At 37.3% G+C, this 72,089-nt stretch overlaps 2 protein-coding genes across 4 annotated transcripts; both read left to right on the forward strand.

Annotated features, from left to right (window-relative positions):
- The first annotated feature begins 1,935 nt into the window (after positions 1-1,935).
- LOC120528577 lies at positions 1,936-12,485 on the forward strand. The gene is made up of 4 exons (XM_039752755.1): positions 1,936-2,009; positions 2,102-2,170; positions 7,189-7,275; positions 11,274-12,485. The coding sequence occupies exons 2-4, from the start codon at positions 2,117-2,119 to the stop codon at positions 11,865-11,867; spliced, it is 735 nt and encodes a 244-aa protein (XP_039608689.1). The 5' UTR covers positions 1,936-2,009; positions 2,102-2,116; the 3' UTR covers positions 11,868-12,485.
- A 12,598-nt stretch (positions 12,486-25,083) lies between these two features.
- LOC120527439 (collagen alpha-1(I) chain-like) lies at positions 25,084-44,987 on the forward strand. 3 transcript variants are annotated; one of them, XM_039750850.1, is made up of 4 exons: positions 25,084-25,117; positions 31,403-31,478; positions 40,507-42,846; positions 44,472-44,987. In XM_039750850.1, the coding sequence occupies exons 2-3, from the start codon at positions 31,425-31,427 to the stop codon at positions 42,826-42,828; spliced, it is 2,376 nt and encodes a 791-aa protein (XP_039606784.1). In that variant the 5' UTR covers positions 25,084-25,117; positions 31,403-31,424; the 3' UTR covers positions 42,829-42,846; positions 44,472-44,987. The 3 variants fall into 3 exon arrangements, with proteins under 3 accessions (XP_039606784.1, XP_039606785.1, XP_039606783.1); XM_039750851.1 differs by lacking the exon at positions 25,084-25,117 and adding an exon at positions 30,788-30,915 and having other exon boundaries at positions 40,507-42,841; XM_039750849.1 differs by lacking the exon at positions 25,084-25,117 and adding an exon at positions 30,789-30,915.
- Positions 44,988-72,089: the final 27,102 nt, after the last annotated feature.

The following is a 72,089-nucleotide window of genomic DNA, read 5'->3' on the forward strand; positions in this document are numbered from 1 at the left end:
ATAAAAAGACAAAACAAATATAAAGATTATGGGAAGCCTCCCTGTATAATATCTGGAGCGAAGTGTCAAAAAATTGACTGGAGAAAAGTTTTCTGTAATGATACATTTGACAATTCAACAGAGTTATGGTGGAGCTTTTACACAGAAATGGCAGAAAATTGGCAATTGGAGGAAGTGGAAATGACGTCATCTAGTGGAGGAAGCGGAAGTGACGTCATCATTGGGAGCCGGAAAGTGACGTCATCATTGGGAGCCAGAAGTGATGTCACAGGAGTGGAGCCGGATGTGATGTCGTCTGGTTGGCACAGAAGTGGGAGGGAGATGTTATTCTTCTGTTGTTCTGTCGAAAAAGGGAAAAAGGCGTTAATGCTTATTCCAGTTCCCTATCTCTAGTACCTTCATTTCCATTTGGGCTGTCTTCCACAAATGCACGTGTGTGACAACTTGAAATTGTCTTATGTAAGAATGTGATAGAGTTTTCTGTACTTTGCTTAGCAATTTGAAGAATTTGTTCTCACATAACCATTAATGCCATATTTACGCGTGTACCATGCGCACATTTTTTCCAGAAAATTAGCATTAGAAAATCAGGTGCGCGTCATACATGAGGAAATGTAATTCTGTAATGTTTACTTCTTCTGCTTGGGCTCGCTCGCTCTCTCTCTTTCTCTCTTGCTTGCTCGCGCTTTCTCTCTCGCTCGCTCTGTCTCTCTCTAAACGCTTCCTATACAATCACAACGTGCGTCGTACAAAGGGCAAAACGATTTTCGGGATTTTCTTTGTAAAAATTAGGGTGTGCGTCTTACACGAGGGCGCGTGGTACATAAGTAAGAACAGTATACTGAAATAAGCTTCAAACTGAGAAATTGCTGAGCTAAATTTTCAAGTGATATATATACGAAGGGGTACCCAAAAATAACTGGAATTGGAAAAAAAAGGTTTAAATAATTTTTACTTACTGAAACTTTAGTCTCCTCCAAAGTACTCTCCATGTCAATGAATGCACTTGTCCCACTGGTTATTCCACTAGTGGAAATATTTTTGGAATCACTGAGGAGGAAAGTTGTCCAATACCTGCAGCGATTTTTCTTTGACTTCATCCATGGTACAAAAGCACTTTCCTTTAAGCTCTTTCTTCATATGCAGGAACAAGAAAAAGTCGCACGGAGCAAGATCAAGTGACATTTCCCCTTGTTTGAAATGCAAAAACCACTCGTAGACCTGTGTTTCACTTAAATCTGCCTCTTTAACAGCAGTTTCAAGCATCACTACAGTTTCAGCAGCTGTTTTCCCAAAGAGAAAACAAAATTTAACACAAACCTACTGTTCTTTGCGATGGGTGAGTTTGTGTTAAATTTTGTTTTCTCTTGTCACTTGATCTTGCCCTGTGTGACTGTTTCTTGAGCTCAAACATTTATTAAAAGAAATTTCTTTTTTCCAAGTCCGATAGCCCCTCTTATATATATATATATATATATATATATATATATATATATATATATATTTCATTTTTTATTATTATTTCTTTTGCTAAATTTCTTTGGTTGCTTATTTCTGTAAAGTTTATCAGAATATATGTGTATTTCTTTAATACAGAATAACATTTCAAATGCAAAACAATGTTATTTTTTGATGCTGTACATATTATTAGGGTAGGTTACTAATCGTTTATAATGAGTACTGAGTAATATGAGGGCAATCTATCTCTCTGGGAAATAAGAGACTAAAAACAGTTTTCTAAACTCTTTATTTTGAGAAATCCAGTTTTTAGGTTGAATGCCACAGTGCAAACCAGTAAGTAATATTTTCAAACTAATTGCTTTTCATACAGACATTTTATTAAGATAATTACATTAAAAAAATAAATGTTTTCTGTTCTGCCCATTTACCCTTTGTAATGTGACACTCATGATGTTAGCAGAAAGCAGGGGCTGGCTGGCATCCAGGTAAAGACAGAGCTGTATAAAACGCATGGTAAATAACAGATTACAGTCATCTCTTCATACAAGGTAATTTAAAAATAATTTTGAATATTTTTGAGAAAATAGGCCCAAATGATTTTATACTACACATTTACCAATATGTGTGTGTTACATTTCAGAATATACCAAGAAAAATGTGGAACTCCATTGTGTTTCTAAGCATTTTAAACTCAGCTTTCTGCATTCCTGTAAGTATGTCTTCTTAAGTGTTAAACTGTATTTATTAATAATGAATAATAAGTGCTTACTTGTATTTATAAATATACAGGAACCTCTTTCATTTTTTTATAGATATAGATACATGAAATAAAGGATAAATGCTATTTCATGATTATAAGTCTCATGCCATTTTTCATGAAACTTGTTATTTTAAAAGTCACAAATACCTGCATATTTATTGTTCAGAGTTAAAGTCAAAAGTATTGGTGTGTCAAATTCATTTAGTGCTGATGTTTAATACTTTGCACCAGACAGTGTTATTGTAATTGTAAATCAATGTTATGCTACAGTGTGAATAAAATATTCTTGTCCTAGTTAACACTTCTTTAAAGTTGTTCACTGAAATGGAAAACTTCTGTCATGTGAGTAGTGGAGTGGAGGTAGTGTGTTTTGTATGCATTGATTCATACTGGGACACTTTTCAAGACTATTTTATTTAGTTATGTTAAAATTTATGCAAGTATAAAATCACCTGGCAAATTATTTGTTTGCCACACTAAACAGTGCAATTTATGTGGTTTGGTAGAACAGTAATTGTAAGTAAATCACATTCAATAGGCCATCAGGCTGACTCAGTAAGATGTGTTTTTTAATCCAGCCCAATTGACGCATTTGATCCAAACTGAAAGACAGTTTGCGGTAGAGCCCACAGGGGAGCTGCTGCTGCTGCTGGGAAGTTAACTTTTTTTAAAAGAAGCACAATTACTACTGCAATTTAAATTGTCAAATGTGCAGACCATGCAGCTCAGCAAAATCCTAGATTTAATGTTGAAGAGGGTATGCATGCCTTAAGTATAATGGTCCTGGATTTTCCCATGCAAAAGTACAGAATATTGTTTTAACTCAAGAGATACAAGTTGCCTGACTCCTGCAATAAGATATCAGTTTTATGATTTATGTTTTAAAAACATTATTATGCTGCTTTATGCCAAATATACCTTGTAGCTATACTCATAATGTCTATGAATAGCACCAATCTCAATTTAATGGAGTTTATGGATTTTTTAAAAAATACATGCAAGATGAGTATTAGAATGGATCTGTTATAACTGAGAGGTCTAAAAGAACACAAACTTAATTATTTGGCCTTGTTTCAAGTTGTACTGCTGACATCTAGTTATGTTCAATAAGTCCATTATTAATTAATCATTTTTTGCTTTTAGGCTTTTTTGACTTAAATATTTTATGGTGGACAATGTTGCCTTGTTTGTCTTCTTGTTGGAGTTATTTTACTTGTTTTTTCATATTCCGATGTTTTCAAATTCTATATATAAAATTATGCAATATTTAAATACAGCACACATTCATATCTCTACTTGAATTATTTGGTTAATATGAGTTGTTAGACTGGGCCTTGTACATCTTCAGTCCATAAATAATGGATTATATTTCACTGTTCTTCTTTGGTGCAAATGAAGACCAGAGTGGCCATGTTTGCTCCTAGAAAACAAACAGAGAAACTGACTGATCCATGTTGAAACTTTACTACTGGGACCACAGACACCCCCTGTTTCAACAAGTGCGCTGAAAAGCTGTACAGCTAGTCTAAACAAATTGATCACAAAATTGCTAATTATTACTAACTTACCTTTGTGTTATATTTACAAACAATATTCTTTTTGTCTGCTTGTTGTAAATTTTAGTTCATCCTGACTGTCATAAGTTAGTGAAGCATAACAAGACTGCACTGCCATAGTTTACCACATCATCAAAATCATCTTCATTATCTTGCCTTTCATTCTGCTTTTCCAGGTGTTCTAATGTCATTATTTGAAAAAAGTTCCACAGAAAATGATAAAAAAGGAGTTAAATGTTTAAAGTTATGGAAAGCATACACATTTACTTAATTTCTTGAAATAGTTGCATCTCACACTACTGTACTTTCCTGAATGTACAGTAAGAAAGGCAACATGAATTGCTGATTTTGAGACTGTTTGGAACTGAAAGACCAGCATGTAACAGTGGGCCCTCTTGACTGAACTTAAAGACCACTGCTCCTGTCAAAGGACATAAGGTGGAACTGCTATCAATGGGATCAGTTTTTCCATGGACAACATCTGAGTTTTTGTTGTATTGCAGTCTTTTATCACCAGTAAACTCAGATGAAAGAGGCAACACTTTACATTTGAAGGCATACAATGTAACATTTTTGAATAATGAACAAAAAATAGCTACTTAGGGACTTATGTTTTGTGCAAGCTGAGAAAATGTTGCACACATTTTTATGAATTGTCATAAGTAGTGTCTCTATATTCTTGTTTGTTTAAATCAACAAATAGGTGAAATCTTTCAGAAGCTCTATTTATTATAGTATGTTAAAAAAATATCCTGAGCAAAAAGACACAGGGCCAGGAGGATCCTACACTTTTACTTTGTATGTTTTTTAGCGTCAGAACAATTCTGCATTTTTACAACAGAAAAGAAGAAAATAATGAATGAGCCTAAAAAAGCGTAAAAAATTTTTCTTTATATGACGCAATAGTAATAAATAATAATATGATACCAGTTGTGCTGAAACACACTGAATCCTTGCAGTCTGGAAATGCATGTGGACTTTTAGGGGCTTCACACATCTGATCATCAACTTTAAAATCCAGTCTACTCTAATAAAAACAAGCAAAATATCAACGATCATAACCCATCCACCTGAGTACACATGCACATACAGTATTATCTCAGCTGATCGCACTTTTGGAAATCATTAACCGATGGCCTCTTTTGAATTGCTCTTGTTCTTTTTGTAGAATAACTTTGTGATGTCATGCTTGCGATTTTAATTCAATTCAGCCAAGTGCATTAGTATGTTAAACATAAAAAAGATGCAAGGGTTGCTATATCATATAACAACTGAATGGAAGTTTGAAAATGATAATTGATACAGTTTATTAATATTCTGCATCTCTATGTACATATAGAACTTAATATACTGTACAATGAAAAAGTATTTTTCAAATTATTGCTGTTTTTATTATGCATAACTCAAGTTAAAAAGCAATAGCAATAAATCAACACAAGAGAAAGTCTTCAGCCTCCTGACTGTAGTTCAGAGGTGTCTTGTCGGTCGCCAGCAGACATGATGGAGTGAAGCTTAGCTAAGATATTGCTAACCTGTTGGCTACTTCCCCGAGAGATAACAATAGGTAGCCAATATAATCTGCTGAAAAAAAAAAAAAAAGTTCTAAAAAGTATGTAAAGTCTATACATCACTTTTGACATTTACTATGTTTGTCACATTAAAGCACATTCTCATAATGGTTTAGTGATATGAATTATTATAACCATGAGTCATCATTTAACTGGTTTGGCTACATTTATTGTACCAGCTTGATCAATGATGTTATCATTTCCCAGTTTTTCCAAAATGTTGCATATGGATGGAACTGAGCTTCCGCAAATATCCACATGTTCTCCCATCAAGTTCTCTTTCATAAATCCCAATGTCTGTGTGGAAAGCTCAGTGTGCAAATTTTAAGCCACTTTTGTGCATATACAAGTTTTACAAATCTGTTCCCAGGCCAGCTATGTGTAGATACTGTATGTTGCTACATAGACTATATAGTCATGCCACTGTCTTTAGGCACAATCACATTATTTTCTTTTTGCTGGTATTGTGGAAAAAACTTTCCATTATTTTCAAATAAATCATTCTCACGGACCAGATGAAAATGCAGAATGATTCTTTATTTGCACATAGATACACTCAACTGTCTCAGTCCACGGAGTGAGCAATCAATAGAACAATTCCCTTTTATATTTTTCTTTTACTATTACCGTATCTAATACATCACGTCATCTGACTCTTAACATGCAGAATTCTATCATTTTAGTCAATCGACTACAGCTGCCAGTAACTTCGTACACATGTTGATTCTTCCATTATTCTAAACACTGCTTCATTACCTACTACCTACTGCACCACCTACTCAAATCATCATGATGCTCCAACAATGATGGATGGATTAAAAGCCAGAAGTCTACGTGACCATCATCATCAAGTCCTTCCGTGAGAACCCTAAATCCAAAGTGGACTGTTTCATTTATGTTAGGTAGAATGCCCAGAGGGGACTGGGCGGTCTAATGGTCTGGAATCCCTACAGATTTTATTTTTTTCTCCAGCCATCTGGAGTTTTTTTTTTGTTTTTTCTGTCCACCCTGGCCATTGGACCTTACTCTTATTCTATGTTAATTATTGTTGGCTTATTTTATTTTCTTATTGTGTCTTTTATTTTTCTATTCTTTGTTATGTAAAGCTCTTTGAGCTACTTTTTGTATGAAAATGTGCTATATAAATAAATGTTGTTGTTGTTATTATTAATAGGAGTGTCCTACAGGTTTTCACATCTTAACACCACTTCATAATAGAGGTGTTTGGGCTTTCTCACTAGTTTGTTCTCGCTTTTTAAGGGGGTGTTTGTTACTCATTTATTTCATTTTAACCTTATTAATTACCTTGATGATACCTCTTAAGATGAGGCAATCCTCATGGGCTTAAACTTTAAGCTGCGTTTGGTTAACCCTTTAGTTATCATTAGTCCTTTTCCTTATGCTTTTAATAATCCATTGATACAACTTCATTTAAGTATATACTTGTATTAAATTGTAAAAATTACCATGTGTTGATTGAAATATTTGATTCAAATTCTATACAGTGATCACCATGATACTCACCACAATGCTAAGAAAAGCATAGCAACTTTGATATTGATGGAGCCAACACCCATTCTTCTCATGTTCCTGTAATAAAACAGCTCTGTTTCAGAACACAGATAGGTGAATTTACAAACAAAAAAAAACAAAACTTTTATTGTAGTCCTTTTATTCAGTATTATTTTAATCTAAATAATAATGCTACCTTGTTATAAAAATACACAGTATTTAAAACATAAATTTAATGTAGCCCATTCTTATTAGTAAGATAAGATATCTTAGCAAAAATAACTTGGTATAAAACTTTTACTGTTTTTTTTTATTCTATTTTTAATTTTAGATTAATACTCCTAAGAGATATTTTACATGGAATGGATTAGCTCTCAATCAATTTCAGAGGCTTAATGGTGGAACTGTAAAAACACAGGTAAATCTAATATTGTGCACTTTTATTTGTGACCTTGAACAAGATTAAGTGGGTTTGAGAAAGCTTTTTTATATTATGAAAGTTTCTTTGGCATGAAATTACTGCTTTAATTAATCTCAGTCTGCAAATAATCAAAGCAATACACATTAGCCTTATAGGTAAAATTAGGAGTATAACTGAGTGACTTGTCTGCACAGAGATCACTACTGGACCAAGATGCCCTTTATTTATTTATTTATCTATCTTATTTAGGAGTGGTGGTTGGAGGTTTCGTTTTCTTATGTAGCACAGATCAGACACCCATTTCAGTCAAGATAAAATGCATGAATGGAAAATATGAGAATTCATATAATTTATTATGCACATCCAGTGATGGAAATCAACCTGATATACACATCTTTGGAATGTGACAAAAAATCAGCATCCTCTGAGAAAAATCAGGCAGACTTTGAAAGGATGTAATTAAAGTTGCATATCAACAGCACCAACCACTCTAACACCATGCTACACAATAATATCTGAAAATGTAGAGAAACCAAACAACCTCCAGTGGTTGGATATACTGTATTAAACTGTGTTGCATACAGTAATAAACATTATTAAGTTTCATGGTGTTGTGATGTTTCATTTCAAAGTAAAAGATGTGGTTGGGTATTATGATGTTCAGCTTATTGTTCAGGATTGTCATTTTTTTTATTAGCTGAATAGCTGCACATTCACTGACAGTCTACTGTAGTCAGCATAGTTTATGACCTAAAGAAAAGCATTAATGAGAACAATCCAAGCCAACTTGTATATTTTTATTCACACAACTCTTTTGAAGAATTTAAAGATCACTAAATAAGTATCTAGTATACTACTTGTTATTTAATATTTCTATGCTTCTCAGTAAGAAGAAACACTTCCTAGCATTTGTTAAAAATTTACTATCAAGCAACTTCCATTTTCAGCACCTCAATCCTACTACCTCTTAATTTTTGATTGCTTAAATGGAAAAGATTAGACCGCTTCAATATTTCATTTTAGTTCAGCCCCCATATTTCTAGAATCATCTCTGGACTTTCTCTAGTTTAATATGGTGGCAGCATACACTATTCCAGGAAATGTTTGACAAGGATTTGACATGATTCCTTTTGACTTCTCCTTCTCACTAATCGAACACTCTAGCAGTTTTCTTAATCACATTGGTGTATTGTCTTGTTGTATAAAGTAATAAAATGGCTTGTGTTTTTCATATTACACAAGTCTTTCTAAAATGAATTTAAGTGTTTTTGTCTGGAATATTTAGTAATTGTAACCTGCCACACTTTCCCATCATTTATTTACAATCTCTTGCTTTCTTAAAGGAAACAAAGTTTTGTTTTATTCAGTGTCCATTGATTCACAGCTATACTGTACATACCCAGGCCCCTATATGCGAATTTTAGTTTTTGGAATGCTCACTTATATGAGCACAAAGCATTTGTGTCTAAAATTTACTGTGCCAACACCAGATACAGATGTAAAAACATTAATGTTTTTTAAGTGGGGGTAAAATATGATTACATATTCACCATGTCCTGTCTCTTCCAAGCTATTGTTTGCCATGGGGCCATCTTAACAGCATTATAGGCTCTCGGGCAAAGTAGTGTGCTGGGCCCCTCTTTTGATAGCAAAACAGAAACGTAAATAGGCATCAGAAACATCGGCAGCCCCTATGCTCCTGGGGCCCTCGGCCAGTCCTCACTGTTCCCATACGTTAAGATGGCCCTGCTCAGCAGTGCCTGCATCATCAAGGGAATGAATGTCAAACCTGGCATATGCCTTTATTTTCTTATTGGAAAGACAGTTGCTGGCATAAAAATTATAGTCTAAGGTTGTTCATTGAAGAAATTGTAACTGAAACTGCTGATTGTACTGATGGACCATCTTTCATTAAGCTGCTTTTAACACAATAATGACTTTCAAGCCTCCAACCATCTCCTCAACTCTCAGTACAGCATAACCTTCTTCAACAAGTTAGGTGGGTTGTTTTCTTATATAATTTATTTTGTAGATACCTAGTGTCCATCCATCCATCCATTTTCTAACCCGCTGAATCCGAATACAGGGTCACGGGGGTCTGCTGAAGCCAATCCCAGCCAGCACAGGGCACAAGGCAGGAACCAATCCTGGGCAGGGTGCCAACCCACCGCAGGACACACACAAACACACCCACACACCAAGCACACACTAGGGCCAATTTAGAATCGCCAATCCACCTAACCTGCATGTCTTTGGATTGTGGGAGGAAACCGGAGCGCCCGGAGGAAACCCACGCAGACACAGGGAGAACGATACCTAGTGTAATGGTGTTTATTTTTAATGGTTTTAAAGTGCTGTAATGCATTAGTACTTTCCTATATGGTACATTAAGTGTAATCATTAACAAAATCATTATTATGATTTTTTTGTGTTATTATCATGGATAATACAGTATATTTATTTAGTTTTTAAGAATAATTTTCATGATATATTTGTAATATGTTATAATAGAGTGTGATACTATAATGACATTGCTTACAGACTTTTTTTTATCATTTTGGAGTGGACACATTCTGGGTTGGGATGGCCTCAAAATATTCCTCTAAGAATAAATGTAAATACTCTCTATACAAATGCTCAGCTTATGAATTGTTTTTCAGGAACAGACTATATTTATATGCCAGGGTCAAGGGTGTTGGGTAGAGAAGATCGAAATTGTTAATTTTTGGCATACTGTAGGTGTATTTAGAAGAAAAGAACCTTGCTGGGTGATAATAAATATGTCAGGTTCTTTCTGAATATTGACATAGATTTGCATAACATCCAGGTTTGGTTTCTGCCTTGCAGCCTCAGATACATGGAACTTCCCCCAAATAAACTAATCTGGGACTTTCATTATGTGGGAGAAAAAATGAATTACCTAGGCAAAAATTATTGACAAAGAGTGTGCAAACTTTACACTGAAGATACACAGTCAAGTTTGAACTTGGTCTCCTGGATATATGAAACAGCAACAGTACTAAACAGTGCCAGAATGCCAAACCACCTGTATTTTTAAATGACTAACTTGATATAATATGTTAAATAATTATTTGCTTGCATTAATTAAAAGCCAGGCTAAGTGCGAAGAAATAGTCATTGAATAATTCTGTCCTGTGTACAATGTACAGTAAGTTCAATATTAGAACATTCAAGACATGGTATTTAATTGAACAAAACAATTTACCCTAAATAATAATTTAGAGGTGTGCACAAATAATTGCAACAGATCTCTTATCAAAGAGTAAAGATGTTATTAGGCTGTATAATTATAGGGTGTTAGAATGACTTTAATTAGTCTTAGTGGCCTGCAGGCAGACTGTGGAATAACAATTACCGTAGTGGATGTTGCACCACAAGATTACAGGCCCCCGTCTCTTACTCACTGACCCTGACTTTATCGTCTCTCTTTCCAGTACTACTGTTGCTAGTGAAGGGTAGAGTAGTGTTAATGTGTATTTGCAAAAATTAAAAAAAAAAAAAGTTATACCCATACCGTTAATATTAAAAATAAAATGTAATCTGTACCCTGTGAGAAAGGCGACCAGCTTAAAAACACAAGTTTTGGCTATACTGCTGAAATGTTTTACCTTTTCATTTTTTCTGTGTGAAAATTACTTTTGTTCATAATTGACATTATGTAAACAACTCTATTCTACTTTTGTACTTATTACTTACTTATGTTTGTGTTTATCACAGAAGGCTACTACATAAAAACATTTCTGCCTGTTAATGAGATATTATCAGTTAGTTGTAATGGTAGACCAAATAAGCTTGAGAAGAAAGCCACTGAAATCTGGGAAATGAAAATCAAATGAATGGTATTTGTAGGTGGTAAGACAAAATGACCATGAAAAGTACAGTATTAGATGTAGCACACATTTATAACTGTTATTTGAAGAGAGTACTAACATAGTCAATCCTTGTTGTTTTTTTTATTTTTATTTTTTCTCCAGGAAAATAATTTGTCTAAAGGAACAAATAAACAATATCCCTCCAGGTTTTTGAAAATCACAGACCTTCCCAAGTACTTTAGATCTATGCGCACTCTGCCTAGTTCTGCATTTAGAAATGGGCTGCCTGCTTTTCCAGGCACTCTTACTTCATCAGGATCTGGTATTTCATCTCTTCAGCTGCCTACTCATTCTCTTAACTTCAATCAACTAACATCTTTATGGAAGAAAGGAGCACAACCTGCCACTGAACTTCCAAATCCTTCTGGACAGGCTTTTTTGTTGCCGCTCCCAGTTTCTGAACTTGATCTTGAAAGTGCTAGTAGTTTCACTAAAGTGTTTATAATGACTCCCTATTTTTCAAATGACACAGATGATGATCCAGACCCTTCACTTGGTTCACTTCTTCCCTCAATACTCTTATTTGACCCTAGTCTTGGCCCTTTAAAATTCAAACCTGAACCACTTTTACCAATACATGGATATCAACCAGAGAATCCACCAGTATTTAAAATCCCCTCATCTTTTCCTTATGGTAATATGGAAACAAGTACAGAAGCGCCAGTCACAGAGGTTTCAGGTTTTACAATCCCCTAGTTGAGACTAAATGAAAGATCAATAATATGCAATTTATTACAATACAGTATATAAAATGAATAGAAAATATTTTATATCTATCACATTATGGCTTGTAACTTGAAAATGGCCTGGAATTCTTAAAATTAGTTATTGATGTTTTACACTAAATTAGCAACTGTAAATGTAAGTTAGGACAGGAACAATTAGAAAATACTGTAGATTTTGTTTTGTTTTTACTTAACATAGTTGCTGTACGTTAAATTAGAAAAAGAACTGAGAAAGCTGAAAATAAGTTTAACTTTTTAATATGCTTTAAACAATCTATGAAGGGCTAAGACCAAATTCCAGAGTCACTTCAGCTGATTTTTATTTTCCGTGCTTTTCATTGGGTAGAACATAAGCGCACAAATTTACTACTATAAAATGACAACAAGATTTGCATACAGAAACACACATATCAATGGTTGACAAAAATATTTATAGTAAGTTACATAAATGTAAAAACTGCAATATGGCCAAAAAAACTAAAATTCTAGTCAACAGCAATCTTAGACCAAATAGACTTCTGGGTTTCCATGGCTCTTTATAACAGGCAAGAAGGTTGGTTATGCTTCCCTGGTGGTTTTGAACTGAAATATGCTGTTTTGAAAATGTACAAATGGTTTCTTGTCATATATAATCTTAATGTACCAGGAATAAAACTAATTTTCATGATTTTATCAAAGCTTTGTGTGCTTGTGATTAATACAAGTAACAGTGACATTTTGGAATGAAAAGTCAGATGGAACTACATGGACCTGAGAGGAAGACACTATCAGAAGGAGCAGAGCCACCCTGATAAGCCATGCAAAGGTGTGTGTGTGTGTGTGTGCGTGTGTGTGTGTGTGTGTGCGTGTGTGTGCGTGTGTGTGTGTGTGTGTGCAATGAGTGAGAAAGTGAGAGTTAGAGAAAGAGACATGATCAAGTACATAAAGAACTCTACAAGACCTACATCCTTGGGGAGAGTGAGTGCAGATGATGTGTTTGACTACAAATAAACAATCTAAAGGGTGTAAATATGCAAGTTGAAATAGATTAAATCAGAGGCAGCATTGGAGGGCAATCAAGGAAGAAGATAACCCTTCATGTGAGGGCGTGAAGGAGGGACACTGAGTTTCACAATGTATTATGTGGACACTTTTTTCTATGGTGTCGTTTCTTGTGACTGAAGACAGAGAGATATAATTAAAGTTAGTAAAAATCTTTTATTGATACACACCAGGCAAAGGTTATAAGACAGAGAAGCACAGTCCTAGGACACCTGCCCTTCGTCTGCCCCGAGGGGTCGGTGTCCCAAATTTAAAAGGGTTTTTGTCTTATGACTTTAGTTACACAAGTATTTCAAAATATTAGCCTGAATCAGCATTATCAAAAATCTAAAGGTGGAGTACATCTGTTAGTTTCCTTAGTTTGGGGCCCGATGAGTCCACACCCGTGGCCTTCCATGTAGACGCCCAGAAACAAGAAGTAGCACTTGTACTATAAGCATGCAGGATCTGCATGACTCCTACCACATACATCACAGAACATGCTTTCTGTCACGTATATCAGATTTGTCAAGCACAAGTTATTGACCTGTATTTTTATTTTTCCACAAAAAGAGAGATATCAGCTGAATAATGCCATAAAACACACAGACTTTTATTAAAGAGTACAATCGTCAAGGGACAGTATTGAAAAGATATAATTTCTGACTCAGAAACAGACAGTAAGAATGGTTAACGAAAAGGATCAATGTCTTTATCAAAATCAAGCCATCTGTTGTTAACTTCAAAACATTGATTAAACATCAATTATCTTGATACCAAAAGCAAGTATGTTAACCTGTAACAGTATTTTATCGCAAAATTCACACACAAATTCTGTTATTATTGTTATCTTGTTTATCCTAGAAATGCATGTGCCAACCTTTTATATTATTGCTCAATTAATGTCACACATTGCACATTCTTGGACAATTCTGGGAATATTGCCATTGCAACTGATGGTGCTAATTTTTCAAATTCTCAGCACAAATAAACTAAACAAACTGGCTTGGCACAATAATGGTATAAGTATTTAACTTGTTCAGGAACCCTGAAGCCCAAGGTACAGTATGCAATAACCTACCAGAACGAATGGGAGCACTATTGCTAACACTGTGCCTTCACCTTCTCATCCCCCAGCACTAAAAAACAATCCAGTAAGGGAAATCCCCGACTTCTGGAAGAAGGTGTCATCTGAATCCAGGACGAGCCACTAGATGGAACTCCTCTTACAAAGTCACCTCTCAATTAAGAAATGATTCTTTTGTTAGTTTGGCCCAGGATTCAGGGCAACACTGCCAAGACAGGCATTACTTTGGGTTATTTGTCCCTTATAGTAAACGAAATGACCCAGTTGGCGCTCCAAAGTTTGATCAGGCAATCTGTCACTTCTGCCACAACAGATAATTTGTACATAATGCTATAGGAAAATATATAATATTAACTGAAATGCACCAATCACAGCAATATCTCAACATCAAATACTCCACAGTAAAAGCTGAAATGCAAATGAATATTCATAAATTTCTATTTTTTTTCAATGGGCAAAATTTTAAATTGTATTGAAGACACTAACCTTCAAGCCCCAAGGTGGAACTGAATAGTTCAGTATACACAAGTGTAGAAAGGTATGCCATGAACAAAGAATACTTGAAGGGCTGGCCAAAGCAGCCTAGAAACAGGCACAAAGGAGATGTCACATACTTCAACAACAAATACTGTTTTAAATAAGAAATTGCATCATGAAAAATTAGACAAATTTGATTGTGAAAAAAGAGCTGAGTTTCTTAAAACATTTTAACAATGTTAACATGATTGAGGCAAGTTTACTACTTATTTAATTTTTGCACAGCATCATCATCTGTTGGGAGATGAGGACAATGCCCCACCTGTCCTTAATGCATAGATTCCACTAACAACTAGTAAAATATCCACACTAGTCGATATTTTCTCAAAGGTCTCTAAAAAACGGTCAAAGCAAACAATTCCTACATTTTTCACAAAACTGAAATAACAAACCAGAAAGGTAACAAAATTAATCAAACATATCTCAAGATTTGATGATCAGTGTGCTAGATATCGATGACATTGTCTTCTTGAAAGGCTGGATTTTAGTATTTAATATACTAACTACCTAAGAAACTTGACAATTACTATTCAGCTCTCACTGTTATTAATGTGAACTTGAAGAAAGGTCTAACAAGAAATGTAATTAGCAAAATAATGATACAGCAATAAGTACATTTGGAATGGTATTACTGAGATAAATACTGAAACCAGCATGAAGAAATTAGCAACGTTTTTAAGGAATATTACAAGTTTTTATTCTTTTGCACAGCTGGGGCATCATGTATAAAGGGTGCATACACACATAAATGTTGCGTACACCCATTTCCACGCTCAGATCAAGATGTATAAAAACTAAACTTGGAGTAAAGCCACGCACATACTCAAGCAAGCTCAAACCATTGCATACGCAAGCTTTCATCTCGGTTTTGCAAACTGGCGGCACTCAGCGTCAAAGCATTGCTACTGTCCCTGTGTGGTTTTCCTTTATGTTTTATATTCACATCCCTGACGTGGCTTTATCAAATACACTGAAATTAACTACGTATCATTTTTTAATTTAAGGCATCTGATTGTAATCAACCTGTGACTATAAAATGGTGCCTGGAATGGCCAAACTATTCCAAATACCAAACCTGCTTTTGTGTTGCTACTCTCAGTGCACCACTCAGAGTATTTTAACCCACTGTATCTGAGTGTAGAATCACAGCTATACAGCAGCTGATCGAGAGAATTATCAGGATACAGTTTCTAGCACATGCTGCCTCAGCCATGGGCACAGACTATTTGAACTTCTCCCATTTGGCAAATGCTTCAGAGCCTTTCCTATAGGGACCTGGTGGTTCAAAAAGAGTTTCATCCCAAGAGCTATAAACTCACTCAATCAGTCTATCAAGTGCTCCCGGTAGAACTGTTTGTACTTATAAGTACAATTACCTCACTGTAAACTTGCCACTTATGCTTTCATATTGTATATTTTTCATTGTTTTTAATATTATTATTGTTATTATTTTTGTTGTTGTTATTTTACCATTTTATAGGAAAATAGGTTAATGGAATATTTGCATATTGAATCCCATTGTACCATACAATAACAATAAGGAAATTCAATTCAATAGAAGATGATGACAACTGGCTTCTAAGTCGATTTAGATTTCTAAGCGCTATCTTCTTGAAGCTCTTGATATCATTTTTAAGATTAAATACAGTAAAGTATATATATATTATATTATACAGATACATTTTGAACTTCATTTAAATAATGTATACTGCTAATAATTAAACATGTAGACACAATAGATAGCAGTAGCAATGAACTGGCACCCTGTTCAGAGATTGTTCCTACCTCATGCTGTATGCTTGCTGGGACATGTACTACGAAGATATTTCAATGTTCCTTAAAAGTTTTGAAGAATCAGCGTTCTAAGCTTACAGATGGCTTGACATTTTTTAAGGAGCTCATTGTGTGGCAATTGGTTACTTGGAGGAAGAAAAGGAAGGACAGGAATTGGGAGTTAGTACATTTGATAGAGACAGTACTGCTGCAAACAGTACTGCTGCAAGAACTGTCTTTCCTACATTTACGACGTGTGTACCTGTTGCAATGCGCACGCTTTTCTCTGTGCTGTGGTTTCTATTACATTGAACGGGCACTTGACACTGACTCAGTTTTCTTTCCTGGGGAAGCGGCTGTCTTGGAACAGAAGGTTGTTGATGTTGTATCCTCCTTTTCTTTTTCCATCGCCTTTTCTAGTAAGATGCAACATCGAAGTTCCTCTGCAATATGAGCCATGAACACTCTTCTTTTCATAGTGGCCCCCCGTGTATGCCTTGCACAGTACATGTGCGTTGATCCTGCAGCACTGAATAAGCTCACGCCTTCTGGTGAAACAGACAAATATATGGGACATTGGGTATAAATTTATGGTACTTGTAAAAGTTAGCTTTTTTCAGTTTTATTCTCTCAATCACAATCACGCTTTAACACCCCCTCCCCCGCCTTTCCTGATCTCACCCTAAGTAACAGCGTCAGCGTAAATTCACACCTGATCTGACGCTGGTCATTTTCAAATAATATTACATTAGTGCGATGATGTTTTCAGATTGGTACTATTCTGGTCATAAAATTATTTCTTCAAAATATCATATATACCTACGTTTCTGGGTTTTTTTTTACATCATACACCATAAGGCGCATACTAATTCTGCATGAGCAGGAACACTCAATAAAACTAAATAAAAAAAAATAAAGTGACGGTGAGATACGAAGAAGGCAGATTCACCAGTGTTTGTGCATCAGCTTTTATCCCTCCAGATAACAGTCTACAGTTATTCCCAGTTTCAAATAAAAACTAACAGCGTCAGATCCCTAGTAGTATGTATCGTGATTGTGAGTGAGAGAGTAAAAGTGAAAAAAAAGGTAACTTTTACAAGTACAGTACTATAAATGTACACAATCTGTCACAGATGCAAACCAAGTGTATGTGTGTACTATATAATATTAACAATAAGAGCAGCTCACTACTGAAAACGGCAAATATAGGAGGCAGCGGGGATCGAACCAGTGGCCCCTTGGTTACAAGTCAGCAAATCTTACCACTATGCCATGGAAGCTGCTATAGCATCCTTGAACCTTTTGTGAAAGTGTTTATTTGATCTTTGGACTTCAGGCTTCACACATTCTATAGTTTATGCCTACATTGTGTAGCATTTATTACTAAAATATGAAAAGGTTTCTGTTTTAACAATGTGTTTACACAGATTACTGTAGAAATGGAACACACATGAAATGCATGTGTTCCAAATAACAATCAATTATTTCCACACTAAAACTGCAGCAGTTCACTCCCAGATAATCAAACAAGATATGAGCTGGGAGAACTTAGTGAACGCTCTGCAACGGTGGGGGATGGAATAGCAGGCTGCCTGCTGCTTGTCTTAATCGGCACATTTACAGGACAAATGACGCTGATGGAGAGGAGCAAATGGATAGTGTTAATAAGCACATAGTGATTCACACACATAGAGTACACAGAAGAACACATAGAATACAAAGCATTTAACTAGATACTTTAGTTACAATGGGTTTTGAGATACTAGTAAATTAAACGATTTTAAGATGGAGTTTATGATGTTCTACATTAATGACAAAATAAACTATGTGATTCAAATGGAAATTTCTACCTTTTCTTTCCACTGTGTCCCTATTTTTTTTTCTTTTCTCTGTACCCTAATACACTTCCATATGACACTCAGAGGGTGGGCTATGACTCACCTTTTCATGGTGACTTTGATATCTGACCACTTCTTTTTTATTTCGGCACTGTGCGACTTTCTGAACTTGAACTTTTGAGTTTCTCCGCCACTCTATCACTCAAGCAACTTCCTTTTGTTGTTTATACCAACAGATAGGTTGTTTTCCTTTGCCTCCACTTGGTATTCGCTGAAATTCTTTTTTCTCCCTGTGCTTTTTCCATTGTCTTTTCACAGAACGATGAACTTAAGATGTTATTTATATTGATTTACATATTCAAAGTGCCGTAATTCTGGGAGGAGTCGTTACATTTCTTGCTGACCGGGATTTATATAGCGGAAGAACATGGAAGTTGGCGTATTCACAGATTTATGCATCTGGATTTTTTTGTGTGTATGCACATTTCTATTTTTTGTCTGTGTGCCATGTTTTAGTGTGAATTTTATGCACGGCATTATACATGAGGCCCCTGGACTGCAGGAATCCTAACTCATCAACCATATTACAATTAGAAATGTGAGAGGTTATGTGTTAATGTTTTATTTAAATTCAAACTTTAAAAAATTTAATTGACCTTTTGAAGAGCAACAACTTGGTTTCTTATTTTGTTTTGTGTGTTTTATTTCTTTTAATCTGGCAGGCCTTTATCATTGTTATACCTAATTAATTAAACATGCTGAAACTCTCCTTAACTTGATTTATTTGAAATATAAAGTGCATTTCAAGGAGATGAAGTAGCCATTGTTGTAATATTTGCAGTCTTATCCTTATTAAATAAATGTATTTGAATAAAAACATTTTTAGATTTGGGCATCATTCTTTAGTGCTTATTTTTAATAGATTTTCCATTATTCCCTGCTATGCCGAATGTACATTTTTAACCTATAATTATAATAATTAAGGTAATTTATGGTTATAAAAAGCTATACATGAGAAGGCTTATCTGTGGTTGAATGTCATTAGGTCACATTTTCTTAAGGTATGCAGAATTTAGCCAAAATATCTTAATTGTGCCGCTCCATTAAAAACAATAGTATATACAACCAAAAGTAAAAATGCATGCATTGCTAAATAAAAATATGTGGTATTATGCACAGTAAAGGTATTAAGAAAACCAGTCTGAGGATTTATATCTTAACATTAAGATTGGTGATGTTCATGTTTTGTGCAGAACCAAGAGCCACATAGTGTAAAGGATCTCTCTGTCTCAACATGAGTGCCCAAAAGGTGAATGTTAGACTCCTGCTAATACTGTAAAAGGGTAATATATTCTGATTTATTCAAACAAACACTTAAGTGAATAAAGATTACAGTGAAAGTATTAAATCAAAATAAACAGTAAACAAACCCTGGCTGTTCCACTGGACTTGAGTATACAGGACCTGGGCTCCAACTGTCTCATGAGGAGAATGGACCAATTACACATTATTCAAAAAAGCATCCTACATCTAAAATGTCATATCACTTACCTTGCAACATCCCTCTTTTTCTTTTTATGTTTAGTAGGACATTGGCTCAGAATGGTCATTATATCTTATATAGTCCCTGTAACTTCTGCAGTCTTCAGAAATGCAGGGATAAATAGTCCCTGAGTTACTACTTCTCTAGTTACTTCAGTTACATGTCATTAAGCAATTCCTGTTTTGGTCAGAATATCAAAGTGTTTTTACAATTTAGAAGTTTAATATTTGAGTTTTACTTCTTGTTTTTTTAACTTTAATTCCTTTTTCTGTTCAGAATATCTTTGGTTTACATCCATTGTTTGCTACTAGGAAGAATATTGCAGTATTTTTGATAGATAGATAGATAGATAGATAGATAGATAGATAGATAGATAGATAGATAGATAGATAGATAGATAGATAGATAGATAGATAGATAGATAGATAGATAGATAGATAGATACTTTATTAATCCCAAGGGGAAATTCACATAATCCAATAGCAGTATAATGATACAAAAAAAAAAAAATCCATGTAAAAGCAGACAATAACTTTGAATAAATTTCAGTTCAGTGGAAGCAGTGGATTCTTCATGATTGACAGGAGTTTGCTTAGTGCCAGTTGCTCTGCCACAGATGTTAAACTGTCCAGCTTTATTCCTATAATAGAGCCTGCCTTCCTAACAAGTTTGTCCAGGCGTGAGACGTCCTTCTTCTTTATGCTGCCTCCCCAGCACACCACCGTGTAGAAGCTGGGCACTCGCCACAACCACCTGGTAGAACATCTGCAACATCTTATTGCAGATGTTGAAGGATGCCAACCTACTAAGGAAGTATAGTCGGCTCTGACCTTTCTTACACAGAGCATCAGTATTGGCAGACCAGTTCAATTTGTCATCCAGCTGCACTCCCAGGTATTTATAGGTCTGTACCCTCTGCACACAGTCTCCTCTGATGATCACGGGGTCCATGAGAGGCCTGGGCCTTCTAAAATCCACCACCAGTTCCTTGGTCTTGCTGGTGTTAGTGGTTTGAGTCACACCATTTAACAAAGTCTTTGATTAGCTTCCTGTACTCCTCCTCCTGCCCACTCCTGATGCAGTCCACAATAGCAGTGTCGTCAGCGAACTTTTGAACATGGCAGGACTCCGAATCGTATTGGAAGTCTGATGTATATAGACTGAACAGGACTGAAGAAAGTACAGTCCCCTGCTGCACTCCTGTGTTGCTGACCACAATGTCAGACCTGCAGTTCCCAAGACACACATACTGAGGTCTGTCTGTAAGATAATCCACGATCCATGCCCACCAGGTGTGAATCTACTCCCATCTCAGTCAGCTTGTTCCTAAGGAGCAGAGGTTGGATGGTGTTGAAGGCGCTAGAGAAGTCCAAAAACATAATTATTACAGGACCACTGCCTCTGTCCAAATGGGAGAGGGATCAGTGTAGCATATAGATGATGGCATCCTCCACTCCCACCTTCTCCTGGTATGCGAACTGCAGAGGGTCGAGGGCGTGGCGGACCTGTGGCCTCATGTGGTGAAACAGCAGCCGCTCCATGGTCTTCATCACATGTGACGTCAGAGCAACAGGAAGTCATTCAGCTCACTAGGACGTGATACCTTTGGGACTGGGGTGATATAAGATGTTTTTCAAAGCATCGGGACTCTCCCCTGTTCCAGGCTCAAGTTGAAGATGTGCTGTAGAGGACTCCCCAGTTCCAACGCACAGGCCTTAAGCAGGTGTGGGGATACTCCATCTGGACCCGCTGCTTTGTTGGCACGAAGTCTCCTCAGCTCTCTGCTCACCAGTGCTGCTGTAATTGTGGGTGGGGATGTCTCACCTATGCTGGTATCAGCAGAAGGATGGTTGGAGGATGCAGTACTCCGAGGTGAAAGTGGGTTAGGGTCGTCAAACCTGTTAAAGAAGTTGTTCATTTGGTTTGCTCTCTCCACGTCTCTCTCGATGGTGGCACCCCACTTTGAGCTGCAGCCAGTGATGATCTTCATCCCATCCCACAATTCCTTCATGCTGTTATGCTGCAACTTCTGCTCCAGCTTTCTCCTGTACTGCTCCTTCGCCACCCTGAGCTGGACTCGGAGTTCCTTCTGTACGCGCTTGAGCTCATCCTGACCGCCTTTAAAAACCCTTTTCTTCTGGTTCAAAAGGCCCTTGATGTCACTTATAATCCATGGCTTGTTGTTAGCATAGCAGCGTACTGTTCTTACTGGAACTACAATATCCATACAGAAGTTGATGTAATCAGTTGTGCATTCAACAGCCTCTTCAATGTTCTCACTATGTGACCCCTGCAGTATATCCCAGTCTGTAATTCCAAAGTAGTCTCAAGGGCCTGCTCTGCCTCAGGGGACCACTTCCTGAATGATCGTGTGGTTCTAGGTAGCGCCCTCACTCTTGGTTTGTAGTGAGGTTGAAGTAGAACCAGGTTATGATCTGCTTTCCCAAGCATAGGTAGCAGGGTGGCGCTGTATTCTTTCTTTAATTTTTGCATACAGTAGGTTAATAGTCCTATTTCCCAGGGTGTTACAATCCACATACTGGGAAAAAGCAGGTAATGTTTTGTCCAGCGTTACATGGTTAAAGTCTCCAGAGATTAGCGTTATATGCCATTGACCTTAATACTCCTGGACTACTTTGTGTTTTTCAATAAATATTTCCTCCTAAAACTGAGTGAACTGTCACTTTGTTCTTTTCCAAACATGTCTCCTCTTTATTTTATGGTTTGCTTTTCTTCCTTCTGGAGTCCTTCACTAACCTATGATATTAAATCATATCTCATAATTGAAGTCATAGATCTTTTCAAAAACAGAAATGCTGTTGTGAGTGCCATTTGTTAGTTAGTTAGATTATGTTAAATTGACAGAACTGTTTTCTTAGTTATAACAAAATATTTGCCCATATATTATTTCATATCCAATTGGAGGTTCTACTATAACCCTTACAAGCTAAATTGTAAATGACAGTAATTTTCTATTTTGCTTAATCCTGAACAGGGCCAAGGGGGTCTGGCTGGAACCTATCCCAGCTAGCACAGGGCACAAGGCAGGAACAAACCCTGGACAGGGTTCCAGTCTATTGCAGGACGAGGATACAAACACACACACCAATTTTACTCTATGGCCAATTTATCATCTGTAATTATTTCTTGTCATTCTGACTATAGACTAGTTCAGTTTATGATGTACCTTTCAGTTGGTACGTCATGTAGGGCAAAGAGTTTCAAACCATACATACAGAATGTACTGAAGTGAAGCCTACATAAGTTTACCATAGAGAAGTAGCTCAACCTTTAAGTATAGAAAGTAACTGCAGTTTAACAAGGGAAAACTAAGATTGTAATGAAACAGAGAAGAAACCCTTTTACCTTTTTGCCTCTTCTTCTGTGTGTGAATTATTTTCAGATTTTTTTTTTTTTCTTTTTTAAATTTTCACTAATCTTTTTTAAAACAAACTTTATTAGACAGAGGAATTTTTTTGTTACATATGTGACTCATGCCAGATCCTACCTTGGCAACTCAGTAGCTGCTTGATTATGAGATGCTGGAAAAAAATGTAGTTACAGCTGTGTTTACATGATGTATTGACATGAGTTAGTTTTTTTCTCAGTTTTGTTCATTCATTTATTTTTCTGTTCTGGTTTGTAACCTTTTGAGTTTGATTCTGAATCTTTTCCTGATTTAACTTACTCTGTGTTATTAGTGATGCAGATTTGCTCAAATATGACCATATATGTATGTCAGGAAGCTATTTTAATGTAAAATTAATCAGCCATATGTTTGGAAAGCTCATGTCTTCATAACTTTGACAAAAAACAAAAGGATCCCCTTTATTTGTTAATTTGTTAATTAAACAAAGGTGACAGGTTTGTTTAGTTTGCAGTTCGGATCAGAAACCTACACGGTATTTCCCCAATACACTTTTTTGGTACAAAGAAAGTATTAATATTATCTTGAAATCCACATTGTGTTAATATTTTGGTATGAGCTGTGTATGCCTGGGCTTGATAAAATTGTTTTGAAAGAACCATATTTCCCTGCGAGTGATTTTTGAATGTTGGAATTTGCACCTTTAGGCACAGAAGAAACAACAAGCCTTAGATTGCTATTGTGTTAGAATATATATGAATGATTTATAAGTATAGGTTAACCTCATGTTGATGCACCAAAGAGCAGTACTGTTGTGTAATACACTAGGGAATGCTTGGATTTTAGTGGGTGAATTATTTAGTAATAAAAATGGTAATGTCAAGACCGGGCCAAAAACATCATTACTCACTTTTCTGGAAGATGTGTGCCTTGCAGTGGTATAAGTGCTTCAAGGCTAATTAGGCAATCAAAATATAATCAGTTTAAACAGCTGCGTAGTCTTTCATTATTTACTTTTTTTGATACAATGTATTACATAACAGAACATTCTTAATCCAATTTAGGTTCACATATGTAAGGAGCCTATCACAGCAGCACTGGACTCAAGGTAGGAAACAGCTGTGGATAAGAAGCCAGTCCACCACAGAGCACACTGACACACACACACCTATGTTCACATATGGACAAATTATAACAGCCAGTTAAACTAACGTGCACGTCTTAGGCAGATGAGCAAGGTGTGTGAAATCTACCTTGGCAATGACAGAGCACAGGAATGAAAAGAAATAAACTAAACATAAATAGTGCAGAAAAACAATTCAGCAATATATACAAATGTGCAATATATGATGAAAACTGTATGACTTTTGATATTGTTGGTGTAACAGGATATCAATTTGAACATGAGAGTGCTTCAAGATGATGCATACGAAGTTGGGGTAAAAATTCTTAGTGTTTTTGGTCTAAGCTGTGATGCTACTGAACCGTCTGCTCAATCACTGAGACAAGAAAAGTTTCTTTCTGGTGCAACTAGAAATACTAATGTTAGCACATTTCTTATTTTGGCATTATTTAGTAAGATCTCCTCAATTGACGGTAATTTCTTCTACTGATGTCATGCCTAGATGACCATTCTGTGTCATTTTGTTACCAAGAGTTAAGTTGTCTTCATTTCTTCCTTCTTCATTTCCTTAGCTATTTTTTGAACATCCCATGTTATTAGGTATTTATTATTAAACAAGTTAAATGAGTTGCCACATTCTGCTTCTGCTCCACTGATACAGATAGAGGTGTGGCTCTGTGCTTCTAGAAAACATCTACTTGCTGATGTCAAAGGCCTGCTCTTGTTACTGCACCACATTTGTGAAATGTTTCAGCTCATTCCATAGGTCTTGTTATTGTTGAATATTAGCCAATCATTTTGGTGTTATCAGCAAATCTGACACGGTTCTTCCTGCATTTGACTGTACAACTGATATGATATGTAGACTGGTTTTCAAACACTGCTTCTGGATGCAATTTAGCTTGTTGTGGATAAAATTGGCTTTCACCTGCTGTAAGTGATGTAAAAATTCTTTTTATACTACTGTTAGTTCTGGAGGGCCTATAACTATTTGTAGTTCAAATTTCTTAAGAATACAATTTTTGAAAGAAGTTTTCAATGGAAAGTTAAATCAGTGTTGAATTTAAAAGTGTTGGCTGCAGTGGACCATAATGGATACCCAGTAGTGAAGAGCAAACACTGCTGAGTTTGTTTTGTTTTTGAGTTTGACAAAATCACAGAAATGTTCAAAAACTTCGCTGAACTCTGCAAAATGCATTGAAGTCAATGTGGAAAAACGAACTGAAGTAAATTTGAGTGGAATAAAGTGGTACAATAGCCTTCTAAGTGTTACAGAAGATAGGGAAGTGTTTATCAACTATACTGGGCCATTTATTGTGGCCAAAATGGTGATCTGAGCTGTAATGCTCCAGTGCTGATCTCTGCACAAAAGAGGCAGATTGACCGATAAACACAAATAAAATACAACTAATCACCACAAACTCTCAATATGTAAAAAAAAAAAATGTCATTGTGTTCACAGATTTCCAATCTTGGGCCAAACATTGCCTATGCTTTAAAGTGGTAGCATGGAACTGGACTCATTGCATTGTTTGTAGTTAGGGCTCTTGACGTAGATGGAACTTCTTTTTAGTTTATTATTTACCTGTGTAGATACTTAGCACGTTTTCTTCCATCAAGAAAATAGAAACGCCTTCTAACCCTAACCCTAACCCTAACCCTAAGTAATAAATATTTCATTATTATTATTTCACAGAGTCTCTTTCTGACTCGAGAAAGGGGAGTGAGAGGGCTCCTTTAAGGCTTGTTTTTGACTCATAAGGGCAGCACATTGCTAGCTATGCATTCAAATTAGCCATGTGGTACTGAGATAGAGACTGAGGTGGTACACAGAGATCAGTGTTATATATCATTTGGCAGTACTCTTAATATTCTTATTATGGTCAGCTAATGTATCCCTCAAATTAAAGTATTTTTTTAAATGTATGCAGATGCAAATCAGGCTGGATACAGTTGGGATGACATGCATGTGCAAAGCAGCGTCTTACTGTAACCTTGAGTGAAAGTCCTATGCATGGCTTCTACATCTTAGTGATGTCTAAGCTGATCTCGCAAAGTGTCATCATGTGGCTCTTGGAGAAAAATGTTTGTCTAGGCAGGCACCACGCCAAATTTACAGGAGAATATTCAGTGAACAAAATCACTAGAGAACACAGCATTAGATACAACATCGGTGATCGTGTCAATTTCTCAATAACTTACAGTGTCAGCGGATTCATTTTAATGAACCTAAAGTAGTTTTTAGAGTAATGTAAATCTTGAGTACATACTGTATATACAGTATGCATAACACACACTCCTTGAGAGCTCTTTTTTGGTTCTTCATTTATCTCTCTATACATTAAGTGACTTCTTCCTTTGCTTGCTTGCATTTTTTAAATGTTTTATGGTTATGAAGATCATTTAACTGACCTGTTATAACTTGAATGTGGATGTTAGATTTTTTCTTTACATACATGCATTTTAATATGCATCTCCCATGATTAAAATATTGCAAGGCGTACTGAGATTGGAGAGACTGACACAGATAGAAATGACAAGCAGGTAAGACAACAGAGTGTATTTATTATTTTACTTCATAAAAAGAACCAGCAAATCAATGACCCTAACAAATGTTAAAAGCAAGTCACATCTCACCTCTCTTTGTCTACTCCCCACACACACTCTCGTATTCATCCCAGGCTGCTGTCCATCATGATTCTGTCAACCTGCAGCTACCATGTGTAATCAGAATAATATGTTTAATGTCACTGTGCTCTGTGCAGACATTTTAAACGTGTTTTTTCTTTTTACATGCACAGCTGAGCCAGATTTAGTACAAAGGGGTGCAGCATTTAGAACTGCTAGGCCAAGCATAGAACACAATAGACAGAGACAAATGTGCAACATTCACTCTTTCTGCGTGTTAAGAGTCAGCATACCTCTCTTTGCCTTGTTTGGAATGGCATGATTTACCTAAATAAGGGCCTGCACATGGAGAAAACAGTATAAAAGACTTGGACAGTAGCCAAATACCTAGAAGCTAAAGGACAGATGGGAGCTATCATCATCCGGTCCTGAGAACCCTTCAAGTGCAGCGTCAAAAAAGGCAGATTGTATACATCGAGATCCCAGCTTGATAAAAGTCTTGCTATGGCTTCCTTTCATCTGTTATGCCGTGTAAATCATCATTAAAGAAAGCTGTTATTTTCTCTTATGTGATTTCTTACTGCCGTATCACTATGGGAGGGATATCGCCTTTTTACATTATATCTATATAGTTCCTGTTTACTTAAAACTATTGTAATTACCAAAGAACTTATTCCAATCAGGGAGCTAGCGACCCCTGCTGGAAATACCATGTCACAATCCTCTCTCTCTCTCACTCCCATATGTGAATCCTTATAACTCCTGCCTTCTCGCCTGCTCCCAATTGCAAGTGAAAACAGCAACTGCTACCAACGCTACTTCTGAGTGTGGTAAAAGATTCTAGAACACTCTGTCAGCAGATGGTGAAGGATCATCAGAGGTTCTGGATTTGTCTAATATGGATGAGCCACAATAATAATTTATTTCCTATCTTGCAATGCAAAGAGTGTCATTGCTGAATTCTTTGAAAATGTATTTTTATTACAGATCTTTACTTGTCTCTCTATTATAAAAAAAATCTTGGAAGGAGACAAGACGTGATTTTCTCAGAGAGACACTTACAAGTCCCGCGAGACGAGTCTTTGTGCCAAGAGATTTAACCACGCCTGGGGCCGGAAACAAAACACAAAGAGCAGATGACAAAGTAGAATGTCGTAAAGAATTCAAAAACAGAACAGGTTAGAGATAATGGAAGTATGAAAATTCAAAAGTCTCAAAAAAAGAATAGTAAAGATCGCATTAGCGCAAACGAACAGAAATTATTACTCCGTGAAATAATGGAACAGTGAAAAGAGATTGAATATATTGTTTGGATTTAAACATAAAGTCGGAGACTTGTAGATCGTCTAATTTGTGTTGCTATCAAGGAAAACAAATAGTAGTGTTTCTTACCAATGAAAAGGCCTATCCGTGAGAATTAAAAGATTTGTTGTTTGGTGAAAGTGAAATCCCATGAGAGAAAATTTCAAGCTCCATGATACAAGAACTTATGCAAAGAGATTTTAAAAAGTTCTGCTCACATAACCATGCACATGGTTCAATCATTTCTCATTTGTGTGAATGTTATTGTCAGACATATAGTATATCTTGTAGAGAGAAAGAAACGATATTCACTCAGGGCAGTTAATGTATATTGTGCATTGTCACAATGTAATTACAAACACAGAATCAAAATTCAATGTGATATTGATAAAAAGGTAAAAGCGAAAAGAGATTGAATATATGGACTTGGTGATATGACAGAAGTATGTAGATATTGTTTGGCTTTAAACTTTAAGTTGGAGACTTGTAGATCATCTAATTTGTGTTGCCATCGGGGAAAAGTAGTGTTTCTTCCCAATGAAGAGGCCTATCCACGAAAATTAAAGGTTTTGTTGTTTGGTGAAAGTGAAATCCACATACACGAGTGAGAGCGACATGAATTTGCTGGTGCAAGTGAAGCGAGAAATAGTCAGCTAGTCAGAAATATTTAAATATAAAATGTTAAGCCAGGCCATTGTACTAGTGAGTATTTTTTTGTACTTTTTACCTTAGTGTTACTCTCTTTCTAATTATGTGGATAAAGGTTGAAAACAATTATTTAAAATAAATTAGGTGGTAAGATTTATTCATTTATTTTTGATACACTTTATGTTATCTAGTATGCCTGTGTCAACCCCTGTCTTGTCGTGTAACCTGGCATGTTCCTGACCCTTATCTATGTCAGCACCATACAGCTTTTCAGTGTGAGGCCAACATGGACGTGTGGGTCAAAAGAAGTGAGTTCCAATATCCCTGTTTTAGGCTTAATATAGTCTGACTCTCCTGTATGCACAGCATAGGCACTGGAAGTAAATTTCTCAATAAAGTATGGTCTCTTTCCTGCTCTGGATTCTCCCCATGGTAAGTGTTTAGATGAGTTTAAGTTGATAGCTAGAGTTTGTTCCTCTTTATTAATGGATTACCACATTGCAATGTCAAATTGCAGACAGGAAAATGTTTACTGCTATTTGTACAGTAATGATGCCCCCTGAATACCTACTAGATAGGTGTATACAAGGGACAGCAAACTGGAAAAAGACTCATGGACATACCCAGGACATGCTGGTTTATATCTCTTGATTGTACTGGGAATGTCTTGCTATTACTCATGAAGGCCTGGAGGAAGTTTTTGGAAATTGGAAGGCTACTCAGCCAAGTTCAGTATGTTGTTATTACCCTCAACAGGAAAAGTGGAAAGAAAAATATGATGATGACATATGTTAGGTGTGGCAAATAACAAGAAAACATTAAAAAAGAACTACACTCAGATCCACAAAACTACAGAAAACTGCTTCAGCACCATTTAGTTTTCAGCACAACGTGAGATATTGAGCTGATCATCATGAATGATGCAGTCCTTTAGCTAGAATCTAATCAAAGATAGCTAAATATAAAGGAGCCTCAGGAAGCATTTACCTTACGGAAGGGCTGAAATGAGGCAAAAAGAAGAAGCAAATAGTATATCAGTGGCATTCCAGACAATATACTTTAAATTGGTCAGTGTGGGGAAGTGTGGGAGAGCCACGAAAAATAAGACCCGGGTGACTGTGAAAGGTCACATTGGAAAAAAGGCCAATGGATGTCCTCAAGGATGCCATAGACCAGTAAAATATTTCCAGCTGTGGTGGTTAGACAACCCAGAATTTCTTCGGCATGCCTGACCTTATCATTACTAACAGAATGAAATCATGCTGGGATTGCCAGAGGTCTCTAACTTATAATATAGCCTTTAAGTTGGGTTTGTTTCCTGCCATGCACCCTGTGTTTGCTGGGATTGGCTCCAGCAGACTCCCGTGACCCTGTAGTTGGGATATACCAGGTTGGATAATGGATGGATGGATTTTGGCATTTGAGTATTTGGTACTTGAATAAGGTTTATTTCTCTGCTGTTATTATTATTTTTATACAATCTTTGTTTTCCCTTATTTATTTCTCACTTTTCCACACTTCATTTTGATATACTTTGACTCTTCAGCATTTTCCTGAGTCTAGAGAGTTGCTAGTCTGCCAGTCTCTTTCCTATAACAGATGCATGTGTGCTGTGTAGTAATAGTAATAGTATTCATAGCAGTAGAGTGTTGTACCGTGTTAGCCATAGATTGATACAAGAGAAAGTAGGGTGAAATGACACCCTTTAGTTAGTCAATGAAAGGTGTCATTTCACACTACTTTCTCCATTGTAATAGTATTGTCATATATAAAGAAAACTGTGAAATTTTTACTTTTATGTCCAACTAGCCTTTATTCTTATCTTTTATACATAAATCCATTCTGTGCCCCTGAAAAAACAAAATGAAAAGAACCACATAAATAATACTGGAATTGTTCAAATGCCTGTTTAATTAATTTGGTTACCAAACAAGAAAAAAAAAATCTCATATATGAATCTGTGCCACATAATAGGAGCCGAATGACTGCGGGTAATTTTACACCAGGGTTTTGCTGTGCATTCATTGGACATGGCTGCTACTAACTGAAGTTTAAATTGCAGCTCAAAAACGCCTGGACATGTACAGTATTTCACTTTAAATAAGAAACAATTCTTGAAACACTTTTTATTACTGCAAAACCTGCCTTCTCAGGTAACTGTTAATTATAGTTTTTGTTTAAGAAATTATTTTTTTAGTATCTTTCTCCGGGGTTGTGTCAATAACAATTGCAACATTCACTCAAAAGTAAGAAAAAGAACAGTGTTTTATTTAATTTGTATATAGTGAATTAATATGGCACATTACTGTTTACATGTATTTCTTAATGTGCATAAAATGACTTATATGGTTTAATTGTTGCTTCTTAAAATGGGTTGAGGTTAAAGAAATAGTAATGTGAATTTGTGTACAGTTAAGGATAACAGTCAATTATTATCTCTTGGTACAATTTTAAGGGCTAACAACATTAACATTTTTTGTTGTTTATAGCATTGGATTGACTTCTTTCTTTCTTTTCAGATGCATTACAATATACATATTTTTGATTTTGTTCTTTCTAGCTTGACATATTTAAAAACAATGAATAAATTTAATACGTCTTATAATTAGTTTTGTATTCTGTATCCTATATGTTTTTCAGGAATGAATCAGACCCTAAGAAGATGAAGTCATTATTTTTGTTATTGTGGGTGTTAGGCACATCCCTATCCTCCCCTGTAAGTATGCTTTGAATTTATTTATGGTGTTGAAGGATTTTTTGATTAGCCATGACTTAATATACAAAAAGCATGATTTGGTAGTCTAATTATATATCTATATCTATCTATATATATATATGTGTGTGTGTGTAATATATACATACATTTATGCAATGTGTAAATATATACATGATAATAATTAAACAGTAAAAAATAACTAATTTAATATTTATATTTATTGGCAAAGGGCTTAAAGCTTGTGTATCAAAAATCCAGGATTCTGCATTTGAAGCCTTGCCTAGTTATTCAAGTACTGATTCTTGTGAATTAAATAGGTTTGAAAATAGAACTATAGTATGTAATTGTTGCGGATTTATATTTTATTTAAATATACAAGAATGAACAGCATTAATACATATTTATGACTTATTTCTCACAATAATAACCCATTACTAAATAATTATTAATTTTAAATTAAGGAATCAGTATATATATTTAAATACACTAATCACATGTTGAACAAGTTATAATTGTGAAACAATGGAATTATATCCTTGATGATTTACAATTATGCTTTTTATGGACTGTATCATTAGCACCATCTTGTGTTTGCTTCTTGTACATGTTATGTATTTTATTCATTGACATCTCAGTATGTACAGCGCTGCATTATAAATCTATATTAATCAGTAAGCAAACAGTAAACAGTAATGAGAACTAATAATTGCAATTTTTTTTGTATATCAATGTCAACCTGTTGTTTTCATTTTGTCTACTTGCAATAAACTTTAAACTCTAGTACAAGTAACATTATACTGAATAAAGGATATCTAATATAAATGAAAAAAAAACAACAAAACATATGTGAGGGTTTCAATCATAAAATCAAGATGTTCAGAAAGTAAGTTGAGAAGTAATTCTTTGTGTAAGAAAGTTTTCAGTAGCAATGTATGATTTCAAATTAATTTAAATATGTTAACTAATAATATGGGCAGCACTAACGCTAACTAGTTAGTGTAACTACCCTTCGCAACTCCAATGGGAGTGCTTCAATTCTATAATTTAAGAATAATTTGGTCATTCTTTACTTTAGGTATGCATTATAAAAAGTGATGAGCAAAAAAAAAAAAAAATTGTGAAAAATTGAACTTGCAGTATAAGTCATAAGCAAAATTGATGCCATTAGCATGTATTTTTTCTTTTCATTTGCAGCTTTTTCCTCCATGTGCAAATGTATGGCATAATTGATTTTGATGCAAAGTAATGAAAAGTGGAGTAGGCAGGCAGATGGTTAGCTAAACAACTATGGAAACACTGCTCCACTGCTAAAATCCATTGACCCTGGTATCTGGCAACAACAACAACAACAACAACAACATGTATTTATATAGCACATTTTCATACAAAAAGTAGCTCAAAGTGCTTTACATAATGAAGAATAGAAAAATAAAAGACACAGTAAGAAAATAAAATAAGTCAACATTAATTAATATAGAATAAGAGTAAGGTCCAATGGCCAGGGTGGACAGAAAAAACAAAAAAAACTCCAGACAGCTGGAGAAAAAAATAAAATCTGTAGGGATTCCAGACCATTAGACTGCCCAGTCCCCTCTGGGCATTCTACCTAACATAAATGAAACAGTCCTCTTTGGATTTAGGGTTCTCACGGAAGGACTTGATGATGATGGTCACGTAGACTTCTGCCTTTTAATCCATCTATCATTGCTGGCGCATCATGAAGCTTTGAGTAGGTGGAGGTGGCGCAGGCCACCACCACAAAGAAACCGGAAAAAGAAACAGAAGAGAGAGTAGGGGACAGAATGGATTTTAGAGCCACCATGAATAGTTATTATGAAGAATTGAACATACAGAGTATCAGGATTAAGTTAAATTGAGGTTATAAAAAGGCCATGTTAAAATAATGTGTTTTCAGCAGTGTTTTAAACTGCTCTACTGTATCAGCCTGGCGAATTCCTATTGGCAGGCTATTCCAGATTTTAGGTACATAGCAGCAGAAGGCCGCCTCACCACTTCTTTTAAGTTTTGTTCTTGGAATTCTAAGGAGATATTCATTTGAGGATCTAAGGTTATGATTTGGAATATAAGGTGTCAGACATTCCAATATATAAGATGGGGTGAGATTATTTAAGGCTTTATAAACCATAAGCAGAATTTTAAAGTCAATCCTGAATGACACAGGTAACCAGTGTAGTGACATCAAAACTGGAGAGATGTGCTCGGATTTTCTTTTCCTAGTTAAGATTCTAGCAGCTGCATTCTGAACTTGTTGCAAACAATTTATGTCTTTTTTGGGTAGTCCTGAGAGGAGTGCGTTACAGTAATCTAGTCTACTGAAAACAAACGCGTGAACTAATTTCTCAGCATCTTTCAGTGATATAAGAGGTCTAACTTTAGCGATGTTTCTTAAGTGGAAAAAATGCTGTCCTAGTGGTCTGATTAATATGCGATTTAAAATTCAGATTACAGTCAACAAGTACCCCTAAGCTTTTTACCTCCGTCTTGACTTTTAATTCTAATGTATCCAGTTTATTTCTAATAGACTCATTGTATTGTGGCGTGTCAGTTGGAGCTGGAAAAAAGTGAGCGTAGTTGTATTGTGAATATGCAGGCCATATTGAAGGAGCTGTGGAAGATTAAGACTGTGGTGGAGGGCATCCTATCAAAGAAATAGCAATTTCAGCTTCAAAATAACCTTTACAGCTAGTACCTTTTGCTTATTGCCTCAAAAACTTTAAAAACACTAAAAACCTAATTTTAATAAGTTTTATGTTTTGCTATTGCGAAATCACATGCAAAACAAACTTTAGGGGGCACTTTTGCAAACCTGCATGTGAAACAAAACTATGCTGTTTCACTTATCACTAAACCATCTATTAAGTCTATAAATGTTTTATTATCTATATCATTGACAATAGCAAATTATTATAAATAATAAGATTCTTGCAAAAAATCTGGTCATATTGGAAGTAGGATATAACACTACTACACAAACAGGACTAAGGAAACATCTGTAGAGGTGTCTGAAATTGTGAGGGTCTGTGATACTTCAGTTGAAAAGGAGCCGTTGCAACTGCTAAAGTGAAACTTTTACTTTCCGTTTCAATAAATACAGAAGGAACAACAAATGCTATTAAAATTTGGTATTATAGAATAAGTTATAGTCTTTATTTTATTAATTGATATTCATTGTTTTATAATAACCTCTTCTCAAACAAAATGTTGTTTGAATTTCTGACTTTCTCCATCATTAACTTTGCTTAGCAGATTCACAAAGAATAAGAAAAATGTATTTATAAACATTAATCAATTATAAATGTACTATATGTATAATATTTGATTACTAAACAATACAGACTCAAAACAAAAGTAAAATCATCAATAGTGTACTTTGCCCCTTAACTGTTTCACAAATGATCAGAAATTACGGCAAAATACTTTTGACAAATTATGAAATCTGCTGGTTATTTCCCGTTTGTAGTATTTAAATAAAAAAATTGAGCCAGAGTTGCTTCTGAATGAATTGGGGGTTAGTGGTTAGATTATGGATCAAATTAAGTGAAAAAAGTGTGTTTAAAATTCTTTCATTTAAAACTAAGGGGTAGAATAGATTCAGTTAGCAAGATGATGCCCCCTTTGCCTCCTTGCTGGGTATGCAAGCATGGTTGTGTGCCTACTACAGTGGTGATGTTAACAATTAATCTCATTTAATCTAATCACATTTAATGAAAACTGTGTTTCCTGCTTAGGCAGCAATATGTGACAAATTTAAAATTCCATTTGCAAATTATATTGTATTGTTTCATCGCAATGTCTAATACTGACTTACATATGAGATATGTTTTTATTTATTTTGACACATGAGAATGGCATTTAAGTTACATATCAGCTCATTTTACATGCAATTAGAATAGAAACTGTAAACCGTGTTAAATATGAGATCATTTTTGGAGCACTTTGAATGAATGACAATTTTTAAAAACTGTTCAATCTTCAAATTAAATAAAAAGCAGCACATATGCAATGTGCTGCAAGATCAAACTACAATATCTACCATATTAACATCATTAGCAAGAAAAACTGATGACCACAGAGAATGTATATAGTGATAGAATAAGATATATTACCATTTATCAACTAAACAATCCTCTTCAGCCAGGGCACCACATTCCATTTAGAGGTCCTGTCACTAGTCAAACAAAAAACCTTTCACCAATAACATACTGTACAAGAAGTGAAAATCCAACCAGTCATTTAATAAGCTTGCTCTCACAACTGAATTTTGGACTGTGTTAACAACCAAGAATTTTATTAAAATAATATGCGATTACATAGATGTTGACAAACAGATGAATCTGGTGATACTATAGTTACAAAATATTCCAGGCAGACATATAGCTGACATAAAGTGAAAGCACTTTGAGCTACTTTTTGTATGAAAATGTGCTATATAAATAAATGTTGTTGCTGTTGTATCATTGCTGAGAAACTAACCTACCATGCAGAAATGATAACTCTCAGGCAAAGTGATTATATTTGTTCATAATAGTACATACAACATTGTGGATGCTTATTTACCCATCCCATGAATCAGGCCTTGCTAGTATGTTTTGCTCATACATGACAGCTTAGGGTCATTGGTTAATTCATCATGTATCTTAACTGTCATGATCGAGTATACAGTATTAGTCCTACAGGAAAGGCTCATAGAGTATGGGCTGAGCATTTACAGGCTGCACACTCCTATTCCTAAAAAAATGCATAAAACACTCTTCAGTAATGTAAAAGAATAGTGTGTGTCTCCTTTTTCCTTAATTTTAAGACAAATTTATACAAATATAGAAGTAAGATTAAAACTTTCACTGGGAAATTGTTCCTTGAATTATTTTCTGTGCTTTTTAGAACTTTTTAACAATTATTAGTTATTAAACAGCTATAAATAAAGATAGAACATAAAATAAATTAAGTCTGGGATCCTATAAGTGGTCCCATTTAATTGTAATGTATAAAGGATTAGGATGGGACACAATTGTGCCAAAAGAAATCAATAGAATGTTGCTTTTCAAAAATGTGTTTTGCAGGGCGTCGAAAACTGATCTCCGCCAAAGATGGCTTGAGCCTGATTGCAGACTTCTAGTTGTTTTTCAGTTTAAATATCTCTGCTACTAAAATACAACGGTCTTGGCTTTGCGTGTACCCAATCCCACACTAAATCGAATGTTAGCGTTCAGCCCCCAAATCAACAAATATGTTGTGTAAAAGTAATAACAAAAGATGAGAAGAAACAAGCTGCCATCTAAAAAGTCCACCACCAATAATTTGTTTGCACTTCATGCACTGGGACATTGTACCTTCTTCTTCTTCTTCTTCTTTCGGCTGCTCCCGTTAGGGGTTGCCATAGCAGATAATCTTCTTCCATATCTTTCTGTCCCCTGCATCTTGTTCTGTTACACCCATCACCTGCATGTCCTCTCTCACCACATCCATAACCCTTCGCTTAGGCCTTCATCTTTTCCTCTTCCCTGGTAGCTCTATCCTTAACATCCTTCTCCCAATATACTCAGCGTCTCTCTTCTGCACATGTCTAAACCAACGCAATGTCGCCTCTCTGACTTTGTCTCCCAACTGTCTAACTTGAGCTGACCCTCTAATGTACTCATTTCTAATCCTACCCATCCAGTGCAAATCTTAGAATCTTTAACTCTGCTACCTCCAGCTCTGTGTCCTGCTTTATGGTCAGTGCCACTGTCTCTAACCCATATGACATAGCTGTTTTCACTACTGTCCTGCAGACCTTCCCTTTCACTCTTGCTGATACCTGTCTCTCACAAATTACTCCTGACACTCTTTTCCATCCATTCCACCCTGACTGCACTCTCTCCACAATCCCCATTACTCTGTACTGTTGATCCCAAGTATTTAAACTCATCCACCTTCGTCAACTCTACTCCTTGCATCCTCACCATTACACTGACCTCCCTCTCATTTACACACATGTATTCTGTCTTGTTCCTACTGACCTTCATTCCTTTCCTTCTAGAGCATATCTCCACCTCTCCAGGGTCTCCTCAACCTGCCCCCTAATATTGCTACAGATCACAGGTCATCAGCAAACATCATAGTCCATGGGGACTACTGTCTAATTTCGTCTGTCCACCTGTCCATCACCATTGCAAATAAGAAAGGGCTCAGAGCCGATCCCTGGTGTAATCCCACCTCCACCTTGAATGCATCCGTCACTCCTACCTCAGACCTCGCCACTGTCACACTTCCCTCGTACATATCCTGTGTAACTCTTACGTACTTCTCTGCCCCTCCCAACATCTTCATACAATACCACAGCTTCTCCCAAGGCACCCTGTCATATGCTTTCTCCAGGTCCACAATGACGCAATGCAACTCCTTCTGGCCTAATCTATACTTCTTCATTAACATCCTCAGAGCAAACATCACATGTGGTGCTCTTTCTTGGCATGAAACCATACAGCTGCTAACTAATTATCACCTCACTTCTTAACCTAGCTTCCACTACTCTTTCCCATAACTTCATGCTGTGGCTCATCAATTCTATCTCCCTGTAGTTATTACAGTCCTGCACATACCCCTTATTCTTAAATATCGGCACCAGTACACTTCTCCACTCTTCAGGCATCCTCTCACTTTCCAAGATTCCATTAAACAATCTGGTTAAAAACTCCACTGCCATCTCTGCTAAACTCTTTCATGCTTCCACGGGTATGTCATTTGGATCAACGGCCTTTGCATTCTTCCTCCTTGCTAATCCATTGCACTTCCTGATTCACTATCTCCACATTATCCAACCTCTTCTCTCTCTTGTTCTCTTCATTCATCAGCTTCTCAAAGTAGTCTTTCCATCTCCTCAACACACTCTCCTCACTTATGAGTATGTTTACATCTTTATCCTTTATCACCCTAACATGCTGCACGTCTTTCCCAGTTTGGTCCCTCTGTCTAGCCAATCTGTACAGGTCCTTTTCTCCCTCCATAGTGTCCAGCCTCTCATACATCTCACCATACACCTTTTTTTAGCCTTCACCACCTCTCTCCTCACCTTGTGCTTTATCTCCTTGTACTCTTGTCTACATTCTGCATCTGTCTGACTATCCCGCTTCTTCTTTTCTATCTTCTTCTGTATTTCCCCATTCCACCACCAGGTTTCATTTTACTCCTTCCTCTGTCCAGATGTCATGCCAAGCACCCTTCTTGCTGTCACCCTTACTGCATCTGCTGTAGTTTCCCAAATGTCTGGTAACTCTTCACTACCACCCACTGTCTGTCTCACCTTTTCCCTTAACTCTTCCTTTTTCAATTTCCACCATCTGATCCTTGGCTCTGCCCTCACTCTCTTCCTCTTTTTGATCTCCATCATCATCCTGCAGACCACCATCCTATGCTGCTTAACTACACTTTCCCCTGCCACCAATTTGCAGTCTTGTATCTCCTTCAGATTGACTCTTCTGCATAGGATATAATCTACCTGTGTGCATCTTCCCCCACTCTTGTACATAATCCTATGTTCCTCCCTCTTCTTAAAATACGTATTCACCACAGCCATGTCCATCCGTTTGGCAAAATCCACTATCATTTGACCTTCTTCATTCCTTTCCTTGACACCATACCTACCCATTCCTTGTCTCCTCTGTTCCCTTCATTAACATGTCCATTGAAACCCACTCTAATCACCACTTTCTGTCCCTTGGGTACACTGTTCATCACTTCATCCAATTCACTCCAAAAATCTTCTTTTTCAACCATCACACACCCAAGTTACAGGGCATATGCACTAACAGCATTCATCATCACACCTCCAATTTCCAGCTTCATAATCATTGCTCTGTGCAATATATTAACCTTCCTTCTCTCCATCATATCTGCTAACTCTCTCCCCTTACCAGTCATACTGCCAACATTCAAAGTTCCTTCCCTCAGTTCCACTTTCTTTACCTTCCTCCTCTCCTCCTACCTCCAGACACATCTCCCCCATCTTCTTCTCCTTCTTTGGCCAACAGAAGCCCTATTTCTGCCAGCACCCTGTTGTCTAAATGTATTGGTGGCTGTCGTTGCTTGGAAGTTTGTATTATTGTTCACATATTGATTTGGCAAAATTTTACACCGGATGCCCTTCCTGACGTAACCCTCCCCATTTATCTGGGCTTGGAACCAGCACGAAGAAACACACTGGTTTGTGCATCCCCTGTGGCTGAATTAGTTTTTTTAATCATTAAAGGTATGATTAAATCCCACCTGCCTCTCTTGTTCAGCAGGTCTCTTTCACCCATGTGCCCACCTTGCAACATCAGAACACATAAATAGTCAACTGACTTCTAGCAGATTCTTTAGCATTCAACCCAGACTTGAGATTCAAAATAGCAGCAATGCACTTCTCTACCAGAAATTCTCAGGAAAAGTCCCTTGGCACACAGTTTTAATTGACCTGATTCCAAATTTTGACTGTGTAGTCATCCAGATCACTTACTGTTGGAGGAACATTCTATTCTGCCTTTCCTTAGATGACAAATAGATACTTATACAGTATATATCTAAAATCCCTGAAATATGGAAGATTCTATTATTCCTAATGTCACCTTTCCGTAATTGAACTAAAACACAAATTGGATGATAGGGGCTGAGTTAAAGAAACATTTATCCTGATCATTTCACCTATTCCTCTTGGTGAATAGTAACGGTGTATACTAAAATATCCTAATATAATGCTAGATCATGTGCAAGACAGTGAGGAGTAAAGTGATACAAGCAATTATTGTTCATGTGGACTTTACACATTCCCTCCATGCATAAAATGCATATCTTTTAGGTTCACTGTAAACTCTAATTTAGTTCAGTGTGAATAAGTGAGTGTGTGCAGGTGTGTTCCTGAGTGTGTCCTTCAATGGGCTGGCACTTATTCCAGAGATGTAGTAGTTCCTGCTTGATATGGATTAAGACGGTTTTAAAATGGATGTATGAATATAAGATGTTAACTGTTTTAACTTTCTTTCTTTGACAGATAATACAACAGGGCATTAAGTCATCAATTAAAAAGTCAGGTTATCCATTTAAAGCACCCCGACCATCTGCTCTATCATCCCCTCAAGTTGTGGTCATTCCAGGGGATCAAAATCAGCAACCACCCTCATCCACATCCTCCTTAGGTTCAAATATCTTTGTTATTCGCCCATTTGCAAAATCTGAGTCTAAGCAATCAAAGGATGCTGCACAGCCATCACCTATAACTCGTATTATAGGTAACCAAGGTCCAGGATCAGGAAATCAACCAAATGTATTTGTCATCAGTCCATGTCCCTCCGGTGGTGGGGGAGGTGCAGCTGGTCCCAGAGCTGGTATGCAAGCACCACCACCAGTACCACCTCCATCTCCTCCTGCTGCTGGGCCTCCAATCTTTATTTTCCCTCCATCTGGACGATCTTCTAAGGGTGAATCAGGAAAGCAGAGCCAACCTCCAGCACAAGCACCAGTGCAAGCTCCTGCAGCATCCCCAGCAATGCCTAACATCTTTATCATTTCACAAGGCCCAGCAGGAGGAGAGTCAGCTCGAGCAAAGACTCCTGCCCCAGCACCAGCTGCTCCTCCTCCACCAGCACCTGTTCAGCCATCACCTCCCATATTTATCTTTCCTCCATCTGGTGGGTCAGACTCAGCAGGACAAGGAGGGGGACAGCAAAAACCTGTACCACCACCACCTCCTGCGGCTCCTCCACCCCCTCCACCTCCTTCCATATTTGTGTTTGCTCCACCTAGTGGTGGTTCTGAAGCAGCAGATTCTGCTGGATCACATACAGAAGATCCACATCCAGCAGCTCCACCACCAGCTCCAGCAATGCCAGGCCCGCCCATTTTTATATTTCCACCATTTTATGATGGAAATGGAGGTAATGGAGGAGAGGAAAGAGGAGATGGAGGAGGAGCTCATGCATCTGCTGCAATACCACCTGGTGGTACTGGTGGTGCTTCCCAAGCACCAGCTCCAGGGACTCCAATTGTCATTTATCCACCAGATGGCTCTGGACCTGGTGGTCCTGTGGTTCAATCTGCTGGACCAGGGTCCCCTTTTATCATCTTCCCACAATCCTCTGGTTCTCCAGGTGGTTCAAAAGCAGCTCCAGGACAAGGACCTATAGCTGGAGCAGGAGGAGGAGGTGGTGATGCTACTGGTGCTGGTCATGGTGGACCGGGAGGGTCAGCACACTCTCCATTATCTCCCCCAGGTGGATCAGCCCCATCTTCACCTAGTGCTCCAGGAGCACCATTTGTCATAGTTCCAGGTGATGGTAGTGGTTCAGGTGGTCCTGTGGTTCAAGGAGGAGGATCAGGTTCCCCATATGTTTTTTTTCCTGGTTCTGCTGGACCTCAGGGTGGTTCCACTGGAACCTCTGGACGAGGTGATTATGGAGGTCAAACGATGTTTTTCACAACAATGGGAGGGGGTGGTGCTCCTGTGGGATATGGTGGGGGAGGAGCTGGTGAAGGTGCAGGGCCAACTGGTGGAGGACCATCTCAACAGCCATCAATATTCATGATGCCTCCTCATGGTTCACCATCTTCTGGAGGATCAGGAGCTGCTGGAGGGGGGGGAGGTACTGTAGCTGGATTTGGTGGAGGAGGTGCTGCAGATGGAGGACCATCTCAACAATCACCTCCTGTATTTATCATCAATCCGTATGGTTCATCACCTGCTGGAAAATCAGAAGGGCAAGCACATTCTTCTTCCTCAAGTCCTCCAATTTCATCTGCATCAGCTCCTGGAGCACCAATTGTCATATTTCCACCTGATGGTTCTGCTTCAAGTGGTCCTGTTGTTCAGTCAGGTGGCCCCGGCTCTCCATTTCTTATTTTCCCTCCTGGTGGATCTCAAGGAGGTGCAAAATCAAATGGCAAGCCTCAGTCATCAGGCCCTGCAGCTGGTGCAGCTGTTAAAGGTGGAGGTGCAGGTGGGGGATCTAGTCCACAGATATTCATCTTCCCATTGGATGGCTCCGGCCCAACAAGTATATTTCCTGAAGCAGCTGATGGATCATTCCAGAATGGAAATGCAGGAAATGTGGGTGATGGCTCCGAATCTTCTGCACCCTCTGGTTCACCGCAAATTATCATGCTCCCTTCTTTTTATGAAGCCAGTGCTCCACCAGCAAGTCCATTACGTGCTCCACTAAGTTTGTCAACAAAACAGTTTGGTGCCTCAAAATCATCATCTTCTAAATCATTCACAAAGCACTTATCCACCTTGGCCAATATGAAACTAATAAAGTCCCCACAGCAATTAAAAGCCTTAAGCCGCAAAACACCAATGAGTAGACCCAAGAAAAGATAAGAAGAATAAAAAGGTAAGGTAAGTGTCTATTTGTTAAATACTAAGTAAAGCACATTCTTATCCATTAAGTTTATAAAGTCAGTCATTATCCAACCCGCTATATCCTAACACAGGGTTACGGGGGTCTGCTGGAGCCAATCTCAGCCAGCACAGGAAAAAATCCACAGGCAGGGCACCAACACACACAAACCAGGGACAATTTAGGATCACCAAGGCACCTAACTTGCATGTCTTTGGAAGCACCCGGAAGCAAACCCAGGTCTCCCTTACTGATAGGCAGCAGCGCTACCACTGCGCCACCGTTCCGTGCAGTTTATAAAGTATGATGAAATATTACTAAAAGTAGAACTGGATAAAAATGAGGACATTATAGCAGAACAATGTTTAGATTGACTGACTTCCACTTCTGGGGACCTGGGTTTCATTCTTGGCCTGATGGTTGTCTCTGAAAATTAAATGTATACTCTGTGTCAATGTGTATTTTCTCCATACACTAGGATTTCTCTAACAATTTCCAACATGCTAAACATATGGAGCTAAGGCTAATTGTCAACCCAAGACTGTAGTGCACACAGTGATGAAATGGTATCCCAACCAGGTTTGATTCATGCCTTTCAACTGATGCTGCCAAAGTAGGCTCCAGCTCCCTGTAACTCTGTAATAAAATCAACCATGTTCAAAAAAATTATATAGTGGATCAATGAATAATTGTCTTATTAAATATCATAATAAATTACAGGATAATTATCTGACCTGGTTCCTTAATTATCTAAAATGAAGCCAGGTGACTGTTCCTGTAAAATGTATGCGTTCTCTTTCTGTCTGTCTGTGTTTTTTTTCTCTGTGTGTTTTTCCTAAAACCAATAGATTTGCATATTAGACAAATTCCCTGTTCTAAATTGGCTAAGTCTGAGTGTTCATGCTGTAAGTAAGACTTGCAGAGCTGGCTCCTGCTTTATGTCCAGAGCTGCTGTTCCATCAACAATACTGAACTCGATTAATTTTCAGAATAATGTATTGTTACTAAGATTGATGGAACTAATTCTATCATTATTAGTACAATGTACAGTATGTTAATAATTGCATTATGTCTTCTCACTTACTTGTTAGGACGGCACAGTAGGGCAGTGGTAGTGCTGCTACTTTGCAGCAAAGAGATTGGGTGCATGTTCTAGCCATGTCTTGTGTGGGTTTCCTCCACCAGTCCAAAGACATGTACGTTAGGTGAATTGATGTGTGGGTGTGTCTTGCAATGAACTTGTGCTCTGTCCAGGGTTTGTTCCTGTCTTGTGCCCTATGCTGGCTGGGACAAACTCCAGATCCCCAGGCCCTGTGACCCTGGTTTGGATAACATGGGTTAGAATATTACAAGACTTACAGTACCTGTTAAGGCAAAATTTATCTCCTGTAATGGATATTTTTAAATCATTAATAATGTAACCATACAAAATGAAAATAACTGAATATTACTTTTTAACCTTTTCACAAATATGTAATAATCAGAAATTGTCTGAATATTTAATGTGGTGAATAAGTGTTAACAGAGCAGGAGCATGATGTAGCTTGTCTAACAAACATTTTCCATTAATAGAAAAATATTTCTATTAGTTGAAATAATAACCTTTTTTTTCTTTTGTTTTCAGATCATGGAAGAAGCTTCAATTGTACAGATGCAAAATTGTGGGCAGAATGGGAACACAGATACAAACATTACTCCAAATGCTGTAAAATTATAGAATTACCACTGAATTTTTTCTTTGCATATTACTCATGTGAGAAGTGAATGCTATCATGTTTTTCTTTCTAGTAATAGTTGAAAAAACATCAAATATCAATTAATCAGCTGGCCAAAAACTCTACACTTCACCAAGCAAAAGAAAATAGACAATGGAGTTTTTTGAACTGCAGTGTTTTTTGGCAATATGCCATTTTCACTAAGTGTCTTACATTTAATACATTTTAACAGGGCATGAACTATAAAATTATCTTTTTCATACATAATTAATAATTAAAATGCATTTACAATATTTTGAATACTGTTCCAGTTGCTTCAGTAAAATAAAAATGTGTTTTATGCCGATGTAACACAGCCTTTCTGGTGGCAAAAAATGTGTACATTTTTAAAAGCAGCTTTAAATAAAAACCAATCATTAATCAGACTTTGAACGTTTTCTTTCTTTAAAATGATCTTTTAACTTTTTGCATATAAAAATCAAATAAGAAGACGCGTTAATGGGAACAATGGGAAAAACTGCTTGTTCACAGTTCCAGCATTCTGGGTTTGAATCATACACCCAAATATTGTCCATATGCATGGCCTACTTTTGTCTGTAGGGGTTTTGTGCTTACATCCCCAAGAACATAGAGGTTACATTATCTAGTGATTTCAAATTGGTCTGAGTGGATGAGGATGTGGTCCTGCAATGGTCTAGTGCAATCTGGGGTTGTCAGATGGTCCAGCCAACCTCGAGCATGAACTGAATTAAGTGATTTTGAGATTGAGATAATATTAATGCTCAGGTAAGTATCAGGTTTACAGTATGTGGTACATGAAAAAGGAATTTATAGCTATTAATCAGTATTGATTTCATTTGCAGCAATGCAGATAACAATTTACAGTATTTAAATAATACCTTTTGCAACATAAAAAAAAAAACGTTCACAAGAACAGGCCACTCAGCTTAACAAGAGTCACCAATCCTAACCACCTAATTCCTCCAAAACACCACCAAGTCTAGTTTTGAAGGTCACTAAAGTCCTGCAGTCTACCATAATACTTGGTAGCTTAGTTCCATGAGTCAGTAGTTCACTGTGTGAAGGAAAACATCCTAAAATGTGTGTACAATTTACCTTCAACAAGTTTCCAACTGTGTCCCCATGTTCTTGTTGAACTCAATTTAAAGCAACAGTCTCGATCCACTGTAATAATTTCCTTTCACAATTTTAAACACTTCAGTCATGTCACCCCTTAATCTCCATTTGCTTAAACTGGAAAGGCTCACCTCTTTTAATCTTTCCTCATAACTCATACCCTGCAGTGCTGGAATCAGGCTAGTTGCCCTTCTTTCGACTTTTTCTAGCACTGCTATGTCTTTTGTAGCCTGGAGATCAAAACTTCACACAGTACTCAAGATGAGGCCTCACCAGTGTGTTTCAAAGCTTGAGCATAACCTCCTTGGACTTGTACACCACACATTCGGTCAGTCAGTCAGTCATTGTCCAACCCGCTATATCCTAACACAGGGTCATGAGGGTCTGCTGGAGTCAATCCCAGCAAGCACAGGGTGCAAGGCAGGAACAAATACCTGGGCTGGGTGGCAGCCCACCGCAGGGCACACACACACACACACACACTAGGGACAATTTAGGATCGCCAATGCACCTAACCTGCATGTCTTTGGACTATGGGAGGAAACTGGAGCACAGGGAGGAAACCCACGCAGACACGGGGAGAACAAACAAAGCAAACTCCATTCAGGGAGGACTCAGGAAGTGAACCCAGGTCTCATAACTGCGAGGCAGCAGTGCTACCAATGTGCCGCCCTACTCCACACATTGTGCTACATAACCTAACATCCTGCTAGCCATCTTAATGGTTTCTGAACACTGTCTGGCAGTTGACAGCGATGAGCACACTAGGAATTCCAGGTCTTTATCATATGATGTTCCTTCAAGATTCAGACCTCCTATTGGTGTATTTATATATAACACAGCTGAAATACCCAACGTTGCCCAGGAGAAAAATAGAGTGTTTTTTTAATTCTTTGAGAAAAATATAATTAAAAAAAACAACTTTAAAAATAAAAATAAATTAACAAACAATGAAGACTCACTAATGTGGTTGTCTTGTGGTCATGTATGTATGTTATCATCCAGTTGACACTCAGAACCGGCCAACTCTATTTAATTTGAAAAGCAACAGGGGCGCGGTGCTGATTAAACACAAAGAATGCTGGCAGTCACCTCCAGTTCGCCCTCTGGTGGTCGTTCCGAGTGTCAACTGGATTATAACCTGCATTCAAGACCGCAAGTTCACAAAAAAACCAGAAGGGGGTGGGTTAGGGTTGATTTCACCCTACAGCATTTTTAGTTGACCAATGAGAAACATGTGTACCAAGTTTTATGAAAATCGCCCTGAAGTTATGCTGGAACATACATGCACACATACATACACACATTGACATTTATATATAAAGATTTCCACTTTGTATATGTAATACTTTACATTTATTTACTCTAAATTTAATCTGCCAGATATCTTCTTGAGCCTGTTTTCTGTCCCTCTGTAAAATGTTCAAATGCTCTAAATAATACTTGTGACCATCAAATGGTGTTAGGCAGACCAAATATGAAAACATTATTATTTTTTTAAAAAACACTTCTGTTTTTTTTTTTTTTAAACAACATTTAGTTTAGCAGAATGAGTAACTATGCATTAGTTCCCACTTGAGTGCTTGGAACAGTGCATGAAATACAACACACCGCCATTTGTTTCATCTGTATATTTTTTTTTATTATAGACATGAAACTACCTGGTACAACCCTTTTCTCCCCCAGATTGTCCTGGTTTGGACTTACTCCACAAGTATTACACAGCTGTAGACATCACCTGCTCACATTATTATACAGTATACATGTGACAGAACAACCCAGAATACACTACATCACACTAAAATTTGTTTTAAATATATAAGCATAACGGCAGTAAGTAATGGTGAAAAATAAATTATCTATAACTTCAGTCAGACCTGTATGTACACTGTGATCCCTAGAGATGACTTTAAACCAGCAATAACACCACGGAAGCCCAGGACAAAAAGGTAAACAAGTTGATTTATTAACAAAGTTAAAGGGTAGGTGGAAGAAAAGGAGTAACAATAACACATTAATGCACAAATTAACAACCTCTCTGCTACTCTAGGCCTTACTAAATGAAAAAATGAGTGGGCTGACAGAAGGGGTGGCTGTTTTACTTTTTCACCGGCTAATTCCTTCTCACCCCTTCTTCTTGGCACCACCTCTTCTCTTCCAAAATTCCAGGCCAGCCATTACCATCACTTTGCTTCCAAATCCAGGCTTGTCAGTCTGAAGACTAGAAGGCCCTCCTGTGGGAACCAGTTCCAGGTTTATTAATTGTGCCTAGAGCTCCTGGGACCATCCAAAAACTACTCCCTCTGGTGGCACCCAGTGTCACTGCATTCCTGAACACCTACATGCAACATAAGGGCTTGACACGCCTGCAGAGACTAGATACAGTAAACTAAAACAGGCGACTGAGCTGAAACCAAGAACCCTGGCAGTGACATAATAGTCAGGACATGTTAATCCAATCCAATCTAATCTATTAATAGGTTGGCTAAATTCACAAGAACCTCTCTGTAAAATTTCTTTGATTACCTTGTTAGGATAACTTCATAATGATCTAAATATAGTATATTTTTGTTGGAACACATTTATTAAACCCAAATTTACTATTATTCTCATGAAGGTTGTTTAAACATGAAGAGAAAGTTCATTTAGAGGAGAATTCCCTATGAAGCTCATCTGTACAAGGCTACTGCAACTTTACAAGTGACAAGAAATCAACTTAAAAACAGGCCAGTAGAAGAATAGGATAGATTTGTGTTTTAGTTTCTTTTTTGGTTTCAATGTAGGACCAAATCCAAAGTTAAGAGGAATAATAGTAGCTAAAGCCAGCATTGGATGCAAAGTAGGTTGCAATGCCCTGGCCTATTAGCAAATGAAATACTATTACTTGTTTAAAGTTATGTTTACCTGGCAGACATGCATCAGATGAGTACTAGTGAGTCATATAATTTGCAAACTTTAGAAAACCATGGATTTGTTTTTCTAAGTTGACAGATGTATTTCTTTAAAAAAAAAATCAGATCACAATATATTTTTTTGTGGATTACTTCTTTTTCTTGTAAGGACAGTGACAGAACCAGAACAATTTAGCATTGCATTTAAACACCTTGTGTTGGGAATACATTGGTGTATAAAAATGTTTATTAATGTAACGTTTATGTTTATTTTTATCCCTGTGTTATTCCCATAAATATCCTCACTGTTTCTGTTTTCAGATTATTGTTTATCGCGGTAAACTGTTCCAACTTGTTAAGAGTGAAAACATATTAGATCAAGTCTCAAAAATCTGTTAAATGTTGCTTTCAGCCAGTGTGAAAAAACAGTCTGCATTTTAACAATAGCAAACAAGTTGGTGGCCTGAAATAATCAGCACCAATATTATTCTCAGTCCCTAAATTACTGTTTTCTTTGCATTGTGAGTCACTGGGCTCATCAGGTTCTGTATGATTGTTGGTTATGACAAACATTTTAAAGTCTTGAAGACGATGTTTCTTATGATTTTTTTCCTGGTGCATAAGTGGGCCTGTGATGGACTACCGAGCCACCAAGTACTACTGGGACAGGGTGCAGTCTTCTATGACCCCAAATTACATTAGGTGGGTTTCATAATAGTATGGTATGGTAGTTTACTTCATTGTTCATCTAAGTATTCCAGCCAACTTATCACATTGCTATAATTTTAAGGTACTTCCTACATGAATCCCATTATGAGTTTTTTATAGTCACAATGTTCAAAACTAATTCAAGGCAAACCCTTTACTCTGAGTAACGACAGAACAAACTCTTCTATGATGTGTTTTTAACACACCATTTGTTCAGAATCATCAGTACCCTAGTGGTTAAAGTTTAAAAATTGCTTTAAAAGGCAGCAATTTTCATAGAATAAAGACTCATAAGGCACAAATAACAAAAAAAAATGAATTTGTCTGAATATACTGCATATTCAGATGGGGAGCACAGTGGTGCAATGGGTAGCACTGCTGCTTCATGGATCCAGCATCCTGGGGGTGAATTGTTCATGTTGAGTTTGTGTGTTCTTACTGTGTTTGTGTGTTTTTTGTCTGGGTTTCTTCTCACATCCCTAAAGACATTCATATTAGGGTAATTGACTATTGGGTGAGGGCAATGAAATGGTGCCTCATCCAAGGCCATTTCTTGCCTTCTGCCCAGTGTTGCACAGGTAGGTGCAGCAATTTAAGAGAGCCCTGTTTATAACACAGCAAATATACTGTTGTAGGACAGAGTGGCAGTGGCCACATTGCTTTAGCATACCACATGAAAGTTTGCAGCTACAGCACTTTCTTTATTGACACTTAACATCATCTATCGGTTCAACTAAAGTGCAAATTTCACAGATTACACACTGGGTCTCTCTTTGGAGTACACTCTGATAGCATTGCATCAATCACAGTCAAACGACAATGGTAATGACTCAGAGATGTCTGAATGTTGAACTATTTACCACTCTTGGCCAGTAAACAGTTGTCCTAACTCAACCTTTCCCAGTGTTAATGGATAAAACTGATACTAAAATTAATTTCTCAGGAATTTTGCGGTTGGGGTTTTAAAGGGTTTTTTTGTGTGTGTTTATTTTAAAGCCTCACTCACACTTTTGTGTTTGCCTGTGTCTGCAACTGTAATCTGTACCACACCAATAAAATTAATTCTATTTATACCTCTTGTTCACATCACCGCAGATGAGTAAAAAAATGTAATGTGTTAAAATGTGACATGTTATGAATTCTTCATATGAAGAACCACCAAATCCCACCATTCTGCACATTACTTTGTTTTCTCCACAAGAACAATTAGTACAGGGTAATTCATCACTGCCAACCTTCCGTCCCTATCATTATCAAACAACTGCCTCATGCTAGTTGAGAATATGTGCGCTTTTGTTTTGTTTTGTTTTTTTCACTACAGATCTTTGTTTAAATACTGAAGGACAGGCAGAAGTATGTAGAATTAATGTGTGCAAACATCACTAGACTGGAACTAAACATCTTTTTTCTTGTGTTAATGGTACTGAATTTTGTGGGAGGCATGTGGTATGTGGTATATATGGGTCCACGGTGAAGGCATGTGGTATAGTGGGTCCACGGTGAAGCAGCTGGTCAGTTTTTAATAAATAACTAATTGAATTGCTGGCTCAATCTCCGTGAGTGTGTGTGCTCATGCAGCTGCTTGAAGCTGGTGGGGTGATAGAGACAAAGCACATCTGCACGTGAAGGGTGTTCTGTCTGAGTTGCTTCATTGGCTTTCCGCAGTACACAATCAAGGCACTGCACCTGCACAGGCAGATAAAAGGGAGCCAGCATAGCAGAAATGGGGTTTGGAAGAAGAATTTAGACAACTGTGAGAACAGCTTGTGGGGGGAGAGGCAGGATGAGCCAGCTAGCCAGCGCAGTGAAGGGCAACACTATTGGTAAGGAGTGTGTGTGATCGAGAAGGTAGGCGGGAGGACAACTGACCTCGAGTAGACTGGCCAGAGTCAGTTGGAGGCAGCTAAGACAAGGGTCAGGTGGTAAGGACCGTGGCTGCTAGTGTCTCCGCTAGCTAAGTGAGAAATGGGTGAGCTGGGGAGGCAAAGATGGAGTTGGGCTGGGCTTGTCTGGTTTACTCTTGTTTTTAATTTCATTTTATCTCATATATTGTTCACCTGTTTTTTAAGAATTATTTATTTATTGAAGAGAGCATTGGACTTTTTGGACACTACTTGTTTTTTGATGGTTTTAATAAAAACACTTTGTTCACTTTTCCATGCACTCAAGAAGATGAAATCCAAGCAAAAGAAAATCATTGGGGTAAAAAGACAAAATGCGCTCTTCTCTATATGTGCCAAAGAAAACTTTCCAAAGAATTTGAAGGAATTGGAACAAAGTATTTTCCCTATCCCTTAAGAGAACAGGAATCAAACCAAACATGCACTGCTTTATACTTTTTAGAAAACTGCATTGTTTGTGCACTGCGTAATTAGGGTGAAACCTGAGAATGTATGTACATACAGTATGTATTTCTGGTTATTGGTGTTGTCTTAGCTGAAAATAATAACCTATTTAATGGATTATATCCTCCTCCAAAATTCAATTCAATTCAGAAAAATCTAACTAATCTTCCATTAATTTAGAAGACTATCAAGACTATCGTTTCTAAAATGTGTGGCGCATACATTCTCACAGAGAAGTTGTTGGAGTAGATAACTGGACAACCTGTGAAGAATCCAAGAGCAGGTACTGAGTAATTTTATAACTAGACCAAGACTGATAAACCTAACAGGCTGAAAGACCAGAACTCTGACAAGAACATTTAAGTGCCTGTCTTGAATGAATAATCGAGATGTTTTGTGCCTTTTTCTTTAGAGGAGAAAAAGATCAAACTAAGCTAATATAGAATTATATTTTGTGTTGTTTGTTATTGTCTTTTTACATAATTGCATAATTCAATCTTTTATTACCCTTATGTTATTAATAAACAATATTGTTTTGTTCATTGCAACAAGTGTGTTTCAGTTAATTGTTGGAAAATAGTCCATTGCTATGTCTGAACCACAGAGTGTAGTATAAGGATGTAAATGAATCACTCGGTTAATTAATTACCGTTTTGCTTTCGGCAATGCCTGGCATTATTCAGATAATCTGGCAAGGCTCCTACTTTACTTTCCTTACTTTTCTCTGTAGGAGGCAGTCTCTGGCCATTAGTCTTATAAGTAACTGAAGCACACTTGTTTTAAAAAAACAGAAAAATACAATTTATTGATAAACAAAAGGATTATAGAAATATGATAACTTCACATTGTGACACTAGAGGGCACTGTCGCTCCTCAAACCCTGCAGACAAACATCCAAGACACCAAGTAAAAGCACTTAGAAATATTTAAATTTCTTCTTTTTGATATTATGCCACAGTAGACACCACTAACACCACCATAAACAATAAATCAATAATCAAATACAATAACACAATCCTCCTCTCCCAGCATCTCCGTCACTCTACCATCCAACTCCGGCTCCGCTTGCTGGGTCTCACATAGTCCCTTATATAGTCCTTGACCCGGAAGTGCTCCTGTCCTTCAGTCCATGTGATTCAATAGCACTTCCGGTTCAGACGAAGACTTATATTTTTATATAAAAAAAAAAATGAAAATCCCTGTGTCTCCCTGCAGCATCACACGGTGGCATTCACGGTCCCCAGCAGGGTTGTGAATCCAAACTCCATCTCTCATGATGCCCTACACGAATCCAGGGCACATCTATGCTGCAGGGAGGACTCCATCTAGTGGCCTGGATGTGTCGGCTGTCCATCACAACATATATATATTGACATTTAAGACTGTCAGACAGGACAGTAAAACACAGAAGAGGCTGGCTCTTTATAGGCTATATAGTGTTCTAATATATTGTGGCACAGATGAATAGTTTTACAATACCAGAGGCCTCATGCATAAAATGTCGCGTACTCCCGTTTCCACGCTCAGATCAAGATGTATAAAACCTAAACTTGGCTTAAACCCATGCACATTTTAACGCCAGCTAAATCCTTGGTGTATGCAAGTTCTCCACTCGGTTCTGCAAACTGGCGGCACCCACCGTCAAAGCAGTTTTTTTGTTCCAGTGTGGTTTGCCTTTCTTTTTTAGATCCACATCCCTGATGCTGCTTTATTAAATACACTGAAATTAACTGCATATTGTTTATTAGTTTAAGGCATCTGATTTTTAATTAACCTGTAAGAATATAATGGTCCACGGAATGACCAAACTATTCCAAATACCATAGCTGCTTTAGCACTGTTCCTTTCAATACACCACTCAGAGTATTTATCCCACTGTATCTGAGAATTATTGGTATACAGCATCAATCACACACTGCCTCAGCCATGCGCTATTTGAACTGCACCCATACAGCAAACACTTCAGAGCCTTTCCTGTACTGACCTTGCAGTTCAGAAACAGTTTCATCCCAAGAACTATAAGCACACTCAATCAGTTCATCAAGTGATCCTTGTAGAATTGTTTGTACTTATTAGTACAATTACCTCACTGTAAAGTTGCAATACAGTTATAATATTGCACAACCTGCGCCACTTTATAAAGCGCGTATTTACATAAGATGATGATATCATTTTTAAGATGAAATGCTGCAAAATATGTTTATTACATTTGTGATAGACAGCCTGAGCACAAACAGACAGACACCGGATGTCAATGCCCCACACGGTTTATTTAAAATATGTACAAGTATTAAACAGTCCTACACCACACATAGTGCTCCAGCACCAAACACCCTTACATACGGGCCTTTAAATGTCCGTAGGCCACCTTTCTCCCTCCTGTCCCTGGAGCTTTGTCCAGCTCCAGCTCCTGACTCTAGCTTCCCGACTGTAGGAAGGCGGCCCCTTTTATATTCACCCGGATGTGCTCCAGGTGCTTGATGACATTCTCCTAGCGGCACTTCCTAGTGTGGCGGAAGTGCCACATGAGCACCCAGGAGCACTCCGGGTGTCACTGGAAGGATCTTCCCTGACCTTTCCAGGTGTGGCAGAAGTGTAGAGCTCCCGTGCTTTAGGAGACTTGGGGCACCCCCTGGCGGTAGCCACGGGCCCCCACAGGTTTGTGCCTTCTTGCTCCATCCCCATGGTCCCCTGCTAATCCAGGGTAGTTGCCCCTTTGTGGCCCGGGGCACGTACTGACTGCCTCTATGTCCTTCCAGGCATCCCAGCTGGGTCTGGCCCCCAGCCTCCTGTGACACTGCCCCATCATCAGAGGAGACCCATTGGGCTCAGCAGCCCATCCCGTAAGGACAGGTCTCACACAAAGCAGGTTTAAATCGTGCTCGTCCAGGGCCCGGTCCTACAAAATATAAGGCAGACACAGGGGCAGGAAAGTTGCCAAAGGGCCAACATTCCCCACTTCAGCCGGCACCCTGGCAGCCGAAACCTTGGCGCCCGCTTCGCGGCCTGTATGCCCCCTTCCTCGGGTTGTCCAATGGGACCGCTCACACTCTTGTCTTCCCTGTTGACCTTGGGGCATCCTACTGCCACTGCAGAGGGCTGCCCGTCACCGTACGTGAGCTCATAGACTCACCTCTCACTTTGTGGAAAGAGCCAGCTTTACTCCTCCGGTTCCTCCTTATTCTCTGGGGTACCCTAAAGGCCTAAAGGTTTGAGTCTCCCTATGGAAAAGGAAGAGACCTCTCACCGTCTGCACCCCTGTTGAGCAACGTGAGACTGACGCTGGTTTTGGGAGTAGGGCACTAAGACCCGCGGCACTCATCAGCTAGAGTCTTGGCTCCACACTCACCATGCGATCAGCCCTCTGTGTCACATCCACTACTCGGCTACTCGGTCACCGGAACCGCACGATACCGGGACACATTCACTCGAGTCTCCATTTCTTTTTACGGTACAGGCATCACTTACCCACCGCCACAGTTTTCAAGTCCACAAAGAAAGAGTGGCCCATTAGCCTTTATGTTTCAGAGAGTGCAAAAGGTCATTTTGGAAAGTGCTAACTGATTTTTCTCCAGAGAGATGAGTGTAGCTAGTTTTTGAAGTAACATGTAACCTCTTGTGATTAAAGTCACTTTCCACACTGTTATTTTGTCAATTGCCATTGTCATTTGTTGAATTATTTATCTTTTTTTCAGACTCATGTGTCTATTTGGCATCTTCTGGTCTGAAAGGGGCATCTGCCAAAATGTCAGTTCAACTCAGATTTCCACCTTAGTTATCAAATGAAGTCCAGGGCTGAGATTGGTACAAATTGCAGTTCAGCCACTTAGTATGGAATGTAATTGGGGGTGTGATGCAACTAGATGTCGTCGTCCCTGTCTTAACAGGCCATGTGAGCCATTAAAGCCTAGCAGAATAGGAATTGACCTCTTTGTCCTACAAGAGAAATTAAAGTTGATTTGTGCAGACTTTAACCTTCATTCATACATTGAACATATCTCTTCATGAAGCATGAAAATAGAGACCTCCCTCATTTGAAAGTTCAATTAATTGGCCTAAAGAGTTCATAATTAACTAAGGTGGAAAAACTAATATGAAAAGGATTAAAGGAAGGTGTGTGTAACAAGAAAAGCAGTAGAACTCAGAAACTCATTAATAGTATGGATGTCTGAAAATGGCCTAACAGGTTATGATTCAGTTTTCCAAACTACTTACTTTAAAATGTTAAACAGAGTGATCAAAAAAGTATCAATAAAGTAAATTTATGGATAATGTTTAAAAAGACGCACCACCATTTTAAATATCAAAAGGTCAAAACCCATTGGTGAAGCAGTAATATCTAGATAGATAGATAGATAGATAGATAGATAGATAGATAGATAGATAGATAGATAGATAGATAGATAGATAGATAGATAGATAGATACTTTATTAATCCCAAGGGGAAATTCACATACTTCAGCAACAGCATACTGATAAAAAACAATATTAAATTAAAGAGTGATAAAAATACAGGTATAACAGACAATAACTTCATATATATTAACGTTTACCCCCCAGCCCCGGGTGGAACTGAAGAGTCGCATAGTGTGGGGAAGGAACGACCTGTATATGAATACTCAAGCTGAGGATAATGGATTATCGATCAAAAGCTTGCTAAATAACATTTACTGCCTGAAGAAAAAATTGTCAGCATATGTTAGGTAATTGCTGTAGCTATAAGGATATGTAATAGTAGTATAATTAGTTGCAAGAGGACTTATATGCACTAATCTCAGGGACAAATACATGTCCTCTAGCATCAGCATCAGAGCTATACTTAATTATAAACATGCAAGATATCTGAAATTCATACCAGTCTAATGGCTGGCTCAGTAGCTGCTTACATCAGATCAGCAGCCTAAAACAGATAACCTGGGTTTCAGTGAACATCAAAATGCTTTAATGTGTTGCTCCTAATTCTTTTATACTAATATTTTCGATTAAATTAATTGTTTTTTTTAACTGATTACATCTTCAACAAATATCATTGACTTTCATAAATACTGTCACATGCAAGCCACTTTGGTAGCATCTAAACAGCCCAACTTGAGGTAAGAACACTGACCACATGGCAGAGGCAAACTCAACAGCTAACCACCTCTTGTCTTCCCTGGAGAACAGAGGACAAGTCCTGGGACAGGCCATAATGTTACTTCCGGAAGAATACTAGAGGACCTGTCCCTCCTGCGTGGGAGCTAGTTAAACAACCTTGGTGCTGGAAATCTGCACCCATTTGGACCATGCTCACCTACAGAGCAGTACATCACAAATGGAGAAGCCGACTGTAAAAGAGCCTACAAGTAGCGATGCTATTTTTGTTTCATTTTAATCTCATTTTCAGTTTCATTATTAAATAGGTCCGGCAGCTCTCCAAGTCTTTATAGTATTCTATCAGTTTCTTTTGCAGAATTACAATATGTATCTGAAATCAAGTTAACCCACAGCACATTGTTTACAGATTATACAATTCTGTGATAGTTTTTGTAAGTGCAAATATAAGACATAAGCATCAAACATTCTCAAAGGTTAAAGCTGTTGTCCCGAAACTATGTTTCATTCCTGAAGATGTTAATTTCTTTCTGGAGTTTGCACCGTCAGTTTGGATATCTTAGTTTCCTTTTAATTCAAAAGCATATAGTATGCTGGTTAAGTGAACTGGTGACTCTAAATCGGTCTCTTCTCGGGGTGTGTGCATAACTAAACCCCACATTTTATCCAGTGCTGCCTGCCAAGGCTTCATCTTGCCGTGACCCTGAAACCTTCTTTTAATTTTTCTTTTTTTGTGTGTAAAACATTGAGACATAGCTTGAGACTGTGCATTTTCAAAACTCAGTAATGAGGTTTGTATTTGTCTAAAACAAAATATTTCTATTTCACATATGGCTGCCTCTTAAAGTCTTCTAGAATTTTAAGAATAGTGTCATGCTGCAGTAATACACCACAGAGACAGCCTCTATCAGAGCACTAAACCCAACAATGCTGCTTGATCCTAAGTGAATCCCATTTGAATAATTTCTCACCTGTAAATTTGGGATTATTATAGCCTACCAGCTATTAAGAAGGTCCAATCAAAGTACCTCCATCAAAATTATAAACTGAAGGAAAACTTGATGACCACAATATACAGTTAAGACGTTTAATTACTCTTTTTTAAAAATCTTCAAAGTGACAGACAAAAATTGTTTGGTCCCCTTTATTCAAACTAATAATGTACCATTATCTATTTAATGTCTTTTTTTGTATTTGGTTATTGTTGCATTTTCAAACCTTGCATCCTGGATAGGATTGTGGGAAGTCAGTGACAAACCCACCAAAAAGAAAGGTGGGAAAGAAGGAACCCATTGTATGAGATGCACTTGGTCCTTGTAAAAGGATATGTAATGCAGAATGATCTATAATGTTGTCAAGAGAAAACTGCTACATTAAGTTGCATTCCTTATAAAAAGTTCACAAGTCCAAATTAATTTTTTCCATGTCTAATTTTCCTCTTTAGTCTGTGACAACACTGAGACTTTTCTATTGTTTAAACAGTCTTATGTATGTTGCATATACACATAGCATTTTTAATGGAAATGGATGATGGATACTAATATGATACTACTAATATTTTTATATTACTGAGCTTTGTACGTAAAAATAACATGTGCACCATAAGTATTTGGGGTTTTTTGTCAAAGGAACAAAGTCAAAGATGCCCATACCACACATATATATATAACCTAATGTCTATTGTTACCAGCCTCTACTCCAGCACCCAACTACATTTTTGGATTTGTTTTGTAAATCTTGTTCAATAGTCATTTATGTAATAATACACCTAAATTTGCAAGCTAGATATACCTGATAGTTAATATATAATTAACACATAAAAATTAAATGAAATACATAGCAATGTTATTTTTCCATTTTACATGTACTTTAAAACACTGACCACTATAACATGAATGCCACTTTGCAGGATTCAACTTGACAAGAATGTTACCACATAACACATAAAAGCTTCCATTAAAGACAGCCACAGACATTATCATTATTGTCAACAACATGTCCTAAAGCAAATTCTATTTGATTCCTGATAAACAACTAAGCAATAAATCAGTGGTTACAATCTGCTACCAATTCATGCGATTCATTATTTGATCATATGTTAACTTAATTTAAAATGAGCTGGTATAAAATAATTGATCTATGTTAAACTCAATATAAAATTCTTGCTACCCATAAACCTCAATTGTATAAGTGGGTTAGGTAATGGATGGGTGAATTCAGGAAATGAATAGATAGAGGTAAGTTTGTATTAACACGTTTAAAATACTTTACTCATTTTCAAATTTATTACAGTTACAGAAAAACACAAAATAACATTCCATTAAAAACACCAGCAATAAGTCAGAAAACCCTCATTCTGAAGAACACTAAAAAACACAATTTGGAATCAGTAGGGGCACTTAAACATTGTCTTTAAACCCAGAAGGAATACAATTGAAGCTAGAAAATACAAAAATGGTGACAAATAAAATAATAACAAATAGATCGGAATTAAACAAAGCAATAGACTGAAGCCAAGACTTACAGTAACTGCTCCAATAGATAAAACTAAACTTAATTCCTTATTTATTTGGTAGGAGTGCCTAGCATAATTACCCAACTAATCATATCTCACAAACCCTCATTCCTTTTTTTCCCTTTCTTCAGTTTAAACCCACTTCCTCTCACCAACTGAACTTTTGTCCACCATCCACCTAACTTCAAGTTTAAGGCAATATTGACAGGCCTTATTTTGGGTTTTCAGGCCAGTAGAGAGTTGTTGGCCTCATATAAACTAATGCTCACGCTTGCTGCCATGCGTTCAACTGAGGACAACTTTTTACAATATCCATTACTCTCACCAATCCTTTCCTGATGTATCCCTTGTTCATTTTCATTATTATTTGAACAGTCTGAACAATTTACAGCCAAGTCTCTTTGTAGATTCATACATCAACGCCTAATAGTTGATCTTAATAGTTCAGATGGTGACATAGTTTCTGAAAATACTTTTGGGATGTCGTTGCAATACTGAGTTAACGGAGTGAGTATCTTTGGCTATTAATATTTTGCCTGACATGTGATCTCATTCCCAATGGAGAGTCATTTTGTTTCCTCTTCTCTGGATTTTTCTTTCGGCTGCTCCCATTAGTGGTTGCCATCTTTTTCCATATCTTCTTTCTCTGTTACACCCACCACTTCTTAGGCCTTTCTCTTTTCCTTTTACCTGGCAGCTCCAAATTTTAATATTCTTCTCCCAATATACCCAGCATCTCTCCTCTAAACATGTCCAAAGCAATCCAATCTCACCTCTCTGACTTTGTCTCCCAACCTGAGCTGACCCTCTAATGTACTCATTTCTAATTCTGTCCATCCTCCCCACCCAATGCAAATCTTAACATCTTTAACCCTGCCACCTCCAGTTCCGTCTTGTCTTTTTGTCAGTGCCACTGTTTCCAACTCATATAACATAGCTGGTCTCACTACCATCTTGTAGACCTTCCCTTTCACTTCTCCTGATACACGTCTGTCACAAATCACTCCTGACACTCTTCTCCACCCATTTCAGCCTGCACTCTCTTCTTCACCTCTCTCCCACACTCCCCGTTACCCTGTACTGTTGATCAAAGTAGTTACACTCCTCAACTTTGCCAACTCTACTCCCTGTATCCTCACCATTCCTCTGACCTCCCTCGCATTCACACAAATATATTCTGTCTTGTTCCTACTGACCTTCATTCCCCGCCTCTCTAGAGCATATCTCCACCTATCCAGGGTCTCCTCAATCTTCACTCTACTTTTCCTACAGATCATAATGTCATCCACAAACATCATAGACCACAGGGACTCCTGTCTAATCACATCTCAAACTTTCCATCACAACTGCAAATAAGAAAGGGCTCAGAGTCCGTCCCTGATGTAATCGCATCTCTACCTTGAATGCATCAATCAATCCTACTGCAGATCACACTACAGTCACACTTCCCTCGTACATATCCTGTGCCACTCTTACATACTTCTCTGGCACTCCCTACTTCCTCATACAATACCACAACTCCTCTCTAGGCACCCTGCCATATGCTTTCTCTAAGTCCACAAAGACACAATGCAACTCCTTCTCCAACTCCAGAGAGTATGTGACTGAAAGGGTTCTTTGACTTGTCTCCAAACTTTCTGGCTTAGTTTGGCTCTCCAGTACATCCATTTTACATTATGGGGTGTGTTCCTCATTATAAACTCTCTTTTGCTTTCTGACAAGAGAACAAAATAGGCTCTGGGGCACCCAGAGTTCCCATCCTCTACTTCTTTATTTTTCAATGTTTCCAGCACGGTTTGTACAAGGATAAGATGAAAAATACAACTCTATATAAAACAGCACCAAACAAAGTAATATGGTTGGTGTCACAGATGGGAAGAACCATCTCTCTTTTCAGATGATGTGAACTACTAAAGCATAAGCAGACTAGTGGTAATAACCTTTAGCACAAAAGTAGCACTGCTGTCCAGAAGTGTGTTGTCATCCGGTGTATAAAGACACTGAGAATTTCTGTGAGGACTGATTTTATAAAGGTTGCTGAAGGTGATAATTCCTCCTCTACATTTTTGTTTTCTGCTTATGAGGGAAATATTTAAATTTAAAGCAGCCCCCTACTAACTCAGGAGGATTATCGCATCCTTGACTTGATACACAGATACTGTGGCTGGTCCGTTTTTCAGAATTTTCATACTTAATTAAATCTCGTCTCACACATTTCTTCCTGGCCTTTCTTCCTCTCTTCAGTTCAGCCATTGTCAGAACCAATCTTTCCTACATCAAACTCAAATGGCATGTGAATGGAAAGGGGCTTTTAAACCTCGGTCTTGAACAACACCTTGTTATCATCCAGGAATTACTTCTCACATTAAATAGAAGCCCTTGGGTCAATATCCTAGAGGATCCACTGGTGGCAGGAGATACTACAGTTTTCCCAAGTTCCAATTCTTGTTTAAAGGTCCAGGCATACCCACAATGGCCCATCCATTACTGTCATAATTATGGGCTTGTTTACTATCTGATTTATTTTTGACCATATTTACATGCTTTGATTTTGTAATTCCAGCTTTGACTTAATTTATCATTGTTTTAGTGATGTCATTGAGGTGCCATTTTGAGTGGGTTCTAATCATCACCACCACCATGTTGTTCATCCCAATGATACTTATTACTAGCTACATCAGTGTATGATATCATTAGGGGGATCAGTATTTGGTCGGTTTTACAAATATTAAGTTGTTGAGTTTTAATGAAAATACAACTTTCTACAACTTTAGCTGGTCCAGACATTGGGGTAATTGTTTCCTGACTTTTTTTTGTCAGTTGTCTTGGTGGATTTCTTTCCATTTGGCACCTTTGTGCTTCTGACACAATTCATTAAACTGGTAAGGGACCATGCATGACATATTGTACTGAAACACCTTACAATATAGATGTGATGTGAATAGCGTACTTTGTACTGTAAAATGCAGCATATATGTGTGAATATGCAGCATGATCATGTCAAAGATAATGGGAATATTGAAATTACCAAAAATGGTAGCACTAGTTATGTTACTAGTAGCACCAAGGCATGGGATCTTAATTTTTAAGTGTTTGTTTCTTGGCTTTTGCAAATATCAAAATAAGGACCATGTGGCAAACTGCTTCCAGTAAAATAAATACATGGGCTTACCTATCATTTTGTCTATAAATTTCCTTATTTTACAATAATCATCACATAATTTCACAATTTTCTAGTCATATTGCGCATATACTGTATACAGTACTTCTGTCAAATGGAAATAAATGCAATGCAGAGAAAGGTTCCAGCATGTGATTAGTAGTAAAATGCACCCAATCCAGAGGCAGGACATTGGTAAAATGTAAATTACAGTACATCAGAACTAAAACATGCACATTCGCATCATAAAATCATAAAACCTGTACTAGGCGCCCATTGTTATCCAATTCAGGAGCAAGAATCTATACATACTCTAGTTTAAAAATTGTCAGTCTCTTAAAATGTACTCAAAGTGTTAGGGACACTGATTGACATGAGGCTTTGCATTTTTCACTACGTTAGTAGCATGTCGTGCAAAGTAGGAAACATCCCTGCATGTGTTGTTAGCTTGTCACAGAGCAAACCAATGCACTAATCTGCACATTTTAAATTTTACAAATGCAAAATGAGATGAGCTTCAATCACTTTTACAATATTAATGATTACAAGCTTCAGGAGTTGTACTGTCTAGTCGTTTTAATTCTTGTCCCAATTATTGTCTGTGTGGAATACGCATGCTCTCTTTGTATACAACTGGGATTTTCCTCCAAGAACTTGTGAGCTATGTTTATTCCAGTCTCAAAACTTGTGCATGCATTGTATGTATTAGTGAGCAGTGCAATGAACTCCAAACACATTACATTTCTGCCATGTGCCCAAGGCTGGCACAGAATGTTACTTAAGTGTTTTTAAAACTGTTAAATTTCTCTGAATGTGTGTGTGTGTGTGTACATGCATTAAGGAGCTCCAGATTTACCTGGTTGAAGAGTATAATACGACAGTGTCATCTCATAGATTTGATAAAAGGGCGACTCACTTTAACTCTTTAAGGGCTCATTTTTTTTTCATTTTCTCCCAAGGCTTAACATTTTCCTAAAAAACTCAGTTTTCTAAAAAGTAATGGTGTCACACATAAATCAACATAAAGTATGTATTTATGACAAATGTCACTCTGTCTTTTGTTGCAATAGCCTCTACAGTATGTAAATTCACATACTTATTGCATACGTGTTTGTCTCATCGCTCATAAGCTGAAAGGCATTTTCTGGACAAAAAACAGCTACCTGTCTTTCGTTTTCGATTACCAGGTCGTTGGCACTCAAATCAGAGTTAGTTAAGTCAATGTCCGATTCAGAGATAACATGCAAAAAACAAAATACTAAATGAATAATGGCACACAGAGCATTTTGCTTTGTGCATTCTCTTCGCTCTCTCGCCTGATGTTGATGCCATTCCAGACGTTGTTTACTCTATGCTACTCATGCACACGCAAAAATACGACATCAAGTCAACAAGTCTAACAGTCCTCCTAGCAAGGAGGGTCTGCCTATAATATAATGGTGAGTTTTGTTGACATTTACAGCTGATTGTTGCCCTACACCCCTCTGCCCTCAACCACTGCTGTCGGCAAAAGTCGAAATCCGTCCTAAAAGAGTTAAAGAGTCCATTAAAACAATTCATGGACGTTAAGTTTCTTTGTCACTTCTACTTTTTCAGTACCTTTTCTGAAATTAATCAGCCAACACAGCAAAAAGGTTTGGGGGCAGCTAGCCATATATTTGAAACAGGCTGTCAATGGTTGGTTCAAAATGGTCTTATCAGGCAGTAGTCCAATACAGAACTGGCAAGACAGACAATACTTGATGATTTTAAAGCCAGGGGATATGACGTCATCCAGGCAAGAACCGGAAGTGATGTCATCTGGTCCTGAACTAGAAGTAATGTCATCGGGACCAGAACAGGAAGTGATGTCGTCAAGCTCAGGCAGAATTTCTCATGATCGGTCTGCAGAGGAAAAAGAGAAAGGATCATTGGACTCTGCCACCCCCTGTTCCGGTATGGAATTCGCCTTTTTTGACGCCTTTCTTTTAAATTGAAAGAAGTATTTAGTGTTAAAATAATGGGAGGCTTTTAATATAACCTCCATATGTTAAATAAATAAAATAAAAATATTTCAATAATTTCTTGTCCCTCTGACTACAGATTAGTCCTTTGTTAATGATCTGCCTTGCAGTTGGTAAGGCATGGAGGGTTTGCAGTTTCAAACCATATTGAACGTGGCATACTTATAGAACATACAGAATGTAAAGCATATGTACGTTTGCCATAGAGAAATAACATAACCTTTAAGTGCAGAAAGTAACCAAAGTTTAACAAGAAAAAGTTTGTAGAAGAAACATTTCTTTTTCCTTTTTTGACTTTTATTCTGCATGTGTAATAACTTTTTTCTGAATTTTCCTTTTTAAATTTTCTTTTTTAAATTTTCACTAAAGCTTTTTAAAACAACCTTTATTGGAAATAGAAATTTCTTTTTTTTTACGTGTTTTCATTCATGCTGGATCCTACCCTGCCAACTCAGTAGCTGCTCGAGTTTGGGAAAAGATGCAGCTACACGTTAATTTTCTTAATGGACTTATGCAGAACAGGGTCATGAGGCTGCTGGAGCCTATTCTAGCAATCATTGAGGCAGGAACAAGGCATGAAAAACACCTGGATAGGATGCCAATCCATCACATGGTGAACACACAAACAGGACACTAGCAATGCTGATTAGATTAGTATAGATTAGATATACTTTATTAATCCCCAGGGGAAACATGAATACAGACACAGGACAAATAATACAGTAAGTCAATAAATAAATACATCAAGTATATTGTGCAGAAATCACAACATTAACTTAAAGAGTATCAGCATTTAGTCTGAGGTGTCGGGAGGAAGCACTGAATTGCCTGATAACGATGGGCAGAGGAGCTTCTTAGCACACTATGGTGGAATGAGCATGTGGCTAAATATGCTCCAAGACAACACCTCCAGAAAGGGATGAAGGGGATTTTTCATGAATATATCCTATTTTCCCACCTTCCTCTTATCCACAACAGCTTCCAGTGTATCCAGGGTTAGCCCTGTGGAAGAGTTAACCTATCCAGTATGTCTTTGGACACTGGGAGGAAAACAGAGCACATAGAGGAAACCCATGCAGACACAGGGAGAGCAAACTAAACAGAGGGAGGACCCGGAACATGAACTCTAGTCGCCTTATTGTGAAGTAGCACTGCTAACATCCCACGTGGCAAATACCATTTGCATAAAATATCACAGAAAATCCATCCATCCATCCATTTTCCAACCCTCTATATCCTAACTACAGAGTCACGGGGTCTGCTGGAGCCAATCCTAGCCAGCACAGGGCACAAGGCAGGAAACAAACCCCGGGCAGGGCGCACACACACATACACACACACACACCAAGCACACACTAGGGACAATTTAGAATTGCCAATGCACCTAATCTGCATGCCTTTGGACTGTGGAAGAAAACCAGAGCCACCAGAGAAAACCCACGCAGACAAAGAGAGAACATGCAAACTCCATGCAGGGAGGACCTGGGAAGCGAGCCCGGGTCTCCTAACTGCGAGGCAGCAGCGCCACCATGCCATCATCATAGAAAATATAGCTAATATTTTGTTATTAAATGTAATGTATTATGTGAAGCTGTAGCAGATATTGGAAAAACCAATGTCAACTTCTAATTAAACGTAACAGAAAGCAACTACTGGAATGCTGTTACTAACACAAACTTAAAGTAAACCAAAATTTTGATATATTCATACACATTTCTTATGAATGCTGGGAAAATTTATGAATAAATGGGAAAAATGGACAAACTGGTGAAGAGAAATGGCAGTATTTAGATTCAGACCTACAAATTTGGACCCTTGGGGACAGCAGCCAAAAGAAGAAGAAGGTGTTGACTATTTCACTTTACAGAGGGGTTTTTCAGGAATGGACCACCTGCATTTTCAACCACTTAATTAGGATTAAATCATTAAGATGTCTACTCACAATGAATGACACTGCTTTAAGTTGCAGTTACTTGGTTCTTGTGTAGTGTTTGTAATACATCTCACACATATAAAGAAGGTGGTATGAATTATGTTAAGTTTGTATGGATGTTTTTTGACTATAAATAAAACAGGTAAAGATCCTACAGTTGCATGTACTTTTCACACACAAGTATTGTTAATATAATAAAAAAATAATTTGAAACTTCTACTTTAATAGTTTTCAATGGACAAATTTGACTTTTTCTTGAGTCACTTTCCAAGAAGGTATCTCTACATTTACTCAAATATGACTTTTGGGTACTTTATATAACATTATTAATTTCCTTCAACCTCTTTTAAGTAAATAATCATGGGTTGCTCGAATCTATCTTGACATCATAAGGAACTATTAGATGATCAAGAACAAGGGTAGAGAATGTCGCATCTGGTGGGCCACAGTGGCTGCAGGGTTTTGTTCCAAAATAATTGCTTAATTAGAAACCAATCCTTGCCAATCTCAGACCTTTTATTAAACCAAACAGTGCATGATGAATCCACACAGATGGTAAATGGAAACAAGTTAGACGGAGAATTGCTGACTTCTTTGTCATTTGCATCTTATTGCTAATAAGGAGCCATTAAAAAGAGTGAATGCAGCTGTTTAAGACTGAAATAAGCAAATAAAGGTGGGCAAACTTAACAAGTGAGGCTACTAAAATGTCACTTGAATAATAAGCGCATCATCAACAGTGATTGACTTCTCATTAAGAAACTGGATTGGAACAAAAACCTGCAGTCACTGTGGCCCTCCAGGACAGACATTGCCTACTCCTGGTCAAAAGTAATTGGGTGTCAGTTCATTTGATGGACACATCCACCTACCTACCTGTATATCAGGCCAATCCAGAGTCACCAGTTAATCAAAGGTCCATAAAGGCTCAAGAAATCCACGAAGACACAGGAGGAATGTTCTAAACCAGGGGTTCTCAATCAAGGTCCTGGAGAGCTGTAGTGGTTACAGGTTTTCATTTCAGCCACTTTTTAAAACTCAGTCCTTGCTAATAATGAAACTTGGTATTTAACTGTTTGGCTTGTTAGTGTTTTCATTCATCAAAGACTCATTTTAATTACATTGTAGATCAGAGGTCCTCAATTACAGTCCTGGATGTCCACAGAGGCTGCAGGTTTTCACTTAAACAGATTTCTTAATTAGAACCCATTTATTTACTACTAAAGCTACATGTTTTTGGGGTTAATTTTAGCTATTTTGCCTGTTACGATTTCGAACCCTTAATTTCCCATTTTTGTTTTTATCATCTGCACTTAAGTTTTAATTGCTGTCTATTTTTTTATCCAGACATTAGTTAATAATGAAATGCAAATAACCAATAAACCAGCAGTTCTCCAGATAATGTGCTACCTTTTAAACATGTGCATATGCACCATGAAGTATCTGTGTTAAAAATGTTTAGAAATAAATGAGAGACGGATTGGAAAGACTGTTAAGTTTAAATCTGTTTTGATCCACAAAACACACAGATAATGTTCTCAGAGAACATTATCTTATTACAGTAAATACTAAGTTTCATTATCAGCACGCACTCTCTTCTAATTAGGAAACTGGCTGGAAGGAAAAGCTGCAGCCACTGTGGCCTTCCAGGACTGTGATTGAGAGCCTCTGTTCTAAACCCTCCAGGGCAGTGACAACACCAGGAATCAAACTGGTGCGTTTGAGGAAAAAGTGCAAACCATTGGTCTACGCAGCCTCCCATTCACAGTACACTCCATATAAGTGAGCAAAAATAATACTCTAACTATAATCTTTAAAAAGCAAATTATGAAAAGACTTTTCAGCTGCACTGTCAATTGCTATTTACTCAGATATTTCCCAGTTGTCTGATTCCTCCTAATCTCAAGACATGACATCAGGAGGTCAATTGTCAATTCTCATTATCCCAGGTATGACAGCATGACTTATTTGTGTCCTGTTGATGTACTGGTATCTCACTTAAGCTCCCTAGCTTTTGCATATTGTTGTTTTTACTAACTACAGCTCCCTGTGATTCCATACTGGATTAAGCAAGTAAGAAAATAGATGGTCATGAATGTTGGAAATCAACAACAGTAATAGCAAAGCATTGACATAATTAAAGGCCATAAATAGCATAGACACCTGATATCATATTTTATCACTTCATTATTACCTTTTGAACAGAAGATAGATGATGCGTGATTTCTGATTGAAACATGCAAAACGCAACAACAGTAACAGAAAACTGCAATACGCGGTATTATGTAAGTTGTTATTATAGTTTGAGGATTAAGTCCAAATTCGTCAACAAATATGTCTTCAGTTTCACATTGCTACAGCTTCAGATTTTACATTTTAAGTCTAGATGAAAATGAACACAAACGTACAAATACAGCATATACATATCTGTATATGTGTATACAGTAGATAGATAGATAGATAGATAGATAGATAGATAGATAGATAGATAGATAGATAGATAGATAGATAGATAGATAGATAGATAGATACTGTTGACATTCAGTGACCACAAGGTCACTGTATCTGAATAAACTGTTTCAACTTAGGTATACTGGTTTGATTTTTTCAAATTATTATGAAGAGCCCAGAGGCACTTCAGCTTGTTACACAGTCTACCCACCTGGAAATTTCTTGATGGGATCCCTGGAATATTAAGCAGAGTGTATATCTTGTGAGAAGTTAATCAGACAGACTTCATCTCCGTTTGTCTCCTTTCAATATCAGGACAGGGTATTCCCTGAGAGGGTAGTCTTTCTTTTTACTTTTCAGCCTCCTGGGGAGACACAATGCTCACTCATGTTGTCACTGCCCTCCAATGGGGCGGAGTGGTGGCTCTGAGGCCAGGGATCTGTGCTGGTATCCAGAAGGTTGCCGGTTCAAATCTTCATAACTGCTGAAAGAGATCCTACTCTGCTGGACCCTTGAGCAAGACCCCTAACCTTCAATTGCTCCAGGGGCACTGTACAATGGCTGGCTCTGAGCCCAAGTGGTATGCAAAAACTAATACAGTACAAGAAATTGTATAAGGTGAAATAAAGAACAAAAAAAAATACAATGGTATGCCATGTTCTATGCACATCCACTGCTTTCTGACACAGAGAAAAGTACAGGCCTGTGGCATCCAAAGTTATCAGTCCCTTTTTAGTAGTCTCATCTATGCTCATAGGACATTATGCTTCAAGATACATAGCAAGTTTAAATTAATAAATGTATGCATTTTACATATAAAATATACACTTATAACTATACTATTATGCGGTGGGCTGGCGCCCTGCCTGGGGTTTATATCCTGCCTTGCGCCATGTGATGGCTGGGATTGACTCCAGCAGACCCCTGTGACCCTGTAGTTAGGATATAGTGGGTTGGATAATGGACGGTCGGAACTATACTATTACTGCATGTAGTATAAAGGTTTTTAAACTTTTAAGCAAACAAAAATAAACAAAAGGTGAAGTGCACAATTTATAAACTCATAATTACTGTACCGTCTGTTGTTTTATAGTATTGTTTTACAAAATAAACATCTAGCAATCAGTTTTACAATTTACTATTTACTAAATATTCATAAGTCAGGTTCCATGGCCTTCTTCAAAATAATCTAAATTGCCTGGAAGATAGCTTCAGGTTTTCCATGAGTACTCAGGCAGTCAGTAAGCCTACTGAATTATCCTTTGAGGTTAGAAGATGTCAGTTCATTACCTACAGGCTGGAGTATAAGAGCGAGGGGAACTAAACACAACCTGCTGTACCTTTGACTTCTGCTCTGAAGAGCTCTGCAAAAGGTAAGAGATATTAGGTTTAAATGCTGCATGTATGGATCCTGTGAGCTAAAATTGAATTAAGTGAGTTTACAAATGGATGGATGTGTGAATAGTTGGATATGCATACAGTATAAGAGTTTAAACTGTATAGTATAAAAATAGCTGTGTTGATTAAAATATTTTATTTTTTCTAAAAACAAAACTATAACTTTACAATGCCCAGGGTTAAGTATTGACTAACTAAAGTAAAATAAAAATGGCTAGACCATGTAACTTTTATTTAAACTTAAATAACAAACAAATCTTGAAAAAACTACACTTTTACGATCCGCACGCATTCATCTTAAGAGCATGGGAAGCTCTTAAATATTGTCCCTTTGTTCGGAGGTGTTAACAGTTTTTAAATATCAAATTTATCATCATGTTTTGTCAACTGTCTCTGAAGATAATTATTAAAACTGATTTTTAAATTAGGCAATTTGTGATAAAATACTTGCATTATGGTAGTGGTTTGTTAAGCTGTTGTAAAAAAATGCGATCCATTCCTATATATATATATATATATATATATATATATATAGTGTGTGTGTGTGTGTCTGTGTGTGTATATAGTATATACAGTATATAGCCTGTCAAATTAGGTTAAAACTGCAATCATTGAAATGTGTGTTATTTATCAATTTATACTCTGAATTCATTTAAATATATATATTACTATATAAAGCATGTTATTAATTTTAACTTATAATAAATGTCACTCTTTATCCTTCTGCTGTGAAGCATTCTGACCTGTCATTGTTTACACACGTCTTAAACAACTATTATCATACACTGATAATTTTCTGTATTATCTATATCTGTTATTTATTATTTATTTATTTATTATACTACATATCTTACACATCAATATTGTTGCTACTTCTTTGTCCTATCTTTGCACAATGTCTTGTCTTGTTTGTGTTTTAATCTTTAATTTTTAAATTTTTAAATTTTAAGTCTATTTTTAATTTAGCTTTGCAATTTCGTCTATCTGTATACTTGTATATGGTTGAGTTCACTTTGACTTTGATAAGTACCTTCTACTTAGTGCTATGTCACTTATCTAGAGTTCCCTCTGTAAATTCCATAACTATTTGTTGTCCCTGTGGAGTTTCTTGCTCTTTCTGCATGTTTTTTTCTCAAGTACACAGGTTAAGTTATTTAACCCTTTTAAGTTAGACCAATATGAGTGTGAGTGGGTTTGTGTGAGGAGCTGCTCAGATAGGCTCAGTCACACCACAATCCTTAATTGGACCAAGCAAGTGTGAGCAGATTCAATAATATATGTGTACTTTATGTATGTACCATGTACAGTACAATGTATTACAGGTAAACTAAGCAACATAGTGGTGCAGAGTTTAATGCTGCTGCCTCACAGCTACAGAGTGTCTGGTTTGATGTCCAGCCTGGTCAGAGTCAATGTGGAGTTCCAGGTTTTCCATTTATCTGTATGAGTTTTTCCCCACATATTTAGGATTTTATCCTAAATTCAAAAATGTGCACCTTAGGTCAACTGGAGACTCTCAGTTGAGTGCTGGTGGCTGTGTCAGTGTGCCCTACAATGCGCTAGAAATCTTTCCAGGGTTGTTTCATGACTTGTACCTGAGTGGTTTGTTTTGCTTGGGACTCTGTAATGGATTAGGCAGGTTTGATAATGGATGGAAACAATGAAATTATGGCCTGTTTTGTAAAATACATGTGTACAAGATTGCAAATCTAACCTTTTTAAAGATTTGTTTAAAGGTTAATGTTTTTTGTAACCTGTCAACTACTTTAACAACAGCACAATATCTGGGAGGTCAAATTGTTTGTAGCTATATTGCAAAAACATTTTTACGACTTTGAAATGCATTAACAAGCTTAACTTAGGGATGGATAAGGTATTAGTACATCATTTAATTA

The sequence above is a fragment of the Polypterus senegalus genome, chromosome 4 (assembly GCF_016835505.1).
Source record: "Polypterus senegalus isolate Bchr_013 chromosome 4, ASM1683550v1, whole genome shotgun sequence".
Taxonomy (NCBI): domain Eukaryota; kingdom Metazoa; phylum Chordata; class Cladistia; order Polypteriformes; family Polypteridae; genus Polypterus; species Polypterus senegalus.

Bases quoted from the DNA above. Each gene is read 5' to 3' on its own strand.
- LOC120527439 (XM_039750850.1), top strand. From the start codon at position 31,425: ATGAAGTCATTATTTTTGTTATTGTGGGTGTTAGGCACATCCCTATCC. The intron at 31,479-40,506 runs GTAAGTATGCTT...TTTCTTTGACAG, and splicing joins GCACATCCCTATCCTCCCCT to ATAATACAACAGGGCATTAA.
- LOC120528577 (XM_039752755.1), top strand. From the start codon at position 2,117: ATGTGGAACTCCATTGTGTTTCTAAGCATTTTAAACTCAGCTTTCTGC. The intron at 2,171-7,188 runs GTAAGTATGTCT...TTTTAATTTTAG, and splicing joins ACTCAGCTTTCTGCATTCCT to ATTAATACTCCTAAGAGATA. The intron at 7,276-11,273 runs GTAAATCTAATA...TTTTTTCTCCAG, and splicing joins GTGGAACTGTAAAAACACAG to GAAAATAATTTGTCTAAAGG.